At 36.5% G+C, this 60,948-nt stretch overlaps 4 protein-coding genes and 1 long non-coding RNA gene across 5 annotated transcripts; 1 reads left to right on the top strand and 4 right to left on the bottom strand.

Moving 5' to 3' along the window:
- Positions 1 to 1,637: 1,637 nt before the first annotated feature.
- Positions 1,638 to 4,734, bottom strand: LOC139432420 (cubilin-like). Its single transcript, XM_071200943.1, has 4 exons — positions 4,720 to 4,734; positions 3,228 to 3,384; positions 2,113 to 3,170; positions 1,638 to 2,058 (listed from the first exon to the last, which is right to left on the bottom strand). The coding sequence occupies exons 1-4, from the start codon at positions 4,732 to 4,734 to the stop codon at positions 1,726 to 1,728; spliced, it is 1,563 nt and encodes a 520-aa protein (XP_071057044.1). The 3' UTR covers positions 1,638 to 1,725.
- Positions 4,735 to 13,411: 8,677 nt separating this feature from the next.
- LOC111423541 (cubilin homolog) lies at positions 13,412 to 35,680 on the bottom strand. The gene is made up of 5 exons (XM_071200942.1): positions 35,219 to 35,680; positions 31,903 to 32,139; positions 30,699 to 31,851; positions 14,930 to 15,120; positions 13,412 to 14,874 (listed from the first exon to the last, which is right to left on the bottom strand). Exons 1-5 carry the CDS (start codon positions 35,678 to 35,680, stop codon positions 13,447 to 13,449), a joined length of 3,471 nt encoding a protein of 1,156 aa, XP_071057043.1. The 3' UTR covers positions 13,412 to 13,446.
- LOC139432456 (uncharacterized) lies at positions 18,659 to 26,362 on the bottom strand. The gene is made up of 2 exons (XM_071200997.1): positions 25,638 to 26,362; positions 18,659 to 20,811 (listed from the first exon to the last, which is right to left on the bottom strand). Exon 2 carries the CDS (start codon positions 20,809 to 20,811, stop codon positions 18,988 to 18,990), a length of 1,824 nt encoding a protein of 607 aa, XP_071057098.1. The 5' UTR covers positions 25,638 to 26,362; the 3' UTR covers positions 18,659 to 18,987.
- Positions 35,681 to 36,138: 458 nt separating the features above from the next.
- On the bottom strand, positions 36,139 to 45,346 carry LOC139432419 (uncharacterized). The gene is made up of 3 exons (XM_071200941.1): positions 43,917 to 45,346; positions 37,314 to 37,455; positions 36,139 to 36,207 (listed from the first exon to the last, which is right to left on the bottom strand). Exons 1-3 carry the CDS (start codon positions 45,344 to 45,346, stop codon positions 36,139 to 36,141), a joined length of 1,641 nt encoding a protein of 546 aa, XP_071057042.1.
- A 12,175-nt stretch (positions 45,347 to 57,521) lies between these two features.
- LOC139432458 (uncharacterized) lies at positions 57,522 to 58,148 on the top strand. The gene is made up of 3 exons (XR_011642222.1): positions 57,522 to 57,796; positions 57,855 to 57,946; positions 58,004 to 58,148. It is a non-coding gene; the product is annotated as an uncharacterized lncRNA (long non-coding RNA).
- Positions 58,149 to 60,948: the final 2,800 nt, after the last annotated feature.

The following is a 60,948-nucleotide window of genomic DNA, read 5'->3' as shown; positions in this document are numbered from 1 at the left end:
ATTATAACGTCTGCAGTAGTTATGGATTGTCACTGGAGGCCGCGAAATACAATCGTGTCAGAATCCAGTGGATTTAAGGGCATTCCGGCTCCAAGGGCAACAACCACGCGGACAGGCTAGCCAAACGTGCTGCCGGTAGAGCGCCCTGTGCACCCAAGCCGATAACTACCTCCTCTTTAGCTACTCATATCGAGTTAATAAAGCGCATTACCCACAAAAAATTTTTAAACGGGTGGGACCCCGCTCCTGGCTATCATATCGCCAAGAAATTGTTAAAATATCCTTTAGCCGCAACAGCCCAGTTCTTCGTAGGGCACGCACTGCCCCAGGTCTCCTCACGGTACTCGCATAATATATGCGAGAAATAATCCTGAACGGGAGAGTAGGGAAGTCCCAACATAGTCAGGTGATAAGACGATACGGAGAAAATACAGTAAACGATAATGGAACCAGGCAGATCGACCTCTGCGAACAACATTCGTTACAAATATTAAACGGATACTTTGACCACCGGTTTATGTGTGGGAATGAAGAAAGGGGTAACAGATATTGGATGGAAGATGAGCAGAGGGGGTGCAGGCTGTGTGAGGAGGGCTGGAAATCTCTACACCATCTGGATGGATTGGAGTCAGGTGTTGGAGAAGAGGGAGGAGGGAAATAGAAAGGTGGTGGTGGTAGCAAGGAGACGTAGAGGGAGGCTGGGAAAAGTGGTAGGATTTAGATTAGTAATTATGGATAATGTTGTTGAAAAGAACTACAAACACCTATTAACAGAGTAGCGTGAGGAATATATAGATACACGACTAGCGTCGGAAGAAACCGATGGAATCCACGATAATGACATACAGGATATAACGGTGGAGAAAGTTAAGCTAGCGCTGCAAAAAATGAAAAATAACAAGACTCCCGGGCCTGGAGATCTGCCTATAGAGCTAATCAAATATGGTACCATGAAAATCCTGGAAAGAATATGCACGACATTTAACAAATGACTTAGAAGAGATGACATTCCACTAGATCGGAGAATGTCCCAAAGAATCTTCATATACAAGAAAGGAAATAAGAAGTAGTGCGGGAATTACAGAGGGTTAAGTATAACGTCATTACATATTGTACATATTGTATATATAGATCTGAGAAAAACTGAGAAAACTGAGAAAAGAAGGTAAATGAGGTTTGGAACTGGGTGCCAGCAGAAAGAAACAAAAGAGGTAGGTCCAGGAAAAAATTGATCCAGGATATCAATGTGGAGATGAAGACGAGAAGACTCGATGAAGATGATTGGAATGATGAAAATACATAAATCTCAAGAATAAAGGGAGATATCAAAAAAATTTATGCTTATTAATCGAGTTAGAAATGATTTTTCCATTAAATGAAATCACCCCATTTATTATATCGGTGATTAATAATAAGCAAGATGCGTAAAAACATAAAAAAAAGCGATTTATTCAAAATTAATTTCTTTCGTTGGGCTTACTTTTACACAATGTTTAAAATCATCATTGGGTAAGAAAATAAATTCAAAATCGAAAATAAAGAATGACTTTTTATTGAATATATTGTAGTTTTTGGGATATCCCCTTTTAATTCATTAAATTTGGTTCTTTTTGTGAAAATTAAATCTTTTTTGGGAAATATCTCAAAAACGAAGGGAAATATCAAAAAAATTTATTCTTATTAATCGATTTAGAAATGGTTTTTCCACTTAATGAGCTATGAAATTTAATAAATACCTGATGAGAACGTAGAATATGAAGCTTTAAATCCAATTCCAGCCGTTATAAATAAAGCCGCTCCAGTACTGGTAATTGTCGGAGGAATCTCGTCACAATAACTCCCGATTATCGGATCAGTTCCGTTATAACCATCGTATACATTAACAAAGTCGAAGTAACAAATCTTCTCATACAAATTAGTTATTGTTAAAGAGACGTGATCCGCCGGATTAGGCGCGATTATCGTGAACTCGCACAATTCCACATCAATCGAAAAAGAATTTCTTTGTTCTAATTTGATTAACCCACTCGTTTTGGAGTTCAAAATTCCACCGCATGCCTTAAACACATTTTAAAACTCAATTGATACATTAATAAAGTTTAACAAACATACCTTTTTAAACTCTAACCTAAATCCTTTCGCTGTTAACATACTATCAGCTTGAAATTTAACATACAAATGATTATAAGACGATTTAATTGTTCCATTAGGTTTGTTGGTGCCGCAAACGGTGGTGAGTAAAGGATAACCTTCGTCGGGGCCGTCATAAACGCGAATGTTGGTCTTATTGCAATTTGATGCAAGGTCGACGTCGTGGAAAAATAAATTAATTACGTGATTTTCTTTGATGGTTATTAACCATTCGCACGTTGTTTTTGTTTCGTAATTTTTCGGGTAATTCGGCGACATTATAAACCCATCATCAGCGAGGAGATTTCCGCCACAGCTTGAATCAACGGTTCTATATTCTGCCTTAAATCCTTTATCAACGAGTACATAATCACTTTGGAACACCACGAACATTTCGTGCCCGTTACTCGTTATGTTAGTGACATTGCTAGTTTCACAAAAACGTCTAAGAAGATTTTCTTCCACCGCTTTTCTGCCGTTATAAATTTCGATGTAATCGGTGTAACAGGTGTGGCTCGTTTCTAAGTGGAGGTCTTTATCGAAAGTTATTTGGACGCTTTTTCCAGGAGAAGGGAGTGCGATGATCCACTCGCATCTCGTGTTTTGGGGGTAAGCGGTGGGGTATCCGGGAGTTGAGATGGTTCCTTCTGGACGATCGAGGATTCCTCCACAACCGAAAAGGTGCCATTCCAATCTAAACCCGTTCCCGCTTAAAAGGTTATCGGAAACGAAATGAATCGAGGTGTTGTTCGAATCAATCGTCATCGGAGGAATATATTCGGGGGATCCACACAATCGATCCAACACTTTTACTTTTTCGAATTCGGCGTCGTAAGTTGAAATCTCTACGTAATCAAACTCGCAACGTCCTTTGGTGACAACCGAAGTTCTCTCTAAATCTAAGTGCGAAAATGTGATGTTGATTTTATTTCCTTCAGGAACCCCGATTTCCCACGTGCAATCTTGATCCATTGCATATCCATATGGATAATTCGGGCTTTCAATAACACCGCTGTAACCTCGCACTTGGTTGTTGCAAACTGGAATAGAATCAAAATTTCAATTAAAATGATTTATCTCGGAGTTATTGTTGTTACTCGTTGAATACTGCAATTGAAATCCTCTCCCTTGGTTGCTTATATCTGATCTGAATTTTACGAAAACGTGATTTCCCGGTGATTTAATCGTTAGGGGATGCGCCGTGTTGCAATATCTCCCGAGGGATTTCGAAGTTGCGGTGAGTCCATCAAAAATCTAAAAAACAACAAATGCAAAATGCAAAAAATACAAATTGAAAATGCATCTTATTTCATTGCGATATCACAATTAGTTTTTGAGATATAACCTCTGAAAGTTCGTTCTTTTAAAACAGTGATGCACAGACTTATTAAGACTAGGGGCCACTCGGGCAAATCATGAACTGATGGCGGGCCGCCAGAAGTATAGGTAATTAAAGACAATAAAGAATTGATAATAATGTATTAAAATTGAAAAAGAATTTATTAATTTGAAGCGTGGCACTGCATAGTGCTTACAATCTTTTTTATATTTGGCTCAAATTTACAGCAGCTTAAGAATAAGAAGTTTCTCATGTCGGAGTCATTATCTACGCCGCCTTGGTTTATATCAACGAGCCAAGGAGGCTGTTGGAGTCCGGAATGTTTGGACTTCGGATGGTCGCATTTATGTTGCCTTATCCAAGGGAAAGAAGAAGGTAATACGGAATGAATCGGACTATCGAGAATCGATACTACTTATTCTTTTTCATCCTCTTCTTCTTCTACAAGCTCGCTCTTGAACTTACCTCGGTTAACCCTCTCAAACTCCAGTGGGAATACTGAGGCCGATGAACCGCATAAATTAATAGGGATTCCCCCGTCTAACCTCTTCTCTAATCTTACGAACTGCATCACTCTGTGTCATGTCAATGTCCAGAGTCTAACTGCCCACTTTAATGACTTCTTGATCACATTTGAATCTGGTATTTTTGACATAATCTTAGTGAGTGAAACCTGGCTCAAGCCTTCTCTACATTCTCCTATGTTTGTTCTTCCGGGCTATCGTCTTCTGAGAAATGATCGCGTGTATTCTAGGGGTGGGGGTGTGGCTGCGTATGTCATAGATCAACTACAGGTTGACTCGATTGAATTATCCGATGGATCTTCGCGAGCAATGGAATTCCTTTTGATTGAGGTTAAGTGTGTTAATGCTAAACTACTATTGGGTGTTTTTTATTGTCCCCCAATGATGAATTACTTTGAGCAATTTGAGGATCTCTTTGAAAGACATAGTATGTGCTATGACACCATAGTATTAATGGGCGATTTCAATACGTGTACATTGAGAGATGACCTGCGTAGTGATAAACTTCGATTTGTCACTTCTTCCTCAAATCTATCTATCATCCCTTCTCAGCCAACCCATCACCTTCCTTCGTCCGACTCTCTGCTTGACTTGATCATCTTGTCTTGCACCGATAAGATTCTTGTTCACGGTCAACTACCTGCTCTGCAATTCTCCAACCATGATCTTATTTATTGCGCTGTCCAAGTCCGAAATGTAGTTTGTCCTCAGCGTAATCTATCTTACCGTGATTTCAAACATGTTGACTATCAACAACTCAACTCTGATGCGCTGAGGATAGACTGGAAACCGTTATATCTTATGACGGACATTGACGCGAAGGTTAACTATTTTAATAATAAAGTAACATGTTTGTATGACAAACCTTTGCTCCGGTAAAGCAAAGGAGAGTGAAACATTTTCCTGCCCCTTGGTTAACTAATGATATTAGGGGTCTCATGAGCGAACGTAATAGAGCAAAAACGTTGTACAGACGTAACCCGTCAGTTGATAACTACGACTGCTATCGTTCTTTGCGTAATAGGTGCAATCACAAATGCAAAAATGCTAAAAAAAAATATTTTTATTGGAAATTATCTGTGTCGACACCAACTACATTTTGGAAGACCTTGCGATCTCTTGGCGTCACTGACAGCAAACTCACGCAATCCTCTCCGGATCCTGACTTGTTGGCCAGCTATTTTGCCGAACCGCCGGTAACTCTTGACGCTACTCAGAAGGCTACCTTAATTCGAACCATTTGTGCATCAGAGAATGGGAGCGTGGATGATGCACGTAGTTTTTCATTGACTATGGTTGACTCGGAGGTTGTTCGTGAGGCTCTCACTCAAACCCGCTCTACGTGCTCTGGTGCTGACTTTATCTGTCTAAAACAGATTTTGCCAATATTAGAGCCAATACTAGATGCTGTTCTGCCTCCGCTGAATCATATTTTTAACTTTTCTTTTGTGTGTATACCCAGGTTTATGATTTTCTTGAGAAGCATCGATTGATCAGTGACAAACAGTCTGGTTTCCGACGGGGTCGTAGTACTACTACTTCCTTGATCAAGCTCACGGATGATATAAGACTTGCCTGTGATAATCGTCGTCTTCTTTCTATACTTTCATCTATTGGTTTTTCTTCTCCAAGTCTTTCATGGTTTCATTCATATCTTTCGCATCGCACACTGTGTGTCCGTGCCAATTCAACCTTTTCCAGCCGCTTTGAGCTTTCTTGTGGTGTGCCCCAGGGCAGTGTTCTCGGTCCGTTGCTGTTTTCTATCTTCATTGATAGTGTCACCAAGGTTATTTCTTCAAATTTTCATCTTTACGCGGATGACCTGCAGATCTATACCGATACAACAGTTGATGACTTTCCTCAAGCTATTGAGCGAATTAATAATGATCTTGCGAGAGTGCTTGAGTGGTCTAAACTATACGGTTTGAAGCTCAATGCTAATAAGACCCAAGCCATAATATTTGGTACAAATCCTCTACGGGGCAGGGTGGCTACTTTTGCTAACTCGCAACTTCTACTTGGCGACACCGTCATTAAATTTTCGGATGTAATTAAGAATCTTGGAGTTATGATGGACTCTGCACTGTCTTGGCGCCCCCAGGTTCAGGCGATTTATAAGAGGGTTTACTCTTGTTTCCACTCCCTCCGTAAATTTAAGTGTTTTCTTCCACCTTACGTTCGACGCAACCTCTGTTATTCGCTGATTTTTCCACATCTTGATTATGCGGATACGGTTTGTACTGACCTGTCGATATCTTTGTGTAATAAACTCCAGAGATTACAAAATAATTGCATACGTTTTATATTCGATCTTGGGAAATATTGTCATATTACTCCTTACCGCAATAACTTACGTTTGCTTACGTACGTAAACCGTCGGTCCTTCCGTGTGTTAACAAGTCTCTATAAGATTATTAAGACTCAGAGTCCACAGTACTTATTTAATAATTTTAAATTCATATCATCACACGAGCGTCCCACTCGTTCGCAATCGGACTTAATTCTTCTATTCCCAATACATCATACGAATTTATACCGCAGGTCATTTACGCTGTACGCCATATCCCTCTGGAATGGTCTCTCCATGGATATTAGAAACGCTCCAACCCTGTCATCTTTCAAGACTTGTCTTACACACTTGCTCTTCTCCCGTCAAATTACGATCTTATAATAATTTACTTCCTTTTCTTCTTTTCTACTTTCTTTCCTATGTTCGTTATTCACCTTCTTTCTTTTCTGCTTTGTTACTCTGTGCATTTCTTACACTTTTCTTCCCTCCTTTTTGTTAATAGGTTAAAAAGAATAAGTCCACGATGATTTTTTATTATTTTTCTAATTTCTCGGATGCACATATCGACTGGTTACAACGGACTTAAGTTAAGTCCGTCGATATGTGCACACGACTCAAGTTTTTCGATTTTTAACGTTAAATTCCCTTTTTTATAACACGCCTTCAGCTTTTACTGTTTTTTACGCCTGCCTTCAGCATTTCAAAAAACATCTTTTAACCTATCACCCGACGTTGAAGTTTTTAACCGGACATGGTAAACCCACGCCGTTTTCAAAAATTTCACTTAATTCTTTAATCCAAAATTTTTCTAGAGAAATTTTTCCACATGATCATTTTTTCACGTGTTCATCATTCTTAGTTTTTGACGTCGTACCTGAAGACGCTTTTAGAAAAAGCGAAACATTGTTGTACCAAAATTAGAAAAATAATAAAAAATCATCGTGGACTTATTCTTTTTTATCCTATTAATACTCACCATGATGAACCTGGGGGCTACAATTGCCAATTCTCCTTTTTGTTGTTTGTTTTTTTTTCTTTTTGGTTTTAATTATGCGTGATGATGATTATGTATTTACAAGGCCGCGTTAATTACTTACTATTCTGTATATCTGGTGGTATCATTGTAATATAGTTTAGACTGGGTCGATTGGAAGATATCGTCTTTGGCGATAAATCGTTCCGTTTGTCAGAATCAGTCAGAATTGAATTTATGATTTGTTTTCCACTGTCACTGTCATTGTTATAATCATCTTTGCTTTTTTTTATTTTTATTATTACACTACCGCTAATATAGGATAATTATAATAATGTACATTTTTCGGAATAATTAAAGAATACCTGTCCCTCTTAAAAATCGATGATTTTTTTTTTAATCGGTAGGAAATGACTCAAAAGATGTGTTAATGATAAAAAAAAAGTGCGGAAAAGTGTAGTACTTACCGAAAAATCACTTTAAAGTTGCGATTTGACGTTTCTTTTTGGAAGTTCAAAGCAATGTTAAATATGCATTTTCGTATTAAATCCTAACCTGAAATTGTTTAATTTATACCCACGCACAAAATAAAAAGTTATTTTCACTAAACTTGTTGAGATTACAACATATTTACGGATGAAAACCTTATTTCTTAGGCTATCAATGCTTAACGACAATTGCCTGTCGTTAGATAGAATTGTTTCTACCAAATGTGTGTTAATAGACTTTATGTTAATAGATTGAGTATCAATTAATATGTCAAACGACTGAAATATCTTTATATTGTAAATATAAATGATAAATAAGTATAATAGCTTATTTAATAGTACCTTACTTAAGTTAAAATAGTTAATTAATTAAAAATTAATATTAAACAAGACGTGTACATGGTTACAAAATAATAATAAAAAAATAACCCGTGTGACGATGGCAACAAACTGCATTTAACCAAATGACAATTACAACTGACAACACAAGCAATGTTAACCATGTATTTTCGTATTAAATCCTAATATCAAATTGTTTAATTTATACCCACGCACAAAATAAAAAGTTATTTTCACTAAACTTGTTAAGATTACAACATAATTATTCATAATGACACCTATGTGAAGTTAGCCCCCAATTAAATAGCATTTTACATGTATAGTATTTTGATTATAACATGAGAACCAGTGAACCGATTTCGATAAACAATGTCTCATTTGAAAGCTTAATCCTTGGCCAATACGAAAGTGGAAATTGTTAAAATTATTATAATATGTATATCAATAAAAGTATGTTAGCGCCACCTATGTAACTGAGTTTCAACTTGAGAATAAAGTTTATTTTCAGTTGTAATGCTGAACGCTCGGAGAAAGGTTGTTTCATTTTACTCCTCGTTTAATAGAAATGCCCGATTTGAAAACTCTTTCGAATTTCGATAAAACGCCAAAATAATGTGAAGATACACGAAAATAACACAAAATTGACCTTCTTTAAGTGGTGATAACTCGTAAACATCCGATGATCAAGATCTATACGTCACTCGATTCGTCATAGTGTCTTCTATCGAAATTACAAAATGCTCGATTTCAATTCTCTCCCGCTAAGTTTATACAGCCCTCGGAATGACACCGTCTTCGGCTCGTTGTTTATGCACGTGTGAACGCTCGTGCTATAAAATTAATTTAAACTAAATCGACTATAATTAGAGAACAGTTTGACGGATTTTAATGTTTTATATCTCAATCGAAAGTTTGTGTCTGGCTGAATGCTGTTGTCGAAATGCCCGATTCGAAATATTTAAGGATTTTGATTAAAACACAACAAACAAATTAATTAAACACATCAATTTTATTATCTCCGTAACTAATTGACCAATTTTAGTCATCAAAATCTCGGTCGAAAGTATGATCTGCAATGAATGCGAAGGTGGAAATGCCCGATTTCAAAATTTACTAATTATGTGCGTACAACCATTGAAATGACCCCGCGAGAGATTTCGAGTCGGGCATTAGTAGTTACAAAGTTTTAACATCAAAAGGTCATAACGTAGGGTGAAATATTTGTCAAATCCTTTGGTCAAATCTGAAAGAGAAGAATAATAAACCTTATTTTGGAGAAATTCAAAAGATTAAGGTAGAAATGCAATTGATGGGTACTTGTGGGTGTGTAATGGGCACGTTTCCACTCGGAAACAAAAAAGATGGAAGGTGCTGTAAGGTTGTATCGTTTCGAAAAGGCAACTTTTTTGCATATTTTAAGTTACAAATCCATCGAATCCACCTGGCGTCATGCAAAGAGTAGTATGTCAACATCTGGCCGTACTAAAAGTCATCTCCCAGGGAATCTTGCCAGATATGTATATTTTCCACAAATCGTGCACAGCGAAGAAGCTTGATAAGGCGGCGGAATTTTATCGAATAGCTGCGATTATGTAAGTACGGCCCTATGAAGCCAGCTGAGCAACGGGACCTGGAGGAAATCGCAAATGAGTATCCATCCGATAACGAACTGTCTATATATATTCGTCTACTCGGATACACTTGCGTAGCGTCTGGGAGCTCACATTGTTATAGGTATTTTTTATGTTACACGTGAATTAACAATGTAAGGCCAATGTTTACACAAATATTTGCCTACTTGCGTACTTGCTAATTACACCAGTCGTGTGGGACCACCTTAAGAACAGAATAAACAATAGTCATCAATTGTAAAAACAGATTGAGTTCCTATAAATAGTTATTCTTATTGTTATAGCTGGTGTTTATATTTGACCCACACCCTTCTCCATATCTAATCCTACATTTGAGAAATTTTCGCTAGTTTAAACGTAAATTAACCTAAATCAAAATCTAATTTCTACACAAAATTCTTATTTGGGCGATATTACATCGATAAAAGCAAGATTGACGATTTTTAAGCAACATGTATATTGTAAAATTATACGAAGATGGGTTTATGGGAATGTTGAACTTGTTCATTCATAAGTAGATAGTTATTATTATTTTTATAATTTGTTACACGAATGAAAAAGCTCAACTCCTCCATAATTTATATTATGTTCAGTCTTTATGTGATGCTTAAAAATATTGGAATTTTCTTTAGTTTTATGTTTACGAATTCTAGTTTTCAGCCTCCTCCACATTTGTCCGATAGCAACAAACTTGTATCCGTAATTTTTTATCTACTTTCTTAGCTGATATCTTTCTTATTATTAGAGATAATTCGAGATAATAATTAGAGATTCTTTCTCTATCTACAACCGGTCTTTGTCTGTCAATAGTTAATACTAGGATCAATCTGTACTTAAACTACAAAGCAGTGGCTCTGTACTTAGATTAAATAGCTTAAAATTACCAAACTTCAAGCCTTTGAGCAATTGTTATCAAACCGAATTTTAAAAAACTATTATCACACTCGGAAAGAGCGCTCTTTAAACTATCTTAACCCGGGTTTTCGTTGGTAAATGTCTATCGACGTCATGCTTAAATCGCCCTTAATATACATCCCTACACGCAAAAACGCTTAATTTCTATTCCTTTAAACAACTTTCTTATTTGATGGGGGGAAAACTATAGAAGTATAGATCTATCTTATCTACAATTTTCTGCTCTTTCTAATGGTGTATAACACGCGGCTATCGCTGCTTGGTTATAGAGTTTTTTCCTGGTGATATAAGAAAGTTATTGATCCCAACAATGTTTAAAAGTAGCTAAAACGTGTGAATTTGGTAATTTTTTTACCAAAAACGTCCTTGTGTAAGTCTATAACTTCATGATATACTTCTAAGAAAGAATCAAGCTTTCATATGGTGCATTTAATGTTCTGCTATATCTAATAATAAGAAAGATATCAGCTAATAAAATAGATAGGAAATTGCGGATAAAAATTTGTTGTTGGAAGGTTTGTTGCTATCGTCAATCGGGCATTTCCACTTTCGTATTGGCCAAGGATTAAGCTTTCGAATGAGACATTGTTTATCGAAATCGGTTCACTGGTTCTCATGTTATAATTAAAATACTATACATGTAAAATTCTGTTTAATTGGGGGCTAACTTCACATAGGTGTTATTATGAATAATTATGTTGTAATCTCAACAAGTTTAGTGAAAATAACTTTTTATTTAGTGCGTGGGTATAAATTAAACAATTTGAGGTTCGGATTTAATACGAGAAAATACATGGAAATACGTCAAATCGCAACTTTAAAGTGATTTTTCGGTAAGTACTACACTTTTCCGCACTTTTTTTTTATCATTAACACATCTTTTGAGTCATTTCCTACCGATTAAAAAAAAATTCATCGATTTTTAAGAGGGACAGCTAATCTTAATATATGCCCAATTTTCCTTTGTTCTTTTATGGCAATAAAATTTGTTGATTATTATTATTATTATTTCCCTCTGTCTGGAAGGTTGCTCATGTCGTTCCCATACCCAAATCCAAGTCCTCTTCATGTAACACTGATTTCCGTCCGATTTCAATTTTATCCATACTATCAAAAGCTCTTGAACGCTTAGTTTATTTACAAGTTCAAGGATTTCTAGAGAGGTTTAATTTACACAATGAGTTGCAATCGGGTTTTCGCAGTGGGCATAGTACTACTTCCCTCATTAATGTTACTGATGATATTAGGTATGCCTGCGACAACAGATGTGTTACTGTGCTAGTACTGCTAGTTTCTGCCTACGAATTCACTCCCTCCTGTGTTTCCTGGTATCAATCTTACCTTTCCCATCGTTCCTTGTGCGTACGCGCTAACTCTTCAATTTCTTCTACTTGTGCAATCAAATGTGGTGTTCCTCAGGGCAGTGTATTGGGTCCGTTACTTTTTTCTTTGTTCGTTAATAGTGTTGCTAATTATATCTCGTGTAATTATCATTTGTATGCTGACGACCTTCAGATATATACTACTACAATTGCCGTTGAATTTCCGGAAGCTATTGTGCGAATTAATAACGATCTATCTTACGTCTTGAACTGGTCTCGAAGTTACGGACTTAAGTTTTACCTGCAATGATCTGATGCCGGATGGAAATGTCATACGGTTTTCTGACACAGTTCAAAGTCTTCGAGTCCTTATGGATTCTGCACTATCTTGGAAACCGCAAATTCAACATGTTTGCAGAAAAGTTTACGCTGCTTCCACTCTTTAAAAAGACTTCGTTGCTCTCTTGCTCCTGTGGTTTGTCGTAATCTTTGCTACTCACTTATATTTCCTCACTTCGACTATGCGGACGCGAAAATAATTGCATTTGGTTCATATTTGACCTAAATAGATTTGAGCATGATCCTTCATAACTGCACCCCAAAGTACTTATTCGGTTCCAGCAATTATCATCTCATGAGCTTGCTACTCGTTTACGTTCTGATACTATTCTCATTTCCTGTTCATAGCACTGAAATTTATCACAGGTCATTTATAGTACAGTCGATTGCGCTGTGAAATGGACTGCCTTCTGAAATTCGTAATATTTCTAACATTGCTAATTTTAGACACGTTTTAAAGAGCCACTTGCTTGCCCTTCAACTGGCTGTTTCCTGATTCTTTGTTCTTTGACTTTATCTTTTTTTCCTCTCTTCAACTGCTCTCACTTGTTGGCAACTGATATCCGGCAGATTCCTTGGGTCTCTTTTAGCCGCTCTCTCTCTCTTTTGGTGTCTTTTCTTTATTTTCTCTTTGTTTTCTCTCTTTTTCTTGCTTAATCTTATTTGGTGATAAATGTTACTAATATCTAATTATCACTACTTGCCATATTCAGTAAATATTATTTTTGTTTGTTCTGTTGGGTCATTTGGCAGAGATCGTTGTGCGATAAAATGATCCATTTGCTGATACTGCTTAAGTTTAAGTTTATCCATTGCTCGACTAACAATCGACAATGGGATTTTATGTATATACTTTTGTTCTTATATTTTTTTTTTTCATTGTTCTTTTTTTGTCTATCTTATGTAATTTTGTATTCTTAAATGTAAAATTTTCTGTGGCAATAAATAAAATAAATAAATAAAAATGTTTAAATATTCTTACAAAATGTTTAGACATTTTTTGACAATTTTGGATGTTTATAAAATCACCTCAACAACTTGGGGAAATGTTAAAAAGCTTTGGTGGAAAGTTCCGACATCTTTGAAAATCCTTTAGACATTTTTGTAAATTACCAAATTAAGTTTTGACACTTTTTAGACAGTTTAGGAAAATGAATTAAATGTAAGAAATCTTACTTACCTCGACATAATCTAATCGGCACACCTCATGATTTTCCAAATCAATATCCGCAAACACCAGTTGAATAACAGATCCAGGATTCACAGATATTTTCCAAACACACACAGTGTTCTTATCATAAGGTTCCGGATAATGCGGCGAAATAATCGATCCCCTCGCTGAAGTTAAAGTCCCCCCACACCCAGTTGATGTGGCACTCCACGTTATATTAAATCCTTTCGCAGCCCTAGTAAAATCCGATTTGAACCGCAAAAAGAGTTGATTAGCATGCGACGGAATCATCTTAGGAATAGTATCCCCACAAAACTTTCCGATCAGCGGGGAAGCAGCCGTCCCCCCATTCCTTATCTCTAAGAAATCGAATCGACAATCAGCGTGCGGTTCCAATTGGAAATCATTGATTTTCAACATGATTTGACTCCCCGATTGCACGTGGAGAACCCATTTACAATCTTTATTAACTGGGTATGATTTGGGGTAAAACGGGGAAGTTAAAATTCCGGATGGAGTAAAATAAGTCCCCTCACAAATCGAATCGGATGGGAGGAAAGTGTAAGTAGCTACGAACCCGTCTTGATTGATTGAAACGTCAGTTTTGAAGGTTACGGTCATGATGTTGGAGGATGTAATTAGGATTGGGGGGAGTTTATTTCCGCAGTATCGCCCAATTAATCCCCCCATGCCGCTGTTGGTGTTGTTATCATAAACTTCAACCCGATCGTATTTGCAATCATAACTGTTTTCTAATAGGAAGTTTGACCAAGATAGTTGCACGACCATATTCGTTGGGGCTACGATTAACCAGGTGCATTTGAGGCTGCTTGGGTAATTTGATGGATGAGATGGGGATTGAATCGTGCCGGATTTTTCTTTTAAAAGTCCCCCACAACCAATATCGGTTGTTGTGTAATTCATGTAAAATCTTTTGGGCTGATACAATGACTTTTCGACTTTTATCCAAAGTGCGTTATGTGATGACATGACTTCTATAGGGGATCGTTCGCAATAATTTCCTAATAAAGGAGCGTTTTCGTTGTCACCATCTCGTACTTCGATGTTTTGAAAGAGTGGGGTTGTAATAAACGTAAACTGTGTTGCAAATTTTAGAGTCGGCCACATATCCATAATATTCAAATTAATAACAGTTCCAGTGGGGCGATTAATTTGATAAATACAATCTTTCTCTGTTGTTCTTGATTTCGGATATTCCGATGACGCAATAATTCCTTCACTAGAAGTGTACGTCCCACCACACATCGCTTCATATTTCAACGAAAAACCTTTGGATAATCTCGTTTTAAACAATAAAAGGAGCTCGTTTCCCAACGAAACATAAGGAGGTGGTAACTCGGTCCCACAATATCTTCCAACAGTCGGCGAATCCGACGTGGATCCTTCATACACCTAATTTAATTAAAAAAGGCAAATTTAATCAATCATAAATATTATTTTTACTCACAATTAATTCCTCGGAACACCCCGATTTCGTTTTAACGACATCAAACGTCAAGAAATCTATTCTAATTCTCATATCTTCAGGAACTCTTATTTCATATTCGCATTCGTAGGTTATTGGGTCTAAACTTGGAACGATTTCTCCTTTAATTAAACCTGATTCCTTGGTGTATACACCGCCGCAATTTGGAATACCTAAAATATATTAAAAAGAATTAAAAGAAACCTTAGATCTCTCAAATTGTTGGTTTTCCAGATATTTCTATATGGACCATCAGATCATCAAATCGATACAAAATTGACGCTTTTGAGATCTAGTGGTGAAGATAAAACTAAGGATTCAAATAACTCAGCCGAGGTTGCCTGCGGGCGAGGCAGTACAATTTACGTTATATCCACCCAAATCCCAATAACATAGAGCAGAGTCTTATCTTAATGAGAAGAAACTAAGGATTCAAGGAACTAAGCCGAGATCGCTTGCGGCCGAGGCACTGGTTTGTGCCTTAAGGTCGCCGTTCAATCACGTGATGTTTACAAAAGTGCAAAAAAAATTTGTATACTTCCGCTGTTGGTTAAAAGAGGTCGTCCTGAGCTCAATTCAGTTATTCATAGCGACGCTTTTCTATATCAGCTTACAATTAATCATCCTACCGTTGAATGATTTCATTCGATGGAGAATATATTCCGGTATAGTCTTACGCGATGGTTGCGAACGGTTTGCGAAATGCCGCACAAACATTTCAGAGATTTATCAATAAAGTTCTTACTAGCCTAACTTTCCACCAGCGGCTTTCTTCTCTAAAAAGATGACCAATGGTCAAATGAAATATTCCACATTCGATAGAGAAATGTGAAATAAAAAATTCATTCAATATCCGTGGAGAGTCGCAAAAAAATTCTTTTTTACCTTCTATGTAAAGTTTGCTCTTTTAAGAAGACAACAAGGTACGCAGGATGATGGAAAAAATAAGATGGAATTTTTGCGGAGTGAATTTTGTATTGTGATTTTTGATTAAAAAAAACTGTTTTTCAATTCAAATATCTAATAAAAATTGCAGCAGTCCGTTTAAAATAACGAAGTTGTAGGCTACTTCCGGTACACTGGATGTGGCAGCCATCTTGAAATTATTTTAAATCGAAAGATTGGGTTTATTTTAATCTCTAAAACATACGGAACATGAAACCTAAAAATTTCTAAAGAAAATCCCAACTATACGACCAAGCTACAATCGTGACAGAAGTCAAGGGAGTGAAGGAACAAAAACAAATTACAAAATCACATAATAAGTTCAAATTCCAAAATAAAAATAAAAATTGTAAATTAGATAATACTAATAAATCCAATATTGCATGTTACAGGTGTAGCGGTAAACATTTGACAACAAAATGTTCACTTAACTTAAAATATACAGTGCTCGAAATGTGGTAAGAAAGGTCACCTACGCAAGTTCTGCATGGCGAAGGTGAAGCTAGTCGAGGAACTATGTCGAATTAAGACAGAAGATGTACATTACAGAAATAAATACCGTATCCAGATACTTATCGGAAACAAGCTGGTGAATTTCGAGATTGAGAGCGAAAGTTAACAATTAAGGGTTTAACAACAAATTTACATTTACAGGAAAATGTTACACCCGAATTCATTAAAGCTCGCAAAAGTTAGTGGTTCGGAATGGGCAACACCTACCGATGTTAAAAGCTAACAACAAATTGACATTGCTGGTGGTATTTTATTCATAAAAATAGATCTTCATAATGCATATTAACAGTTACAAAGTAAACCTTAAATAACCTTATCAAGCACATAAAGTGTTATACAGATGTAATATTGCTGTAAGGTATGGTAGCAGCCCCAGCTATCAGGCAACGTTCTATGAAAACCATATTACAAGGTATACCAAGAGTTACAGTTTTCTGGACGAGATAAATATTACTGGGAAGATGCAAGAACAACATTTACAAATTCTACAAGAAGTTTTTAAACGATTAAATCAGTACAATATTAAAATTAATAAAGAAAAAAGTCATGTATGTACGTTATATGCTAATCCATGGAATCAATTGGGATCTGTTTAAGAGTTGCCTTGCATATAACCTAACTGGTGGCATCGCTACCGTTAGGAACTGTGATCAGATTGAAATAGCCACGGAGCAGATCTCTGTAGCAATTCGTTCTGCCTATCACAGTAGCAGTCCACTGAAGGTGAAAAGTAATAATCGGGGCACACCATGGTGGAACGAATCTCTTAGCTCCGAAAGACAAAAGGTCCGGAGGCTTTTTAACCGGGCCAAGACATTAGGTGAATGGGAGAAATATAAACAAGCTCTAACGAATTACACCAAAAACATACGTAAGGCAAAAAGAGAGTCTTGGAGGAGGTTCTGTGAGGGACTGAAAGACACACCCAGCAGTGCAAGAATTCACAAGATTCTGACTAGAGATTCGGCAGACAGATCCGGTTTTACGGACTCTAGCAGAGCCTCGTTAGAGCTTCTCATGCAGACTCACTTCCCAGGAAGCTTGATGATGAGGGCTGATAATGCCACAGCGGGCTATTCCTGCAAGGCAAAGCGTCCCTCAAATACGGATTGGAGTGTGGCTAGAAAAGTCGTCACTTGCACATCCGTAGACCAGGCGATTCAAACGTTTAAGCCGTTCAAATCGCCTGGAGAAGACAATATCTTTCCTGCCTTGTTACAGCAGGGAAGGTCACTGTTGTTGCCAATTTTGGTAAAAATTTTCAGAGCAAGTGTCGCCTGGAAATATGTACCGGCAGAATGGACCAAGGTGAGGGTATCTTATATATCCAAAGCGGGCCATTCGGTCCCTACTCCTAATGCCTTTCGACCCATCAGCCTAACGTCATTTCTGTTGAAAACCCTTGAAAAAGTTCTATCTATACAGTGCCATTGGTATCTGGTCCACTGAGTCGCCACCAGTAGGTATGCTTATCAAGTGGGAAAATCAGCAGAATTAGCTCTACACAACTTAGTTGGTAGAGTATCCAGGACGCTGCAGGATAAAGAAATCTTGGTTTGTGCGTTTCTGGATATAGAAGGAGCGTTCAATAACGCAATACCACAATCTCTTGAAAGAGCTGCTCTTGACAGGGGAATGGAAGCAACTATAGCGGGTCGGATCCGCAATATGCTTGATAGTAAGTAGAGTAGTTTCTACTTCACTCCACGGTGACACGATACGCTTCAGGCCGGGAGGTGGCTGCCCGCAGGGAGGGGTGTTATTTCCCCTGCTTTGGTCCTTCATGGTTGACGATCTGATTGCGATAGTAGAAGCCGTTGGTGTAGAAATACAAGCTTATGCTGATGACATTGTCGTTATGGTCAAAGGAACCTGTTTGTCGGGGATATCTAAAGTCCTCCAGGTGACCCTAGATACCATTTGCGCTTGGTGTAAGGGAGAAAACCTCTCAATAAACCCGCAAAGGACAATTGTTGTGCCCTTCACCAGGAAACGAAAGTTGGATGGACTAATCCGCCCAACTATCTAAGGTGAAGATTATTCCTTTCTCAAAGGAAGTCAAATATCTAGTGATGGGACGGTATTTGAGCAACGGTATTTTGGAGCGGTATTTTTGAGTAGCGTACCGTTTCCACGCGATTTTAAAATATCCGTTACTAATATTACATATTAGTAGTGATGGTGTTGGGGATGGTTTACCCAACGTAGATTTTGGGATGCTGACGAGGTTTTTTTTGAAAGTATGGACAGAACTAACGCTCCACAGTTTATTGACGTGCTTACTTCTTATTACATTAACAACTTGCTTACAACTAACTTAAAATTACCTAAATTCGTAATTGCGAAATAGAGACAAGGAATAAAAGAAAGAAAGGAAAGATAGGATTGTCGACCAATATTGCTAAGTAAGGAAAAGAATCATGTTACACAATTTTGGTTAATTAATAGAAAAGAAAATGACTGAGTTTAAAATAAAGAGAAAAGAATAACATTAAGAGAAAAGAATAACATTAAGAGAAAAGAATAACATTAAGAGAGGAGAATAACATAATTATAATTATACACTCGCAACACGTCCCCCCTTAATTAGGAAATTTGTAGGAAGGGTTGCTGCAAATTTCTATTGTATCTACGGATTCGGCAGAATTTTGAGTAGGCTGTTCTACGTCTACAGGTTTTTCTTTTTTTAATTTTCGCAATACTATTATTACAATGGTAACAATTATAAAAATTATCAATAATACATAAATGGATACATAATGATGTACATCGTGAACATTTGGAACTAATTCTTTTTGCTTATCTTTTAAATGACTTAAACTAACACTAAATTTACTTAAACTTATTAAGTTATTTGACATTAACGAATAATTGTACTTGGGAACATTAGCAAAATTTATCTTTGACTTCCAAAACGCTTCAGTCATATTAATTTTTGGAATAAAAGGAGTAATAAAATTTGTAATTTGCTTAATTTCGTTAAATGATTGTAAAATTACATTGTCAGCATAAGCTACACATTTTGGTTGTAGATTTAAAATTCCTGTGTTATTTAATTCAATCGACGATTTACTAAATTTACAATTTATTTGTAGGGATGTCGCCTTAGGGGCTGCAAAAATCCAAGAATTTGGAGCTTCATTTTTTACGAATAAAGGGTGTAATAAATGTATTAATCGTTTGTCGCATGATTCTGATATTTTACTTTTACTATAAATTGATATTTCGCAGTTCTCACTGGCAGCTACGAAATGTAAAGGTTCTTTTTGTTCACAAAGTAATTTTTCATTTAAAGTAATACATGACTTAACATAATCTATATCAGTTTGAAAAAATTGTTGCTTATTATTATCTATTACTAAATACGATTTCGATGGCACAATAAAACTAAATAAATCTTTATCTAAACGCACTGGGAGACTTGTCACTTTTACTAAATCGTAAACGTCGCGGTTGGTTAATGGTACACGCACTATGAAATATATTATTTCTCCATTTCGATATACTGACAGTTTCAAAAGTTTGTACAATTCATGAGAATTTGCTAAAATGAGAGTGACTGGAAAGGTCGAATCTGTGGGAATTAAATTTTGAATTTTCTGCAGTTCCGAAACTAATTTTGCTGGGCTTAATAACAAAGGGTGGATAATTCCTTGATGGGCATTTATAAGGATTTCTAGTAAATTACCTTGATATTGACTAAAATGATTTGCAAGTAAATCGAAAAGTAGTACACTTTCGTCAATAGTTTGATAAAGCTTTATTTTTGCGGTGGCATTATTAACAGAATTTGATATTTTTTCGATATAATCTGTAATATGTTCTAATTTAGTTTGTAATTTCCGGTAAATAGGATTATTCTTAGTAGTGTTCAAGGCATTCATGGCACTTTCGAAAGTCGACACTTGATATTTTGATAACTCAATGAGTTTATTTTGATTTTCCTCTAAATAATTAATCTTTTTATTGAACATAGCACCGTCTTCAGCATCCAATGTACCGAAAAGCAATTTGGCTGCTCCGCCAATAATATTAACTGCACCCCGTTTGTTTCTTACATTATTATTAGTAGTGGCTAAAAGGTCAGCTACAAGAAGATCATTCTGTTTTAATCTTTCAAGAGTCGCATTCATTACAGAAGTGAATGTGTAACAAAATTGATCAGGAAGTACCTCTCTATTACTATTACAAATTTCATTGGTTTTTAAGGAACTAACAGTGACTAGTTGATACAGTTCTTTATAACTTCTAAGATCTATTGAGTTATACAGTTTCCAAACAGTGTTGTAAAGAGATAAGGCGTGTATTTGTTCAAAATAGAGGCCAGGATTTGATTCTATTCGATTTATCTCAAATCCCTGCTCCGGCGTGGCGACCACTATAGAGATTAGGATTAGTATCAGCATCTGAAATGATTATCTTTGATTAATAGTTTGAAACAATTTTAATCTGTTATTATGCACTTTAACTTTTTTGTTACCAATTTGTATAGTTGAATTTTCTGGAGAGTTAATTTCGATGACATTATAAGGACCGTTATATAATTTGTCAAGTTTATTTTTCCGTTTTTCGTTACGTAACAAAACTTTGTCACCTAATTTTACCGTCAATGGGTTTACTGATTTATCGTAAAGTGTTTTAGATATTTCTTTATTTTTTATCATATTTTCTCTCGCTAATTCATGACAGTGCTGCAATCTAGCTTTTAATTCATTTTGGTACAAATCGTAATTGTAACATATTTCGGGTATTTTCTTTAAGGAAGAGGGAATTTCTGCTTCATGACCAAATAATAAATGAAACGGTGTAAAATTCGTAGCAGAATGTACGGAAGTATTGTATGTAAATAATGCATAAGGAAGCCATGTATCCCAGTTGTTTTTATCCTTGTCAACAAAATTTCTTAAATATTCTGTTAAATTTCGGTGCGAACGTTCGAGACTGCCGTTTGACTGTGGGTGGTATGCTGTTGTTTGGATTTTAGTAATCTTTAAAATTTTACATGTCTCCTTAAATATTGAACTTAAAAAATTTGCACCCTGATCTGTTAATACGCAGTTTGGCGTTCCAAATTTACAAATTATTGATGTAACAAATGCTTCCGCAATAGTGTAACTTTCCTGATTTGGAAGGGGAATTGCTTCACAAAATTTCGTTAAATCATCTTCGAATGTCAAAATATATTTGTTTCGCGCTTCCGTTTCCGGGTAAGGACCCATGATGTCTAAGAAAACCTTTTCAAAAGGTTTAGTAGATGTTGTTGTTATCGCTAAAGGCATTCTCGTATGTTTACCTGATTTATTTTGCTGACATTTACCGCATGATTTAATAAAGTTCTTTATATCTTTTAACATTTTGGGCCATTTGTAATGTTTTCTAATGCGTTTATAAGTCTTTGCGATACCTTGATGTCCTCCTAAAGGGTTAGTATGGTATTCTTTAAAAATTATTAGTTTCTCTTCCTCTGTCCCGATGTCACTGACATTATTGTGATAAATTGTTAAAGTTACGCTAGTTATCGTTTGAAAGATATACCGTAACATTGATCGTATGATATCGATTTTAAAATTATTATAAGGTGGATACTTAGTGAAGTTTACCAAGGCTAAATTAATTAAATTATTTCTTTGAACGTAATCCGCAAGAATTTTGACTGAATCAAACATTTCTTCGTTAGTAAGTTTTTCTTTTGTCGTTATTAATAGGAATTCAATATCCTTCACGTTGACTCGAGTTACGGATTGTTGTACTACAGTTGTAGAATTAAACTTATCAATCGTTTCTGCATCGAGTTGCATTTTCTCGAACATGATACCGTTTACACGAGGATTAGTTGTTATGAAATGTACCCGTACACAAGACGCAGAAGCGGATTCAATATTTTCATGACTGTCTTTTATTTTCTCGTTTAAAATTAATCTGTTATTTGATTTAGAAATAAAATGTTCGTAGTTGGGTTTTGATTGACTCCGTGTAATGGCATTAATAAGAGTTGGAATACGGCTAAGGGCATCGGCGTTTGTGTTTTGTTTCCCCGGTTTATGTATAATTTCATACTCGTATTCCTCAAGTTTCAACCTGAATTTTAAAAGTCTGCTCCCTGGATCTTTTACGGAAAATAACCACGTTAAAGGTTTATGATCGGTAATGACACAAAACTTTTTTCCAATAAGGTACGGCCTGAAATGCTTTACAGCCCAACAGATTGCCAACAATTCACGTTCCGTTGTACTGTAATTTCTCTCTGCTCTAGCCAGTGTACGAGAAGCATATGCTATAGGTAAGTCTTTCCCAATTTTTCCCTGGGAAAGAATTGCGCCCACAGCAAAATTACTGGCATCAGTAGTAAGGAGAAATTCACGCGAAAAATCCGGGTATTGTAGAAGAGGAGCTGTACTTAATTTTTCTTTAAGTGTTACAAAAGCTTCTAAACAAGAGGGTGACCAATTGAATTCAACATTTTTCTTGAGCAATTCTGTTAATGGCAAAGAAATTTTAGCGAAATTTTGTATGTAACGCCTATAATAACCTGCTAATCCCAAAAACGATTTTATTTCTTTGGAGTTTTGTGGTACAGGATAATTCTTAACGCAATCAATTTTAGTCGGATCCGGGTACGTACCATTTTCGGTTATTATATGGCCTAAATAAATTAACTCTGGCCGCAGGAATTCACACTTTTCCGGTTTTAAACGTAAATTACTTTTTTTTAATCGTTCGAATACTTCAGTTAATTTTTGGTTGTGTTCTTGAAGTGTTTTCCCATAGATAATTATATCATCTAAGAATACAAAACATTTGATTCCTTGTAACCCTACTAATACAGAATTCATCAATCTTTGAAAAGTAGCTGGTGCTCCCTTGAGTCCAAATGGCATACGATTAAATTCATAATGGCCATATGCCGTGGAAAAAGCGGTTTTATGCTTATCCGAAGGTGACATGCGCACTTGGTGATATCCGGAAGCCAAATCCAATGAACTGAAAAATTTTGAATTTCCGAGTTGATCCAAAATCTCGGTGATGTTTGGTAACGGATGAACTGAGGATATTGTTTTTTCATTCAGCTTTCGAAAATCAACCACTACTCGCCACTGTTTATTACCATGAAGATCATTCTTCTTGGGAACTACCAAAAGAGGAGAATTATATGGTGACTGGGATTCAGTGATTATGTTATTTTGTAACATGGAATCAATTTGCGTTTTTATTTGTTCTTGTTGATGATGAGGCAATCGATAGGGTCTAATATTTACTGGAATTTCATCTTGAGTCGGTATAGAATGATTAACTAAACTCGTATATGGAAGAGAATCACCTTCTAAAAGAAAAATACTATGAAATTGTTTACAGATTTTTAGAATGCTTTCACATTCTTCAGGAGTCATATGATCTGTTCGAATAGAATTTTTTAAGATTTGTAGCCTTTCGCAGGTAGTATCAGAGGAATTAAAACTTAGTATGTCAAAATGAGTAAGATCGATAAATTCAATATTAGGATTTCCAATTTGAACTTCGTGTTCATTACTGTTTACAATTGGAACATAACAATAACCGTTTTCTGGTTTGATTATGCAGTTTCCGATGAAACATCCATTTTTAATTTCATTTGAAAGACATAGAGATTCAGATGTTGCACTTGTTTTGACGTGAACTATCGACTCAGTTCTTGCCGGTAACTTTACCACATTATTCGATGCCACTTCTACCATAGGTAGGGAGATAGTTTGAACGGAAATCTTAAAATCTACCTGTCTTCGTTCGTAGTCGATTTTTGCTTTATATTTCATAAAAAAATCTTTTCCCAATATTCCGCAAGACGTAATAGGGAAATCGTCAGGGACTAAATGAATTGTATGAGGGACGATTTCGTTTCCAATGAAGAATTTTGCATGGCATATGCCGTAGGAGAATATAGGGTTATCACCTATGCCTCTTAATTCCGATTTGTATTTTAGATGGCATACAGTGTCTTCCTTTACACAGCACCTTTTTATGATTGTAACTTGACTACCACTGTCAATTAAGAATTTTAAAGGTTTAGGAGTGATATCTGCACAGAGTTCTATTTCATCTAAGGTTGTTTTCGTTACAATATTAATTTTATAAGAAGGAATAGAAGAATTCTGAATTAATGACGTCGGATAGGCTTCTAATAATGTGGACGGCTCGGATTGCCTAAAGCTCCGGCCGTCGCCATCAAGTTTCCCGAATTCGAATTAGAATCTGTTTCAACCGTGTTTACGCGTGGTTGTTGACGTTTGAATTCGTCAGCGCGTTTCTTTTTATAACATTCGCGAATGTGATGACCGGGTTTTTTGCAATATGCACAAGTGATCGTGTTTACCGTAGTTTCTTGTTTTATTTCGCGCTTGTAAGGAATGCTAGGAATTTGTGCATGCGCACCTTGAGTTTGATTACGTTTAATAAAACAATCCTTTTCTAGGTGACCTAGTTTTGAACAAAAATGACATTTGGATCTTCCCGTGGATTTATTCTCAGTTTTTTTTTGACCCAATACATTATTGAGACGTTCCTCCTCAACTGCGGCCGAAATTGCTTCAGTGAGGGTAGTGAATCGCGAAGCTTTAATAAGAACTTTGTATTGGTAATTAAGACCTTGTGTGAATGCTTGATAAGCGGATTTTTGATTTAAATTTTGAATAAGAGTTGCGGAGTCTGGCCCTTGGCTCGCTATACATGCGTCATTTAAGTCGTTAAGTAATTGTTCAATTTTGTTCGCAAAATCTCTAACGCTTTCGTTATTGCCTTGTCGACAATTCAATAATTCCAATTGAAGTTGTGCAATTGACCTGGACTCTAAAAATTGTTCTTGTAGCAGTACCTTTAAATCGGCCCATTTAGTAACAGATTTGTATTTAATCAAGTGATAAGCTGGACCCGAAAGTTTTGTAATTATGATTTTTGCAAGTAACGCCTTGTCGGCATCGGATGTTAAAGATGTACTCATAATATCACAACATGACACAAATTTATGAAATTCCGATCGATTACCACTGAATTCGGGTATTATTTTAAGAGCCATATTAATGTCGAGTTTCGATTCGGTCATATTGTCATCTAAATTATTTGAATTCGGAGGAGAATAAACCCTTGAAACAATATGTGAGTTTTGATTTAAATTTTGAGATACTGGTGGAAAATTCAACTTTTTTGTTTGGCTTCGCAAATTCATCAAAATATTCTCATGAAAGTACAACAATTGACTTACTGTTGGTGTTGCGCGCGTCTCTCGGTATTGACGTTCACAGTAGGCGGCGCTGATGATGGCTGGAATTGATGAAGTTATGCTAGGTGGCGCTGATGATGGCGTCGTTGATGAGTTGGCAGCAACTTCCGGTAATAATGCGTCCTGGGCGTTGATGATGACGTGGATGATTTTTACGAGTCCCCTCGTAGTTCTGGTCCTCCTTTTGGTGTACTCGGATACCCTTCGCTTTTCCTTGCTTTAGGTTGTCCCACCAAATTTTCCACACTCCAATAAGAGTTTGATTAGTATACCTCGTATCACCTCTTATATTTTGCACACCCCACACCTGACACCAAAATATGTTGGGGATGGTTTACCCAACGTAGATTTTGGGATGCTGACGAGGTTTTTTTTGAAAGTATGGACAGAACTAACGCTCCACAGTTTATTGACGTGCTTACTTCTTATTACATTAACAACTTGCTTACAACTAACTTAAAATTACCTAAATTCGTAATTGCGAAATAGAGACAAGGAATAAAAGAAAGAAAGGAAAGATAGGATTGTCGACCAATATTGCTAAGTAAGGAAAAGAATCATGTTACACAATTTTGGTTAATTAATAGAAAAGAAAATGACTGAGTTTAAAATAAAGAGAAAAGAATAACATTAAGAGAAAAGAATAACATTAAGAGAAAAGAATAACATTAAGAGAGGAGAATAACATAATTATAATTATACACTCGCAACAATGGTTCGGTATTTGAGGAACGATATTTTTGAGCATTATTATTCTAATGGAACGTACTATTCGGCGCGATTTTTAAAATGTCCGATTCCGAACGTTACATTATATAACGTTATACATATAAGACAGTCAGGTTAAACGCCGTTATATTGATATTTGTTTAAGGCTCCCTTAATATATTTTTTTTTCAATTTTCGGATAGCGTGTAATTTTTTTAAATTATGGCTACTATTATTGCTACGAAACCAGCAAAGTTTTTGCTCAAGGTCACGGTATTTTGGAGCGGTATTTTGGAACGGTATTTTTGTGTAGCGACCGTTCCTGGAGCGCTACACGATTATGAGCGGTATTCCCATCATTACAAATATCTAGGAGTAATCTTAGACAAAACCTTGTCATGGAATGGATACTTGCAGGGAATTTTGCACAAAGCTAGACTATCCTTGTGGACTTGTCGCAGTCTTTGTGGAAAAAATTGGGTCTTACCCTTGAAAGCCTGTACTGGCTCTATGTGACTGTGGTTAGACCTATGATCACATACGGAGCAGCAGCCTAGTATAGGAAAGTCCGACAGACTTCAGTTATTAGTAAACTTTCACGAATTCAACGAGTAGCCGGATTGGCAATCTCTGGTGCGATAAGCACAACGCCAACTCTATCAATGGAGGTTCTGCTTGGCCTATCTCCTCTACATTTGCATATAGAGAAAGTGCCTAGAACAACCATTTAAGGATTTAAGCAATATGCTCAAAACTGTTCCGACATGTCCTACCAATGGGCTGCGGAAGACATTATAAGCACTGATACTGTGCTATCAATGCCGTCAGATTTGGCGGGATCACTATCAGTGATTAATGTTCGATACCAGATTGTGCTGCCTGAGCGGCAGTCCTGGATCGAAAATAAAAATTCTCTGGTTCAGGCAGATATTTGCATGTTCACAGAACGGAAGGGGTCGGAGCAGGAATATACTGCTAGATACCTCGAATTAAGCAAGCCTACAGCCTGGGTACGTACTGTACTGTATTCCAGGCGGAAGTATTTGCTATTGACATGGGTGCTAAAATCCTTCAGAGGGGTGAAGAACATGACAGTACGAATTTTTTCAGACAGTCAAGTCGCTCTCCAGGCGCTGCAAACCTTGAAAACGGTGTCGGCTCTGGTTAATGATTGCAAGAGAACATTAAACACATTGAGTTGTGATAACATAGTTTCTCTAATCTGGGTCCCGGGTCACTATGAGGTTGCTGGCAATGAAGCGGCTGATGAGCTAGCACGAGAGGGTAGCGCTAAAGCGTTTGTGGGACCGGCACAAGCAGTTGGTTTATCATTTGCGATGGCCAAATATAGGATTGGACTGTGGGCTGAAGAAATACTTCGCCTACTGTGGACCAGTTCTCCTGGAATGAGACATGCTAAGGTGTTTATTAACATCGCCACTGTCAAACCCGGGAACATTTTAGGACTTGCTCGTAGCAGCATGAAAGTTCTAATGGGCGTCTTTACTGGGCATTGCCGATTAAAAGCACACCTCAACTTGTTGGGTTTAGCCGACGATGTTGAATGCCGACTATGTGCGGAGGAAGCAGAGACGGTTCAGCATGTTTTATGCCACTGCCCTGCTGTTAACCGTATCAGATTCTTGATTTTTAGGTCGCAGTTTATCTCCTCAAAGGATCTGAATTACCTTTCGCCGAGCAAGGTATTAATGTTCGTTAAGAGCATTGGACTGCACGGTGAAATTTGATAACGATATCTATCGGGGTACAATAGATCCTGAGGGTCGCGGTGCAAGGTGGGTTGGTCCGCCTACCCGATATGTAGTCTATTTAATATAATGTAATGTATATGCTAATCCGGATGGTGTGGGTGCAGTACTCTCACATATTTACCCAAACGGGGAAAAAAGAATAATTCAGTATGCTTCTCAAACCCTTTCAGGGACGCAAAGAAAGTACTCTCAAATAGATAAAGAGGCTTATGCAATAATTTTTGCAGTAAAAAGGTTCCATCAATATTGGCATGTAAACACATTTACACTTGTATCGGATTATAGACCTTTAGTTCAAATTTTTTCAACAACGAAAAGCTTGCCTATTTACTCTTCAATGAGAATGCAACACTATGCACTGTATTTACAAGATTTTAATTACGATATTAAATATAGAAGTACTAAAGATCATGCTAATGTAAACTGTTTATCACGACTACCTATTAAACAAAATTCAACGGACTGTTATGTCATAGATGTTTTTTAAATTCAGACCATAGAAATGTTACCAGTCACATTAGAACAACTTGCTTACGAAACTAATAACGATAGTCAATTACAAAAAATTATAAGAAAAGTACAAGGAGGTCAGGAGATTCCAGATAAAGATAGATCATATAAATCAACATGAGTTTAATTTACAACAAGGAATATTGATGAGGGGACTTATTCTCAACAAATTGAGAGCAAATATATTAAAAGCAAATATTGATTCAAATACAGGGTGATTCATTAGCTCTATAACAAACTTTGGCAGATGAAAGGTGATGCGATTCTAAGGAAAAAATGTTATATGAATATGGGTCCGATTCATTTTGGTTAAAGAGTTACAAGCCTTTGAAAATTTTACACAGTTTAATAGGCAAATGAAAATGTACTATAAAAAATAAGTTTAAAAATTACAAAAATTGTTCGAAATGTCCGATTTCAGCTTGAATGCACGCCTCACATCGACGAAGTAAAGATTCTATCACACGACGTATGATATTTGGATCATTCCGTATGCTATTAGCTGCATCTTGAATTCTGTCCAGTAGTTGCTGACGGTTAGTAATTTCTACATGATACACAAGCTGCTTCATGTGTCCCCAGAAATAATAATCCAGCGGATTTAGATCTGGGGATCGTGCTGGCCAGACTACTGGACCTCCATTGCCAATCCATTTGTTTGGAAAATATTCATGTAACCAAGCGATGACTTCTCTTACTCGATATGGTGGTGCACCATCGTGCTGATACCACATATTTTGAACGATGGTAAGTGGTACGTCGTCGATAAAATCGAAAAGGTTATGTCCCAAGAAATTTCTGTACATATTTGCATTTAAGCGTTCATTTATCACCCATACAGGTAGCAAAGAATTGTTAAAAATGCCACCCCAAACGTTTACACTAAACCGTTGCTGAAATCTTCCTGGTCTAATTGCATGTGGATTTTGCAAGGACCACACATGTTCGTTATGATAATTATTTATGCCGTCCCTAGTGAAACACGCTTCATCAGACCACAGAACTTGGGAAATGAAGTTATTATTTTGAGCATGTTGCTGAATAATCCAGTGGCAAAATGCTAAGCGTTGCTCAGTATCTCCAGGATGTAATGCTTGAACATTTTGGCGATGAAACGGATGTAACATTTCTCGATTCAATACACGCCATACAAAACTTTAGGATATTTGTAACATGCTCGCTATACGCCGAGTACTAATTGAAGGGTCGTCAAGTACTAAATCAATAACACGTTCTTCATTTTGTACATTCACATCATGGGGACGAACGGAATGTAGTGGAGCAGGGTTACCTGTTTCTCTCAGTCTGCGAAATGATGCACTAAACACTGTATGGGCACGTTGATGTCTATTTGGAAACCTACGAAGGTATTCTTTTGCTGCTTGCCGAGCGTTTCCGTTACAAAGCCCGTATACAAAAATAATATCTGCATATTCTTCAGTCGTAAATACATGCATTTTCGTTTTCGATCAAAACTCTGACAATTATAAACTTTGAAACACACAGAATAGAGTAAATTGAAATGTTTGACATAAAGAACTCAGTTTTGTTATCACAGCCAACTCTGTATTTGTGTTTCATAATTATTGTTGCGATTGTTGCAAATCTTTACTTCGTCGATGTGAAGCGTGCATTCAAGCTGAAGGCGGACATTTCGAACAATTTTTGTAATTTTTAAACTTATTTTTTATGTTGCATTTTCATTTGCCTATTAAACTGTGTAAAATTTTCAAAGGCTTGTAACTCTTTAACCAAAATGAATCGGACCTATATACATATACCATTTTTTCCTTAGAATCGCATCATCTTTCATCTGCCAAAGTTTGTCATAGAGCTAATGAATCACCCTGTATAGAGGATTTGGTTAAGAATTGATGTATGGGAAGCGGTAAATAATCCTTTTGAAAGAGTTTATATTGATTTTGCTTGTCCATGCATGAGGAAAAATTTTTTTCTTTGGGTAGATGCGCTTTCAAAATACCCGTTTGTAATAAAGTTTATTTGGATTTTCAAAATATCTTTTAATTTTAGAAATATTGATTTTTAAACTTACCTGCTATCACTGAGTAACCAATTTGAAATCCGGGATTTTGTCCAGATTCATCCGAATGAAATCGTACGTAAACTTCATGGAAGGGTGCTGTTAAAGGTGGAGGATGCGAAGTCTTGCAATAAGTAGCAAACGCTTCTCCGTTACTTGAAGAATGAAATGAGACGTAATCTTTAGTGCAATTCGCAGCATCTTCCCCAAGCGATAACTCGAAAAAGTGAAACTCAATTCTTTTATCAATCGGCACTGTTAATCTCCAAACGCAATCCCTGTTATTGGGATAATTTCCCGGGAATCCTGGTGATTTCAAAACTCCGTGTGATTTGGCTAAAATTTCTTCGTGACATTTTGGCTCAACACTCATCCAATTGAAAGTAAACCCATTTCCTGGGAGAAGAGAATCATCTCTAAACCAAACATACAAATTATTATGAGTTGACAAAAAAGTTCCATTTCTAGGAAATCTATTTCCGCAGAATCTCCCAAAAGAATGAGCCGCCGAGTTTCTTCCATCGTGAATTTGTAGCCAACTTGAAGCGCAATTTCCGGATTCTTTTATGTTGAATTTTTTAAACGTGATGTTCAAGACTTTCGTTAGATTAGTTTCGATGACCCAAGCACAACTATATTTATAACCGCTCCCAATGTTGCTCGGGTTATAATCTAAAGTACCAGCGTACGAATTTAGTCTACCACCGCAACTAGCTTCTCTCGTTTCACAATTAAATCCGGTAAATTCCGAGGTGCATTTGCAAAAATAACCATTTTCTGTTGTAACACAACTTCCTCCGTTAACACACGGATTTGAAGCGCAAGAAGAAGATGTGGCAACGTTACAATTTTTTCCTGAATATCCCGGCGTGCAAGTACAAGTATAATCGGTCGCGTTTAAACTTGCACAAGTCCCATGAACGCATGGGTTAGATAGACACCCTTGTTGATTTGTGAAGGTACAACCATTTGGGCCAATACCATTTCCTAGATATCCCGGGGGACATACGCATTCAACGAAAGTCGAAATAACCCCCGGAGTGTGCTTGCAATTCGCCAAAGGATGACAACCACCGTTATTAACCCCACAAGTACCCCCTGAATAAGAACAAATTACCCCATCGCCGATGTAACTCGGCGGGCATGAACCACAAATCCTCGAACCCTATCAAAATTAAATTAATAAATAATAAAATTAAAATTAGAACATATTTACCGGAGTATTAATGCACAAAACTTTCGGATTAAGACTACAACCCCCATTAAAAGAATCACATTCGTTTAAATCGTTACAATGATACCCATTTCCGGTGTAACCAAGAGGACAATGTCCGCAAAAAAACGATCCAGGGACGTTAATACATTGCACCAAGGGCGTTTTCGAACATGGAAACGTATCGCATTCGTTTACATCGACGGTACAAGCCGGATCTTTACCATTAGTTTGCCAACCCTTTAAAAATTAGTACTAATTAATTTAATTAATTATTAAAAATATTTACGTACTTTATTAAATAATTAAACTATGTTTAACGATGAGGCAATTTTATTAGTTTTTCAGTGCTACATATGTTTCGGAAATTTCTTTCCTTCTTCAGGCACGGCTGAAAATACCGTGATAATATCAGATTAACTTAACAAATCAACTAAAGAGTAAAAACAATTAAGGAGCAAAAACTAACATTTAGGGAAACAAAAGGATTAAAAGATATCAAAAGAAATTAAAAGAAATAGCTCACCGTCAGGTCTCAGAGGAACTCCTTTTTATAATTAAAATTCATTTCTACTTTCGTCAACATTTAGGCGTATTCCTTTAGGAGTTTAGTTTAATTCCTGAACAAATTTGAAAAATGTGATAAAAATTATTTATGGCTTGAAGAGCATGTCATAATTTAAAATATTTTGTTATTTCTTAATAAATAAAATTCTGAAAAACAAACGAAATGGAGTCAGAGCACGTGTCTTATAGGTAATGTAAAAGTTGACTTACTGGTTATAATGTAAAAAATTTTGAATTAAACTGTAAAAAGAGAAGATGAAAGACTGTATATGGATTTAGTGAATGTACCTTACTGAATCTACAGAATGTTTATATTTGAAAACTGATAGTTCTATTGTGTAGTATCAACTTTGGGAGACTGAAGTAAGAGATTATTATTTTGTTAAACTGAAATCGCGCATGCGTTGAATGTGTAATTTGAAAATTAAATGTATTCAATGAATTGTCTATATGGGTTAATATCTGTTATATCATTCATTAAAAGGTTATTATAATTACACAGGCCGACAAATTTTTAAACCAGAGACCAGACTATACCTTCCAAATAATTTTCGATACCCTGAATCCGAATCTGACGTCAGAATTGCTTCATCACCTAAGATTTTCAAGATATCTTATCTAAAATATGCGAAAAACACGATTTTTCAGCACATTCAAGGCTGAATTTACATCAAAAGATAATTTTTCTCCACAGAAGTCATTATGCCATTTAAAACTATTTCTCTGCCCCCTTAAAATCTTATGTTATTCATTTAAATATTTTTCTTGATCTCTGAGAAATTGTCTCCTAAAACTAAGAAATTCATCATATTTGAAATAACATCTGTTTATTTTCCAGTTTTATTTACAAGTTTTAAAATGTTTTATTAACACTTCAAAGCAATACAAAATATTAATAAATAACAAATAACAACAAACGTATGGTCTAAAACGAAATTAATGATAAAGAACCTGAAGTGGCCTGCCCTTACCCTATCAATGTCGTTTACAGAGATTGTTAAAAAAAGGTTTCTTAATGTAGTTGGAAAAACGCATTAAAACGCAGTGAATTCAAAACATTGTAAATACGATCATACAAAAAAGTACAAATGACTGATCCGATCATACGATTTCGATAACATTCCATATATGGTATTTTTTTCTCATTTTACAGACGTATACAAAAGTGTATGTGTTCAGGTAAAGTGACACTTCCGGTCAAGCGATTTCGCTGATATTCAATATATCGTAATTTTTTGTCATTTATTAGATGTATACGAAAGTATATATTAGGCTATACATATCAAAAATGTAAGTTTATTTGAAACGTTTGAAAATGTCTTCAGGTAAAGTACCATTTCCAGTTGGTGGATTTGGTCTAAAAGGTGTTTACAAGCTTTCGATTTTGGTTTAATAGCTATATACCAAATGTCATTACGATAACTGATTGCGTTTTTAAGTTATCGTGTTTACACACATACATACATACGTACGTACATAAATACGCACAGACATTTTCTGGAAATAGTCAATATGGACTCAGGGGACCTCAAAACGTGTATATCCATCAAAATGTAGAGGTCGAATTTCAATACTTTGTCTCATATGTACCTATACATATTTCGTATATAGTGCGAGAAAGTAAGAATTAATTTACAATATTTTTGTTTGATATACTTTATAACAATAAAACTTCATAACTTTCACTTATTCTCAAATATTTTTAAATTAATTTGTTTTTTATTGTATTTAATTTTGTATTTTTAAAACTTCTTTCCTATTTATAGCAATTGAGATGTTATTTTAGTTTCTTATGATAACGAACGCGCATCAATTCAAACGATCGTTTAACACTCTTACGCTTATATTGAGCAGCGTTATCGTTTCTTTTCAAAGACCAGCAGTAGCCAGCCATCATTCTTTCATCCCATCTACCTTGATAGTGTCGCTCTTTTTCTTTGAAATTCTGATGGAATCGTTCACCCATCTCTTCGCTGAAGGCTCCTACATTTTCCGGAAAGTAATCCAAATGGGAAAATAGGAAATGTAGCTTCAAACTCATTAAACAGCCTAATTTTTTAAAGTTTAATAACATTGTCGATACAATGTTTTTATATTGTTGATCCCGATGGTTGCCCAAGATATTTTGTACAACTTCTTTGTAACTTAACCAAAAATTTTTTTCGCTATCTGTCATTGTTTTTATAAAATCGTCATCTTTCATTAAGTTTCTTATATCAGGCCCCACGAAGATACCTTAACTTTAGCATGACTTAAATTTGCAAATGCAGACTTAAGATATTTAAAACAGTTTCCATCAGTATTTAAGGCTTTTACGAATTGTTTCATCAAGCCTAATTAGATGTGGAGTGGAGGTAACAAAATACGCTTTGTGTCAACAAGACTCTTGTAAACAACATTGTTGGAACCAACTTTCTAATCAAATCTTTCAGGCCAATTTTTTTTGAATCCAATGTTGTTCTCGGGCGCGACTGTCCCAAATGCAGAGAAAGCAAGGATTTTTTGTATTTCCTGATTGTAAACCAACCAAAATATTGATCATTTTAAAGTCACCACATATAAACCAGTTATGGATGTTGTAGTTGATTTTTTCGAGTACAAATTGAAGGTCTTCGTATGATTCTTTTCGCCTGGTGGAATGACCAATAGGGATTGCTGCGTATTTATTGTCGTTATGGAGCAACACTGCTTTAAGGCTTTCTTTAGAGGAATCTATAAAGAGCCGCCAGTCATCGGACTTATACACACCTACTTGATATGTATTGATAAGTCCTTCTATATCATTACAATAAACTAAGGAATTTTCACTAGAAAAATATTTCAGAAATTCCTCATCTCTTTTTCTGTACGCTGTAATTTTTGTTCCGGGTAACAACATGTTCCTCTCTTCAAGTCTGGAAGCCAATATTTCAGCTGAATCTTTAGAAAGACTAAGATCGCGAATAAGATCGTCTAATGAATTTTGATCAAAAAGTTTAGGGTCTTTGGCACTAACAGAATCCTCATAATCACTGTCCTTTTCACGTTCAACAGAACTCATTTCTTCCAAACGACATTCATTTTTATTAGGTGGTACTTTGTCTAATCTCGCTATTTTTCCTTTCTTGGCTGGTGTTACGCTTTGTACGTTAGAATATAATATGTTTCCTTTATTTTTTCTATTATAACCTGTTATATCACAGGCACAGAAGTAACAGTCTTCATTGTGGCTCATACCACATGGTTGGTGTAATGACAACTTCCTTTTTCATATCGTTCCAATTAATCAGAGTTAATCTACAAGTATTACAAATATCTTGTTTATGCAGCTTTATAAGGCTTTTCAATGTAGGAATAAGGGGATTCATGTGAATGGAGTTAAAAGAATTTAAATTGAAGTTAGTTAATAAGGTTGAGTTATCTTTAATAAATTTTCTGAAAGTGTTATTGAATTTATTGGTTGGGTTATTCTTAATTTCTTTTATATTGTTTTCGAGGAAAAAGATTTCAGTTTTTGATATATAGTTGTCTTTATCTATAATGACAGTTCCTACAAACCTACTAGAAAACCTACAAGTACAGACAATATCATTCCAAAACACTCATTTACATGCAATCAGCATAAATATGCAAGCTTTAGGTATTTCTATACCCACATGCCAAGCTTAAACAACTTTACATCAGCCTACCTTATCAACCTTCCTTGACTAATATTCTTGCAAAAAATCTAGATAAATTTGGAATAACTCCTGTCTTTATTTCCTAAAATAAAATATATAAACATATAGTCAATAATAAACACAGATATAAAGAAAGTGAACTGAGTGGGGTATATAAAATAACATGCCCAGAATGTAATATGGTCTATATAGGCCAAACTGGTAGGAATATACACATTAGATTTAGAGAACACTTAACAAAACATAATTCTGCAGTTTTTAAACATATTGATAGTCTTAAACACAACATAAAGTTTGAAAATGTTAAACTTATCAAGAATGTAAGGAAATCAAGGGAAATGGACTTAATTGAAGAATTTCACATACATGACAATAATTATAATAACCTTTTAATGAATGATATAACAGATATTAACCCATATAGACAATTCATTGAATACATTTAATTTTCAAATTACACATTCAACGCATGCGCGATTTCAGTTTAACAAAATAATAATCTCTTACTTCAGTCTCCCAAAGTTGATACTACTTAATAGAACTATCAGTTTTCAAATATAAACATTCTATAGATTCAGTAAGGTGCATTCACTAAATCACATATACAGTCTTTCATCTTCTCTTTTTACAGTTTAATTCAAAATTTTTTACATTATAACCAGTAAGTCAACTTTTACATTACCTATAAGACACGTGCTCTGACTCCATTTCGTTTGTTTTTCAGAATTTTATTTATTAAGAAATAACAAAATATTTTAAATTATGACATGCTCTTCAAGCCATAAATAATTTTTATCACATTTTTCATTTACAAAAATTTTTCAAATTTGTTCAGGAATTAAACTAAACTCCTAAAGGAATACGTCTAAATGTTGACGAAAGTAGAAATGAATTTTAATTATAAAAAGGAGTTCCTCTGAGACCTGACGGTGAGCTATTTCTTTTAATTTCTTTTGATATCTTTTAATCGTTTTGTTTCCCTAAATGTTAGTTTTTGCTCTTTAGTTGATTTGTTAAGTTAATCTAATATTATCATGGTATTTTCAGTCGTGCCTGAAGAAGGAAAGAAATTTCCGAAACATATGTAGCACTGAAAAACTAATAAAATTGCCTCATCGTTAAACATAGTTTAATTATTTAATAAAATTTACGATGAACACCGAATCTACTATATCTAAATTTACGTACTTGTTCGCAAATACATTTGTATCCCAGTGAAGTTCCTTGTGGGACACAAATTCCTTGTCCGCAAAGATCACTTCCATCATTGGCACAGTCGGTGTCCTTTCGAGTGCAATGTACACCATTCCATCCGTTTGAACAAACGCACCTATTTTAATTATAAAATAATGTGTTCAATATTGTCATATTTCAGTGTTAAAGATTTTGTATATTGGACGTAAGCATTCTACGATAAGAGCTTTGAAGAAGCCTTTACATCGAATTCGTCGAATTCACAACTCTGCAAAAGGCTCTTCTCGAAGACGTATTTTGTTAAACATTTTGCCTTGATGTAAAATGATGGAATGAATTCAGATTTTGTTGCCAAGCAGCTTTTATGCAAATTTAGTTTAGCGATATTCTGGAAATGCCGACATAAGCAGTTCCAAGAACTCTCTTTATGTCTTATTCTATTATCACTTATACATATAATGAACAACGGTTACTTTTGTCCATAGATTCAAAGTTTGCAATCAAAAATACAGGATGTCATTTAAGAAATTGATTGTGTCCTTCATATTATCTTCAAAATAAGGTCAAGGTCAAAAATGTTATCGTCATATGGTTTGCCCCTTTCTACAGAACAACTATTATTTGGATAATTTTTATGTTAAGGCTCAGTTAAACGTTATGAAAATCATGTACTTAAACATGGGTGCAGTATTTCCAGGTTTTAGGGCGCAAAAAAGGAATTAATGTATAAATTTTACCATAAGGTTAAAATAGGCATATAGGGCTTTATAGTGAATATCGCCAAAGAGGAAAATTTTTATTGTTATGAACCGTTTTCGATATATTTGTTTATTTCAAGTTAAATGAACCATCCTGTATATCAATATACAGTGTGTTAATTAATTATCGTACCCGACAAAGTATGCAACCAATATCACAGTATTGGTATTGCAAGGCGACGAAAGTTCCTAAAAATTATGGCGACAATTCATTAACTTTAAAAGCCATTTAAAAAATGTTTAGATATATTGTGCTTGTGAATCATATATTTTTTAATTTTAACAACAAATTCGTTACGTACTCCGCCACGCCTATTTTTTTTATTGGAACTGTACTGTAGCGCGTTGTTGTTTTAACAGTGGAAAAAAATAGAAATTATTAAAAGACATGAACATGGTGAAACTGTCAGTTTGCATTTAGTAAAACAGCAGTCCAAATTGGAAACATTCGTTTTATGTGTAAAACATCAGCTGGCTCTAGACATAGGAAAACAATGATAGGTGCGAAGAGTGTGCAACTGAAATGTACACTGTAATGATGTAGTGAGAACATTTTATGCCCACTCCTACATTAGCATCTGCTAAAGAAAAAACTGCTCTTGGCTGTAAAATTAGTAAAGATCCGAATTATAGTGTTATGTTGCTCAAATGCTACTGGAAAAGATAAGCTAAAATCAGTTGTAGTAGGGAAGTCAAAGTCGCCTAAAGCCTTAAAAGACATAAAAAAACTCACAGTCGAATACTATAACAATCGTTCTGCATGTATGACACGAGACATACCATCTCATTTAAAGCGTACCTCACAGTTGAAGCGTTGTGAGCTGAGAACGAAAATATCACAGTTTTGTATCTTCCTCCAAATGTGACCGCCCTAAATCAACCCATGGATCAGGGCGTAATTTAAACAAATGAAGAGGTTGCATAGAAGACCACAATGCTCCTTTACAGTTTTGAAAATCAATTACGTTTCGAGATGCTGTATACACATATCGCATGCTTGGGAAAATGTGAAAGCTACCATAATTGAAAAATGTTTTAACAATATCCTATGCGATGAATCAGCTGAAGAACATGAAATTGATAGTGATGAACCTTTAGATGTGTTTCAGTCGTTAAAAAATGTTCAAGGCTGTGAAGAACTGGATGACGAAAATATTCTGGAGTAGCTAAATATTGACTCGAATGTTTTGGACTGTGAACACATGACCGACGGTGATCTAGTCGATAGTATCAATAAACCAATCTCTAAATAGAGTACACTCCAAGAATGTAGTGACGATGACGTAGAAGATGATACCTTAGAACCAGAATTTAAAGTCAGCTGTAAGGAAGTACTAGCAGATGCTGAAACTCTTTTAAATTTTATAGAACAGCAAGATGATCCCGACTACATAGACATTTTAAAAATTCGTACTTTCATAAGAAATATTAAGGCCCACTTTTACCACCTCTTGATAAATTTATCCGATAGATAAATCCAGCTCTTAGCCAATGAGAGCGCTTAAAACCGCCGTAACCATGGCAACTATCCTCTAGATAGTTTATTAGTAGGATGGTAAAAGTGGGCCTAAACAAAAGATAAATAACCAGAAAAGAAAACAAGTAAAAATAACCGACTTTTTTAAAAAATAATTGTGTTTTGCTATTATCTAGTTTTATAGTAAAGAAGGTTGTTTTACACCCGTTTATTTCTTTCATTATACAATTCTCTAACCTTTTCTTAGAACAAAAATTAAACATTCGTATTTCAATAATTTTAAAAACGTTAGGTTGTATTATCCGTGGTTTTCGATTATCCGGCTTCTATTTCCCCCCGATTACCACGGTTAATCGGCACTCTACTGTAATTAAAAAAATATTTTAAATATAAAAACAGGTCTAACTTTATAAGTACGAAGGCTTTCACGGCCGATATTAATTAAACTAACACTAGCACTATCACAAGAACTAACACTAGACCTAGAACTAGAATCTTTCGGGTTAAGCCGTGCGTTTTTTGAAAAAATTTTTGACGTTTCGGATGCCATGCAGCAACCTTCTTCAGAAACAAGTTCGAAGTGACGAATTCGTTTTAAAATTTGACAATAAATACATGAAAAGGTAATTAATAACTGATTAGTGTTTAATTGTCAACTAAGTTGTTTTGTCAAATCCGGGTGGAGAAGGCTTCATTGAGTTCACCAACATCTTCCATGTGCGGCTGAGTTCCCAGCCATCTTCTCTATTCATGTTATTCCCATGTCGATGAATCTCTATCGCCTCTCTCGTCAATCTTTAGAAGTAATGTCCGTTTCTTGCTAGCACTTTGGTTTTTTCGAACTCTATGCTGTGTCCTCCTGTGTGGCAATGCTCTGCGACTGCAGATTGTTGGATCTTCCTTAGTCGGACGTCTCGGCACTCGATGTTACGTCAAGTTTGGCCAACGTAATATTTCCCGCAACTGCAAGATAGCCGGTAGACTCCAGCTCCCTTTAATGGGGTTAGTTTGTCTTTGGCTATCGGAAGAGCGTTTTGTATTTTGCTGACCGTACCGTATCGTACCACGATATCATTCTTCTTCAGACGCCTCGCAATTCGCTCCGTCACACCTGAAACATAAGGAAGGCAGATAAAACCGGCTAGTGTCGTACTTACCGAGTCATCCTTCTGTTTGTGTGGTTTGGTGGATCGTCGGATATCTCTCATCGTGTAGCCGTTCTTCTGCAGCACATCTTCTAGGAATCTTTCTTCTTTTCTTAGGTTCTCGTTATCGTATATCCTCTCTGCTCGCTGGAATAAGGCTTGAATCACGGACCTCTTCTGTTGTGGGTGGTGGTGGGATGAAGCCTGCAGGTACCTATTCGTATGTGTCTTCTTTCGATATACTCCCAGTTCCATGCCCCCATCTGTCTTCCTAGTGACTAACACCTCCAGGAATGACAACTGTTTTGCATTTTCTGTTTCCATGGTAAATTTTATCATGAATTGAGGTGGTCTAGAAATTCCTGGAGTTGCTCTTTTCCATGTTGCCAGATCACGAAAGTGTCATCGACGTAACGGAGCCATAGCTTCGGTTTCCAAGGACTCTTCTTTAGCGCCTCGATTGACGAGAGAGGCGATAGATTCATCGACATGGGAATAACATGAATAGAGAAGATGGCTGGGAACTCAGCCGCACATGGAAGATGTTGGTGAACTCAACGAAGCCTTCTCCACCCGGATTTAACAAAGCAACTTAGTTGACAATTAGACACTAATTAGTTATTAATTACCTTTTCATGTATTTATTGTCAAATTTTAAAACGAATTCGTCACTTCGAACTTGTTTCTGAAGAAGGTTGCAACATGGCATCCGAAACGTCAAACATTTTTTCAAAAAACGCACGGCTTAACCCGAAAGATTCTAGGTCTAGTGTTAGTTCTTGTGATAGTGTTAGTTTAAAGTCTAACTTTCTTTCCTTTTATTTAAAATAATTTGTAATTGAAATTAATGTTGAAAGAAGTGGTTATTTATTTATTAAAAAATAATTGTTACATTATTAATATTACAATAGAAAAACGATTGTTTTCTAAACAAACATTTATTCTCCTCCATAAATTACCAAACACTCGCTGTAACTCTCCTACAGTTATATTATTAATTTCCTCTCGAATTGCTGCTTCTAAATGCTGTAGATTCTGAGGTCTATTTTTATAAACTTTAAATTTAAAATTAAATTAAATTTCCAAACAAGTAGAAATCAAGCGGAGTTAGATCTGGTGATCCACAAAGTACTCCGATAAATACTGTATGGTTCCCTCGTCGTGTGGGATGGTGTATTGAAAAAATCATAGAAAAAGATTGGTCCAATAATTCGTCGTCCCGACATTGCGACCCACATGCCAGCCTTTATTGGATGCAGATCCGTTTCCACGAATTGATTTCGGTTTTTGGTGGCCCAAATTCTGTAAATTTTGGAATTGACATATTCCGATAAATGAAACCACGCTTCATCACTAAAAAGGTTCTATTTGATACGTCATCATTATTTAGGTTTTGATTGAATCAATGACAAAAAGTTACTCGTCTGTCGTAATCAAGTGGTTGCAATGGATGCACTACAGTAACATTGTAGGGATACATTTGAAGTTGTTTTCAAACAACTTTGTAACAGCTGGCAACACTAAGTCCTGTTAAAATTATATTACTATAGCGATGTAATTAGGTTTTAATAAAAAAATTAACAAACCTGTTTGGGTAGATAACCTTCTCATTGATTTGTTAGGACTTCTACATCATCGGTGATTTTAGTTTTCCTACCACCAGGTTTTTGTTTGCAAATGCAATTTCGCTTTTCAAAACGAGTTACAACCACATGTTTCCTATGCTTAAAAGTGTCATAATCAACGTCAATATCTGGAAAGCGTTGGTTGCATTGCTGCATGCAGCCAGAGCTGTCTTTAGCAAATGCGGGGCCTGGTGCAAAATCTCTCGACTCTTCTTTTTCATAAACTACCTACCATCAGCGTTCTTTCCCACCTCTACCACAACATCGCTACCATTAAAAAATAAACATTGTAATGTGCCTTATCTCAGTTAAAAAAAACAGCTAAATATTTTATCATTAATTTTTTTTTATTTTTATTAATACTAAACTAAAACAAATTTAAATCCGCTGAAAAGTATTGCTTAACAATAATATTCTTACACTACTTAAACTTCATTTTTCTTGCTTTTAATCCAGCGAAGTCGTCAATAATTTCTTCAAAATTGACTTTGGCCGTGGTGTCTGCTTCTATCGATAATGTTGCCAAAGACCTTTCTTTAACCTTTCTTGACTCATTGATGATCTTAGGTAAGTCTTTATTAACTTTAGCCGAGAAAAACTCCTTTCTGGAATAGTAAGTAAAATTCTGTAGGCAATGAACGTGTTGGGATATGGATTTTGTATTCTGTTCATAAATCTTAACACACCAGCAGCTGTTTCAACTTCAGCGGGAAGTTGAAACAGCGAAGAACTTTTAGTTCTGTGAACAAATCATTTCCACAGATATCCTTTTGCCCTTCAAAACTTAAAGAGGTTTCTAGGACTTTGCACTTTTCCAACAATTGACCTTGTTCAATTGATTTTAATTCTTTTACACTGTACAAGATTCCAAACATACTGTTGTAACTGGCAATTTGTAGAAATCTTCTTGAAAAGGACTGTAATATACAATCTACAATATAATAAAAATACTCAACTTTGAAAATTTGTTCAGCAGATTCTAAAACATGCTCATCTTCTCCTTCGTAATCAAACATTTTTCGTTCCTTCCTTTGCTTGACTATTTGAAACTTTGGCTCTATGTCCAAAAGTTTGCTTATTTCTCTTGCAACCATTATTGCTGCACCAAACCTTAATTTCTAAATTCCTCAAAAAACTGTACCAGTCCTTGAAGCAACTGCGATGCCATGCCTAAGTGCATTTTCTCAGCCTGCAAGTTTTTGCTTACACTATTTACAGCAAAGAGCACGTCATACCAAATAGCTAATGCTACTAAAAACTCATAGCTCCTTAGTTGATTGACAAGGGATCGAGCTTCACTTTTTGCTTTAGGGTCGTCAGTCGCTTCTACTACTTCATCTAAAGCATCGTGTACTTCCTAAATCTGGTAACGAAGTGCTTTTACACTTTCAATTTTACTTTCCCATCTAGTATGACATGACTTTTTAACGGTAAGGACAGGAACATGTTTTTTTTTAAATGTCCCACCGCTTCGTTTAGCTGAAAAAACAACATAAATTCTCTGAAAAATTCCGAAAAAAGTTATTATTAAAAAGCCTTAGGTGAACATTTTGCGGCATCACAAATCAAGAGATTCAAACTGTGACTTGCACAAGGCATGTGAAATTTGTAAAATTCGAGCTTGAACTCCAGAATACGACCCTTTCATATTTGATCCATTGTCATATCCTTGGCCTCTGCAGTCCTTAATCTCTAAGCCTATTTTATCTAGTTCCTCTAATAAAACATCAATTAAATTTTTGCCTGTTGTTGACTTAACGTCTAAGAATTCGAAAAAATGCTCTTCAACAGTCACACCCCCACTTTTATTCTTAGTAGAAGTAGCACTTACATTGTTTTCAGTCTTAACAAAACGTATCTCCAAAGACAACTGCTCTTGGTGGCTGAGATCGGGAGTGCAGTCTAGTAGTACAGAAAAATACTTAGCTGCCTTAATGTCTGAAACAATTTTCTCTTTCACCTTTTCAGATAACAGTTTAATCAACTCATTTTGGATATTTGCTCCTAGATAGTGATCGTGAATCTCAGACGATCTGATTCGCCTCAAATGCTCTTGCATGACTGGATCAAAAGTAGCCATCATTTCAATAAGTCCTAAAAAGTTGCAATTGTTTGGCTCATACAGTTTAGAGTTCGATCCCCTGAAAGTAATATTGTGCTGTGCTAAATATTTAATGCCACTAACAATTCTTTTAAGAACTTCACGCCAATGTTCCTTTTCTTTGTTTATCAATTTCATATGTTGCTTATCAATAGTGGACGCTTCAGCTAAACGTATTTCACAATCCGTCCACTTTCCAACATTCTGACCACGAATTGCTGATTTTTCGTGATTATCAAGAGCTCTGCCCAAGTGTGCCCAATCACTATACCCATCGTTAGCTAATTGAGATCCAGTGTCATTTCCATACAATTTGCAGCAAAAACAAAATGCTTTATCAGTACTTTTGCTGTAAACTAGCCAACGTCTGTGCACTTGTTCTCCATTATTCATAGTTCGTTTGTAAAAATTGGCAGAAAAAAGTCTTTTTTCTGCATTTTTCGAAATATTAAAATTTTTTAGTTGTAACGGGCCCTTTTCTACTATTTCATCAAATTGGGAGTGAGTTAGTAGATTTGACCATAGAGCAGGATCATAAGCATCTGAAAGTAGTTCAAACCCACCAGTTGAATTTAAAGGGTTACATGATTCTGTTGTTCTAGAACTGGAAATAGTTTTAATAGGAGCAAGACTGGCATTAACACTAATACTACGAACAGGCGTCTGATCGACTAATGATTCATTAATGTCAGAATTTGTTTTTTGACCATGAATACTACTTGTACTAGTAGGAGTTATTTCGTTACTCACGTCATCATAAGTTTGAGTTACGTCATGGTCGTCAACTTCTTCACCTCTCGGTTTTAGAAACTTTACCAATGCGCCGGTTTGCGACTCCAAAAACTTATCACGTTTGACTTTTTTCTTCTGCTTGTCAAACCCACTTTCATACTTTCTGAATTTATCACGATTTCTTGGCATAATATTGTTACGAATCAGGTTCTTTTATAAGAGAAAATACATATATATCTCCTATAAATTTATAGGAGATGGAGTTGGGGGGAATTTTGCCGGACGGGCAGGCAGGCTTTCGGAAGGGAAGGGGAGCAATCGACAACGTGTACGTGTTGAAGCATCTGGCAGATAGAGAGCTGGATAAGAAGGGAGAAAAATTATACGCCCTGTTTATAGATTTGAAGGCGGCTTTTGATAAGGTGGATAGGGTAAAATTGTGGGAGGAGGGGGATCACGGAACACCTAATTGTGAGCGTGAAGGAAATATACATGGATACTATGGCTAGGATAAAAGTGGGAGATAAGCTGAGCGACGTGTTCTGGACGACGAAGGGACTGAGGCGGGGCAGGGGGCTGACACGACATAGAACATAAACAAACCAAGGTTGTAGTTCAGGGGCTGCAATGTTAGATGTCGTTGCCGTTGAATATTCGGGAATATTCGGCAATCTTCGTCCTTGCCGAGGTGTAAAAATTTAAATACCTGCTAAAGAAAGGTTTATTTATCCGGAAATTACGTCATTTTACCCCTTAAACCCAATTGTGTCCTTTGTACACAATTCCGCTTGCCGGAAGGTTAAAGACAAAAAAAGCCAATACTTTTCTTACAGCGATATTATTCACAATTCTCGGTTTTACGTGCCTACTTTTTGAAAATTTTTACGTTTTAATTTAAATTTAAGTTCTAAATTTTATACTTCTTGATGTTTTATTTTTTGTTTTCGATTCCTACCGCTTTCGGTTTATTAAACCGTTATCAAGGTAATCACGTCATTTGTTACTAAAAAATCGACAACATTGAACGAACACTATACACTACAAATATCGACATATCTTTAAACAAAGTTATTATTAAAACAATAAATAATTACACAAAAAAAGTAACCTCTCTAATTATTTACATTGTTTTAATAATAACTTTGTACAAAGATATCGTTTATATATATGTTTGTAGTGTATAGTGTGTAGTGTATAGTATCCCAATACTCCTTCCAATTCTACCCCTAATACTGCTTCCAATTCTACCCCCAATACTCCTGCCAATTCTAGTTCCAATATGTTTTCTGAATCCAAGACTCCAATTTCTCGCCCGAGTGGTTATGAAGGTAAATATTTAATACATTATGATTAACTACAGCCTGTTGTTAGTCGAATCAAATGAACGTATGTAAGAACAAATTGTGAATTAACGAGATATAATTTTCAAGTCGTACAACGCTTCGTGAAGTGGGCGCCAGTAGGAGAAGAAATTTATCTTTGACGGAACAGAAGCTGTTCGCGAGGTTGACGAAGGCAGAGAGTATTTTGCGGTATCGTAGCAAACGAATCCAGTTTTTATCCTATTCCTACAAAAACGGCAATGTAAATCCTCTTTCCCCATCTACCCTCACCAATAGCCAACACATACATTCCCTACCAAGAGCTCTCCGCGTTTTTGTCCTTTCCCTCCTTCAAAATTTTCATAAGTCCAAAAAAACCCGACGTTATACCCTTGAAGAGAAAGCTCTATTCCGGTCAATCTTTAAACATGGTCCCCGTTCCTACCGCTACTTACAAAATATTCTCTGTCTGCCATCAACAAGGACATTGAGGCGTTCACTGGCAAACTTCAATATCACCAGCGGCATCAACAAAAATTTATTGTCTTACCTCAAGAGTATTTCAAATCAAATGCCTCTCCATGATCGATACTGCACGCTTATGTTTGACGAAATGGACATTGGAAAACATTTAAGTCTGGCAGTAACTGGGAATAGTTGGCATGTTGAAGGGCTTGTAGAGGCAGGAACAGAAAGGAGTCAAAAGCTTGCTGATCATGTTTTGGTGTTTATGATTCGTGGTATAGCGAAAAAATGGAAGCAACCTGTTGCTTTTTATTTTACCCGTAATGCTGCGAATCAGTATGCACTAAGATCATTGATCAAGGAAGTTGTACGAGCTGTTCATGAACAAACAGATTTTCGCATCGTAGCATCTGTATGCGATGGTGGCTCGTGGAATGTAGCTGCCTTGCATAGCCTTTCGGCAGAATCTGGTAAGGACGGTGATCAATTCGTATACAATATTGATGGCCACCAAATTATTCATCTTTTTGATGTCCCTCATATACTGAAAAGCATGAGGAATAATTTGTTGACCAAAGATATTGTATTCGAAGGGAAAACGGTGAAGTGGAGTGACATTCATCGGCTGTATGAATTGGATGGGGATAGTGGGATATTCAGAGCAACCAAGCTTACATATCCCCACGTAAACCCCACTAATCGTCAGAAGATGAAGGTAAAGCTTGCAGCGCAAGTTTGCAGTAACTCCACTGATATTTGTTAAATTCATGGACGATCCCTTTGATTCCCTTAATTCTGTATTTTCCTCTGCGAAACCTTTGGCATGCAAACTAACTAGCAGCTCCCGACATCTTGCGTTTTGGGATGGTGCTAGGAGGAAGTTAAGCCAACTTAAATTTTTGTCCAATGGTAAGAGTGTGGGAAACCCGCCTACGATCAAATTACTGTTAGCAACAATTGGTAATGTACGGTACTTATGGGAATCTTTAAGGGATAAAGGTTTTAAGTATCTCACTTTGAGATCTTTAAATCAAGATCCTTTAGAGAATCTCTTTAGTGTTGCTAGAGGATTATGTGGTGGCAACACGAAGCCTTCAGCTTCACAGTTTGTCGATGCTTACAAAACAGTTATTTTAAATAATACTGCTTGTTGTGGCATTGGGACGAATTGTGAAGATGATGGTGAAGACTTCCTCCTCTCTTATAAAATCCTCCTTTCCAACTCTGTTCCTATTGATCATATGAATCCCACTCTTTCAACTTCTTCCGATCAATTGTCTTCAAGTACCACTACAAAATTATCTACCAACACTAAGAGCACCCTTTCATTACCTGAAGTTGACCTTAACAAGTCAGCTTGTGTTGCAGGGTATTTGATAAAGAAACTATTAAATTATGAATGTCTGCATTGTGATCAGTTCTTTTGTGCTGATGGCAGTACTGATGTTCATGATTTAATAGCAATGCGGGATTACGGGAGAGATGGCAATTTTTATTTGAAATACCCTTCCATAAATTTTATAAATATGGTAGCCCATATGAAAGACACATTTTTCCTTAACATTCCCAATATTATCCATCTTCCCAATATCCTTTCCCACATATCCTACACAGATTTTCCCCAAGATGTTTGTCCTATACACTCAGAGATTTTCCAAAAGTTTGTTAAACATTTAATGTATTTAGTCCTCTGTCAATTCATAAAAGATGCTAATAAAAAACTTTATAAAGTAGATTGTAAGGTAAATGCCGCAGTGGATCACTTTATCAAAATTAGTTGTTAATTTTTTTTCTTAATTCTTAGTTGTTAATTTTTAATTATCATTTATTATCATAATTATTTTACTTTATTATTACTTTGCTGTAAATAATAGTTATTTATGAGTCGTGTAATCACACAAGTACTGTAATTATGCTCTAGCCCACGTGTGATATACAGCATTTTATCTACGACTGCTAAAAATCACTAAAAAAATCCATTTTCCAATTTAATCCAATTTCATTTCTTTAAAAAAGTCTATTTGACATTTATAAAAATATTTTGAAATGATTGTTGACAATTTTGAATTGTCAGTTTCAACAACATGTTTACTCATCTGGAATAAGTGTTTCGAAATATAAAAACATAACAATTAATGTTTATAATAAATAGTATTGTTTCTCTTTAAATAAGAAGCACTTTTTCTTTTGTATTGTTGCTCGTTTCAATAAATTAAGGCTGTTCTGATTAGGCTAAAAATGCGTTACGTAATGAAACCAGTGCGGTAATAAACTTCATTACGTAACTCAAATCACCTCAAATGAGTGCGGTAATGATGACTTATCCAAGTAGTCGTAGATAAATATTTTTATCTACGTAGATAAATACTACGTGATAATACTCGTGTGATTACACGCAATTCTCCACACTCGTACTGTAATTATGTTTCTAGCCCACATGTAATATAAATAACTATTAAACCATTTATACACTTGTTTTATTTTCTTATTTATTTGAACGTAAAGCGACAGCAGTAAACTAAGATTTTAAAATTATTTAAACTGGCCATTTTGCCGCGTAGCCTTTTAGTTCAGGGACTGCATTTCAAGAGGGCGCTGAAAGCAGCGAAAACTTTTTACTATTGCGTGTCCGCCCCCTGACGCAGGGATGTCCGCTGAGCCCAAGTCTGTTTGCACTGTATACGGCGGACCTGGAGGATAAATTGGGGAAGGGGCAACTGGGAGGGTTGGTGGTGGGAGGTAGAAAGGTGCATATGTTAGCATACGCGGATGACATCCTGGTCATGGCGAGAGAAGCGGCGGAAATGAAGGATATGATAAAGACATCGGAAAGATATTTTAGGGGGCAGGGGCTGGAAGTGAATGTGGGGAAGACAAGGATGATGAAGTTTTTGACAGGGAGGGGTCGCATGTGATAACTACGGCAAAAAAGGCGAATAAGGTGATGGGACAAGTATGGGGTTGGGGGAAGAGAGTCTTTGGAAGGAGTGTGGCAGCGAGGAAGATTGTGTTTGAAAGTCTGGTTAGCAGTGTGATGATGTATGGGGCAGAGGTATGGGGATGAAGAGAGCAGGCAATGCTGGAAGACGTGCAAGCTAGATATTGGAGATGGGTGCTTGGGGTGGCGAGAGAAACACCGGGGTATATAGTGAGGGAAGAGGTAAAGGTGGATAAGGTCAGAGTGGAGGCGGGCAGGAGGGCAGTCAAATATGAAGAAAGAATAGAAGGGAGGCCAAACTGCGGGATCTTGTGGGAGTGTTGGAGGGTAATTAGAGAGGGAAAGATCAGATATGGGAAAGGAGACAGAGACAACTACATATTATAGACGAGCGGGCTACTTGGTAACTGATGTGGAGGGAGTTGAGAGATAGGGACCGAGATGTGCAGAGACAGGAAAGAAAGGCACAAATAAAAGAGGGAAGGTATAACGAAAGGTACAGGGACACAATTACGGAGGGGTTGCCTAGATACTTGTTATTGGAAGGAGATGAGGAAGGAAAGAAGTTGGTGGCTAGGTTCCGTTGTGGAAACGAGGAAAGAGCTAACAGATACTGGATGGCCGATGATGAGAGGTGGTGTAGGCTATGCAGGGAGGAATGGGAAACGTTGGAACATATGTTGAATGGGTGCAGTGAGTTGAGGGAAGAGGAGTTGGACCGAGGGCAGATCTTAGGAAAGGGGGGAGAGGGGAAACGATGGATGAGAATGGTTGTGGGGGTGAGGAGACAAAGGGATTGATGAGGCCGAGGAGCCGAGGGTATGGAAATGGAGGAAGATTGTAGAGGGTGAAAATAATATATTAATAATATATATTAGAATGTATTAAAGGGAAAATTGTAAATATTAAAAAACAATAAAATGCTTATTATTATAAGAGAAAATACTCACTAGCACTTAAATATTTATTTAGCACTCGTACCTCGTACATACACTTACTAATAAATCGCGTAATTTATTTTAAAGTCGAACACTAGCTATTTATTTGTTTACACTTCGCCGATCCGATAATAGACAAAGTGACTCGGGCTGAATGAACTCAATGAACTCTCCTTTTATACACTGTTGGAAATAATTCACGAGCACACCCTGTATAGTCTGAACGCGTGTGTCTAGCGGAATAAAATTTGGTATGGAAGTAGTACTAAAGTAGTGTAACTTACTTCCACATGGAGAGCGGCACAACTCTGCTGGGAGATGAAACATTAATAGCGAAAGTATCCCCCGTGAGCTTCGCGTACCATCGCTACACGACGTGGCATGGAGTCTATAAGTCGCTGTATTGTAGTGAGAGGGATGGCCAACCATGCCACCTCAACTCGCCTCTATAGCTCCTCAACGTTAGCCGGGGAAGCCGGGAAACGTTGAGGTCTCCGACCAGTCATGTCCCAAACATGTTCGATTGGATTCAGATCCGGTAAACGAGCTGGCCTAGGAAGCATTCGTATACGGTGCTCTTCCACAAAGGTCTGTACAATACGCCCGATGTGCGTTCGGATGTTGTCGTGCATGTATAGCAAACCTGGGCGCCGCCGAACGTAGGGAAGCAAAACGGACCGTACCACCTCATCTACGTATCGTTGACACGTCATGGTCTACTATACACGCAGCAGACGTGTACGTCCAACATGTGTAATAGCACCCCATACCATAATGCTCGGTTGTCGGTGGATCGGGTCGGCGGTTCTTGCACGCACTGCTCGAGTAGACGATTACCACGTCTCCGACGAACTAAAATTCGCGTATCATCGGTGCTCAATTCGAATCTTGATTCGTCGGAAAACAAAATGTCCCTCTACTCGGCAATCCACTAATGCCTAGCGTCGACCCACTCGTGACGTATGTTGCGGTGCTCGGGTGTTACTGGAATCCGCTGTATCGCACGACGCACGCGCAGTCCACTATCTACCAAACGCCGCCGTACAGTTCGCGTAGTGAGTGCGCCTTCCCCTGCCGGTTGCAAACAGCTCCAAGTTGCCTTGAGGAGGACACACACGACGCTAAAGCGCTGAGCGCAAGAGCGCGATCCTCGTGTGCTGGGGTCGCGCAGTGCCGTCCCGGCCGCGGATGAAGGTACCTATGTCCTACCTCAGACCCAAGGTCTATAGAACATAAGGTTACCCAATACCGATTCTCCTCCTCTGAGAGGCAAGGTGGGTCAGTGACGTAGCTGGTTCTATGAGCAACACAACACGATGCGAGGTTTAAATATTTTGTATAGACTGTACCACAGTATAGGCACGTATAGGCTATCTTTTACTCTGACTGTATCGAACCAGTGACGTCAATTTGCGGGGTAATAATCGATACTACAGAGGCATAGGGAATTAGGTAACCTTATGTTCTATAAACCTTGCCTCAGACCGTTCTCACTATGCTCGTTGCACTGCCGATAACGATCGCTCGAGACGCGCAATTTCACGGAATTTCACGGACTGTAGACTCTACGGTAAACCTTTGTGCTCCGCAAATATTATGGATTTATCTTCACGCGTTCAGATTATATAGGGTGTGCTCGTGAATTATTTCCAACAGTGTATATTTCTCTCCTCCCTTTAAGTTCTAGAAAAAACTATATTTTACGAGCAATGGAACACTCCGGAATTTTCGTATAAATAAACCTCAATAATGCCGAAATATTCTAGGTACTGAATCCCTTTTTTCTTTCTAGTCGCGCCGCCTAATTTGCGTGACATTTTTTGCTCGTTTGTTTGTCTTTTTCGCACCACCGACGCCTTATTCTAAGAACATTTTATTGTGAAAAGGCCCCTTACCGCGGGGCCTTCGTAGTCGCGGGGCCTGGAGCAGCCGCTCCACCCTAAGGACGGGCCTGCATGCAGCTTTGTAAGGAGAAAGGTTCGCTTCCTGCGTGCCGCTTCGATAATGTGCCATTAAAATAAAGGCATCCTGTTCCGGTGTGAACGCCATAACGAAAAAGATGAAAATCTAAAAGAAATTCTCACTGTACGTATTCGTTATTTTGATTTGCTTATTGACTTACCGCTTAAAGCAACCGCTAGAAACAACGATAGTTCTAAAAAGAACTGTTTCGAAAAACATAAAGGCAGCAAAAAACGTTTAAAGAACAAAGAAGTACTGATAAATGAAGAAGCAGAAGACTCTAGGCCAAAAAACGTGCAGAGAGGGAAACATTATCAATACTAGTATAGTATCCATGGGTATCTCACTATCAATCCGGATTGGAAAATTTCCAACATCATGTCAATTTTTATCTGTAACCTCTCCTTAAATCGTTATCAAATTAAATCAGCGATATTTAAAATTATGTTATATAATAAATTGCTGATTATAGAAATTTTAAATTTGGCACAACCTAACTTCAAATGTTACTTTATAATTGAAAAATAAAACTGTATTTAATACTCCAATATATTATTTATTGTTGACTCTACCGGTTTCGGCTTAAGCCATCATCAGGACTCTATAAGGATTATAAAAAATCATAAAATACAAACAAATACAATCAAAATTAAAAGCTATTTTACCTTGCCAAATATAGGTTAGGAATTTCATTCGGTATTAAATTTGAAGATTTATATTTTTTTCCAATTTTAAACGGGCTCGTATATTTTATGTTAATTAATTTGTAATTAAATGCCTGATTAAGAATACATACAAATGAAACAACCATACCAGAAAAGTCGAAAAGTAGCGGCCAGAGAATCACGTTGTATTGAGAATATTTGGGTTATGTTTAATAGCGCATGCGTAGCGAAATATTAATTTGTGTAATACAAATTCAAATTTAAATTATCTCAAAAAACACTTAACTTACAAAAATCAAACCGAAACCCTCTCAACACTTTTCACACTAAAACCAAAAAATTAGTAAAAGAATGTAGTGCCTTTTTAAAGGAACAAAACTTAAAAGAATTCACCCTGACACCAATGAACCCTAAAATCCCCACGTTATACTCTATCATTAAATTACACAAACAGGACCATCCCATTCGCCCTATAATCACGTCTGTCGACTCAAGCACACAGAAAATCGCCAAATTCATTAATCTTTTTATCACCAGACAATTACAACACAAACCTAGTAATACGATTAAGAATAGAAAAGAATTAATAGAAGTAAAGAGTAGTAGTTTATGTATATAATTTACTCTTTCTTAGAATTAAAATACAAGTTAGACGTGTCGTCTTGTTGAATGTTTGTAATGGAATTAATTTACATCGAAATATCAACAAAATGGTAACATAGCAATTTGGGTAATTTAATAAAAGTTATAATTTTTATGTGAAGGTAGGCTGTGTACGCTACAAGAAGCAATCTCGAATACCAACCTCCCTCACGATTTCCAGATGATATCATTCGACATCACAAACCTCTACACCAACATACCCATCCACGAAACTCTGGCCATTGTTCACAAGTATTTGAAAACACACTTAAATACAACCAATACCGAACATCTTGTAGCATTAATTTAATTTGATTTTAAAACGCCATCTATTAGTTTGTAAATTAATTATTACCCGGCATGCTTTGCGTCCGTGTATGTGACAGTCATTAGTATTATTATGTTGTTTTATAATGGTAGTTGTAAGTTTTGTATTAGGCGTGGAATAAATCAATATTCGAAGAAATCATCTTTAAATGCACACTTAACCCTAAGAAGAAGCTCCCCAAGTCTTACAATATCAGGTGTGAGGTTAAAAGTGTGCAAAAGATTAAATTTGGAAGAAACGGTATAAACCTAACCTCAAAAAAGAAAATCCGTTATGGCGGAAGCGGGAGAAGGTACGAGTTCTTACCCGCTCAGAAATTTTGAAGATTACGAAGAAAGAGTAATTATGGACTCGAATAACGGGTTGGAGAAAGAAGATTCAAATTTGGCTGGTGATAAAGTCGATATGGTCGCACGAGAATTGGAATTAGTTAAGAGAGAAAGAGATCTGATGCGGAAGGAGATTGAGCTTATGAAGAGGGAAAATGAATTACGCCAAGCACCTTCCCCTTCACCTAAACCGCAAACAAACATTCGGTTAATTGGTGATTTATTAAGTGAGTTCGATGGCATAGACAATAACTTTGACCGATGGCAAAAACAATTCCTTTTACTATGCAATACATATGAATTGGATGATGGTTCTGCTAGGATTTTGACGGGATCACGTATGAAGGGTAAAGCACAAACCTGGTTTCAATCAAAACCTGAATTTCTAATAAAGGATGTCGGAGCAATTCTAAGAGAAATGAAAATAATGTTTGACTGCCGACCGAATCGAATGGAATTGCGGAAATTATTCGAATCCAGAAGGTGGCAATCGTCCGAAACCTTTTATAATTATTATCACGACAAAATAATAAAAGCAAATCAGGCCCAGGTACCAGAAGAGGAGTTGTTGGAACTGGTGTGAAGTTATCCATAAATCCCAGCAATAAACTTAAAACATTAATAATTCCGTAACCAATACAATTTGGGTAACCAAATTTCACACACAGGTCACTCTTACCCTCAAGAACAGCTAACCACCCCCATTTGGTAAAAAAAAATTTTTCAACCCTCACCCCCGAAAAAGGGATGTTTTCGCCCTGATGGGCACCTTCGAATTAAACGAAATTCTACCACATAATAGAACACACTTCTAAGTATTTTTATCAATTTTCAAAACACCGTAAGCCCTAACGATTTTCGAGAAAAAAAATCAGTATTATAAACCGTGGATGGGACTTTAGGGGTGAATTTGACCCCGTTGGGCACCTTCAAAATTGATGAAATTTTAGGATGATTTAGAGGATGCCTTTAGCAATTGAAATCAACCATCCAAACACCGTAAGGTATAACGGTTTCCAAGAAAAAAAATGTGCTATTAGACACTATAGGTACACAGCGCGGCGCGGACTTTGGGGGTGAATTTGACCCCGTTGAGCACCTCCAAAATTGACGAAATTTTAGGATGATTTAGAGGATGCCTTTAGCGATTGAAATCAACCATCCAAACACCGTAATGTATTACGGTTTCCGAGAAAAAAAAAAGTGTTATTAGACACTATAGGTATACAGCGCGGTGCGGACTTTGGGGGTGAATTTGACCCCGTTGGACACCTCCAAAATTGACGAAATTTTAGGATGATTTAGAGGATGCCTTTAGCAATTGATATCAACCATCCAAACACGTAATGTATTACGGTTTCCGAGAAAAAAAAAAGTGTTATTAGACACTATAGGTATACAGCGCGGCGCGGACTTTGGGGGTGAATTTGACCCCGTTGGGCACCTCCAAAATTGACGAAATTTTAGGATGATTTAGAGGATGCCTTTAGCGATTGAAATCAACCATCCAAACACCGTAAGGTATTACGGTTTCCGAGAAAAAAAATGTGTTATTAGACACTATAGGTACACAGCGCGGCGCGGACTTTGGGGGTGAATTTGACCCCGTTGGGTACCTCCAAAATTGATGAAATTGTAGGATGATTTAGAGGATGCCTTTAGCGATTGAAATCAACCATCCAAACACCGTAACGTATTACGGTTTCCGAGAAAAAAAATGTGTTATTAGACACTATAGGTACAGATCGCGGCGCGGACTTTGGGGGTGAATTTGACCCCGTTGGGCACCTCCAAAATTGACGAAATTGTAGGATGATTTAGAGGATGCCTTTAGCGATTGAAATCAACCATCCAAACACCGTAATGTATTACGGTTTCCGAGAAAAAAAATGTGTTATTAGACACTATAGGTATACAGCGCGGCGCGGACTTTGGGGGTGAATTTGACTCCGTTGGGCACCTCCAAAATTGACGAAATTTTAGGATGATTTAGAGGATGCCTTTAGCGATTGAAATCAACCATCCAAACACCGTAAGGTATTACGGTTTCCGAGAAAAAAAAAGTGTTATTAGACACTATAGGTACACAGCGCGGCGCGGACTTTGGGGGTGAATTTGACCCCGTTGGGCACCTCCAAAATTGATGAAATTTTAGGATGATTTAGAGGATGCCTTTAGCAATTTAAATCGACCATCCAAACACCGACTACGGCTTCAGAGAAACAATTTCGTTATTAAATTGTACACGTATGTAGAGCAGATAGTAGGTGCCTTTAGCGATTTTAATAGATTATGAAAACTGCGAAACTCTAAATATTTCATGGAAAAAATAAATTTTGTTAAGAAAGGCATTTTGTAGTTTTATGGGCTTTTAGTCGTTACTGGCAAAGGGTAAGATCTCCGCCACGTGCAGTTACAAAAGGCGCAGGTATTAAGGAAAAAATATGTCCATATTTTTTGCATTATAAGTGCATTCCGGGAAAATAGTTGCCGACTTATTCGGTGTTGTTTTAGAGCGTCATACACATTTTTTAGATTTTGCCCGAAAGGTGAGGAGTAAACTTATAATATATAAAGATTCCTCAGCTATTGCAGAGATCAGCTGTTCTAGTTATCTCTTGTTAAAACCAGTGACCAGTGAAGATGTCGACGAAATTACTGTTTTTGGGCGATAGTAATTTTTGCCGAATGCTACGTACTAGAACTAACTACAAAGTATTTGTTCTAACAGATGTGAAATTAATTCCTACTAATGGTATATATTTTAGGACGGAAAATATTTCCTCGACTTAGCAGTAGGCGGTCAAACAATACTAAAACTTTTGCGGCGCGCAAAGTGTATTCCAAAAACATGTTACCCTTGGTTTTGTGGAGATATTGTTGAACGTCATATCGTTATAATGATAAGAACTAAAGATATACTCCATAAAACATCACCATCCCAACTGAAGTCCCAATATTCTCACCTCTTCCGCTTCCTTCTTTCCTTAAATCCTAAAGGAATACAAATTTGCACAATTCCTCCCTGCAAAAACTTCGAGTCTGTGAACGTAAGATATTATAACTTCTCCGTCATGCTATAAATAAATACTCTCCATGCCTTTATAGGAAATCAATCATTACATTCGACGGTTTTGTGCTGAAAAGCAAATCAATTGTACCGACATTGAAGCAATTGTTAACAGAACCATGATGGAAGGGTAACAAAACGTAAAAATGTTTCTTTTCTTATGTATTTAATACAAATTTCTACACAGGGATGGCATTTACTTAAATGAACAAGGGTTGGAAACGGTCTGGAACGCGGTAGCAAGTAATTATAATCATATTCTCAATCCATTACACAATTTAATTATAAGTAAAACAGACCATTAATATAATAAATTTCTTTCTCTATCAAAAGTTTTTTTTCTATCAAAAGTCCGCCCTCCAAATCATCCTAAAATTTCATCAATTTTGGAGGTGCCCAACAGGGTCAAATTCACCCCCAAAGTCCGCGCCGCGCTGTGTACCTATAGTGTCTAATAACACATTTTTTTTCTCGGAAACCGTAATACCTTACGGTGTTTGGATGGTTGATTTCAATCGCTAAAGGCATCCTCTAAATCATCCTAAAATTTCGTCAATTTTGGAGGTGCCCAACGGGGTCAAATTCACCCCCAAAGTCCGCGCCGCGATCTGTACCTATAGTGTCTAATAACACATTGTTTTTCTCGGAAACCGTAATGCCTTACGGTGTTTGGATGGTTGATTTCAATCGCCAAAGGCATCCTCTAAATCATCCTAAAATTTCATCAATTTTGGAGGTGCCCAACGGGGTCAAATTCACCCCCAAAGTCCGCGCCGCGCTCTGCACCTATAGTGTCTAATAACACATTTTTTTTCTCGGAAACCGTTATACCTTACGGTGTTTGGATGGTTGATTTCAATCGCTAAAGGCATCCTCTAAATCATCCTAAAATTTCATCAATTTTGAAGGTGCCCAACGGGGTCAAATTCACCCCTAAAGTCCCATCCGCGGTTTATAATACTGATTTTTTTTCTCGAAAACCGTTAGGGCTTACGGTGTTTTGAAAATTGATAAAAATACTTAGAAGTGTGTTCTATTATGTGGTAGAATTTCGTTTAATTCGAAGGTGCCCATCAGGGCGAAAACATCCCTTTTTCGGGGGTGAGGGTTGAAAAATTTTTTTTTTACCAAATGGGGGTGGTTAGCTGTTCTTGAGGGTAAGAGTGACCTGTGTGTGAAATTTGGTTACCCAAATCGTATTGGTTACGGAATTATTAATGTTTTAAGTTTATTGCTGGGTTTTATGGATAACTTCACACCAGTGTTGTTGGATTATCTCATCGACGGAATTTCAGACCAGAGTTTACGAAATCAAGCTCGAATGCAAAGTTACGGATGTTTGGAAGATTTGGTGCAAGGATTCAAGAACATTACCATGGGACCACGTACCACTTCTAAACCAGTTGTGAAAGAAGTACCAAAAAGCACCGGAAAGGAAAACAACAGAGGGGACCAAGGGAGGATTCCCAGATGTTTCAATTGTGGCAGAATGGGTCATCTTGCGAATGAGTGTCAACAAGCAAAACGAGAGAGGGGCTCTTGTTACCAATGCGGCATTTTTGCACATTTAGTTAAGAATTGTCCGGCTAGGAACGTGTCGACGTTGATAATTATGGATCTGAAGATGAGTTTCAACGTAACTTGATCTACCAGATAAGTAACCGATCCATAACATTATATACTTTGTTGGATACGGGAAGTCCAATTAGTTTCATTAAAGAAAAATTCGTAAAGAATTTCGAGAAATACACAACTGATTCAAATAAATTTTGTGGCATTAACCAATCAAAGTTAATTATTAAGGGGTCAGTAACGGTTGATTTGACTTTAGATAATTGTACAAGAGAGATACTTTTGCTTGTAGTGCCGGATAGTACGATGTCGTCTTGTGTTGTATTAGGTAGAGATGTTTTAAAATTGCTTTAATTTACTTTTGAGAAACGAAAAAATATACGAAACTGAAACCGAAGCCATCCAGGCGATAATGAATATTGATGTTATGTATGATGACTCTAATAGTTTTAGTGAAGTAGATGGTGTTAAATTAAATAACCAATTACCTGAGCAAACTAAATTAGATTTTAAGGCGTTATTTATAAGAGAATACCTGCAACAAGAAAGACCTGAGAAACCAAACGTAAACGGCGAATTGAAGTTAATAGTTAAAGATTCTAATCCTTTTCATTATCAGCCGAGACGCTTATCTTTTTGTGAAAAGAGTAAAGTAAGACAGATCTTAGATGATTTATTACGCGATAATATTATTCAACCAAGCAATTCTGAGTATGCTTCACCAATTGTATTAGTTAGAAAGAAAAATGGAGAAATCCGTATGTGCATTGATTATCGTCAATTAAATAAGGTACTCAGTAGAGATAACCATCCGTTACCGCTTATCGAGGACCAAATATTAGCACTGCATAATAAAAAGCATTTTTCCCGGCTAGACTTAAAAGATGGATTTTCCACATAGATATGCATCCCGATTCTGTCAAGTACACTGCGTTTGTTACTCCTCTGGGTCATTTTGAATATCTGAAGATGCCTTTTGGTTTAAAAGTAGGTCCTTCTGCTTTTCAGAGATTTGTTTATGACGTTTTCAAACCATTAATCGAGAACGAAGATGTGTCCATATATTGAGACGATATACTAATAACCAGCGAAACATTGGAATATCATTTTAAATTGTTACGGCAAGTTTTTAGGTTACTAGTAAAAAATAGAATGACTCTGAGATTAGATAAATGTGAGTTTATGGCTTCCCAGATTGAATTCCTAGGATACTTAATAAATGAAAGAGGTATTACACCTACCGAAAATGGTATAAAAGCAATAGAAAACTTTCCTGTACCACGTAATGTCCGGAAATTACAAAGCTTTCTTGGGCTTAGCTCATACTTTCGAAAATTCATTGAGAAATTTTCAATTATTGCTAAACCATTGTATGACCTTACAAAAGCTAATGCCAAATTTCATTTTGGAGAAGAACAGTTGAGTTCGTTCGAAATTATTAAAGCTAAATTAGTATCGGCTCCAGTGCTATCTATTTATAATGAAAAAGATCGAACTGAACTACATTGTGACGCTAGTTCTGTGGGGATGCAGCGGAAAGCTGACAAAAAGTTGCATCCA

This window comes from Onthophagus taurus, unplaced genomic scaffold, assembly GCF_036711975.1.
Source record: "Onthophagus taurus isolate NC unplaced genomic scaffold, IU_Otau_3.0 ScKx7SY_15, whole genome shotgun sequence".
Lineage (NCBI taxonomy): Eukaryota > Metazoa > Arthropoda > Insecta > Coleoptera > Scarabaeidae > Onthophagus > Onthophagus taurus.
Note: the sequence above shows the minus strand (reverse complement) of the source record. Positions and strands in the feature narration are given on the sequence as shown.

What these genes read in the sequence shown, in the direction of transcription:
- LOC139432456 (XM_071200997.1), bottom strand. Translation starts at nt 20,811, where the DNA reads ATGCTGATACTAATCCTAATCTCTATAGTGGTCGCCACGCCGGAGCAG.
- LOC139432420 (XM_071200943.1), bottom strand. An exon ending in TCAATTGCAGTATTCAACGA is followed by an intron (nt 3,171 to 3,227) that starts GTAACAACAATA and finishes ATTCTATTCCAG; the next exon opens with TTTGCAACAACCAAGTGCGA. An exon ending in TTAGGTTAGAGTTTAAAAAG is followed by an intron (nt 2,059 to 2,112) that starts GTATGTTTGTTA and finishes AATGTGTTTAAG; the next exon opens with GCATGCGGTGGAATTTTGAA.
- LOC139432419 (XM_071200941.1), bottom strand. Translation starts at nt 45,346, where the DNA reads ATGCCAAGAAATCGTGATAAATTCAGAAAGTATGAAAGTGGGTTTGAC. An exon ending in TTACAAATTTCACATGCCTT is followed by an intron (nt 37,456 to 43,916) that starts GTGCAAGTCACA and finishes TAATTAAAATAG; the next exon opens with GTGCGTTTGTTCAAACGGAT. An exon ending in ACAAATGTATTTGCGAACAA is followed by an intron (nt 36,208 to 37,313) that starts GTACGTAAATTT and finishes ATTTTATTTTAG; the next exon opens with GAAATAAAGACAGGAGTTAT.
- LOC111423541 (XM_071200942.1), bottom strand. Translation starts at nt 35,680, where the DNA reads ATGAGCCACAATGAAGACTGTTACTTCTGTGCCTGTGATATAACAGGT. An exon ending in GACTTATCAATACATATCAA is followed by an intron (nt 32,140 to 35,218) that starts GTAGGTGTGTAT and finishes TAATTTTTAAAG; the next exon opens with GGTTGGCAAACTAATGGTAA. An exon ending in TTTTGTGCATTAATACTCCG is followed by an intron (nt 31,852 to 31,902) that starts GTAAATATGTTC and finishes TAATTTTGATAG; the next exon opens with GGTTCGAGGATTTGTGGTTC.